Here is a 72,089-nt window from a genome sequence, read left to right on the forward strand (position 1 = left end):
CCACAAGTGTTACCATGCTTCAGGCGCCAACGTAACTTGCCCACAGCTTACTAACCCTAACCCATATGTCTTTGAAACGTGGGAGGACACTGGCACGCTCGGAGTAAACCCACAAAGTCATGAGGAGAACGTACAAATTCTTTACAGACAGCGGCAAGAGTCGAATCCCAGCTGAGCAAACTACTATAAATAAAAATGAAAACAATGTAGGTACTTGAAATTTGATAATTTTAAAAATGAAAACATTCAACAATTCAGGTAGCATCGGTGGAAAGAGAAATAGAGTTGATAATCCAGGAAACCAAAAGCTACAAAACAGAAACTGAGCGGAACTACAAATCCCAGCATTCCGTTCGCCCTCATCCACACGCATACGCGAAAGGTTGCTGAGGCCTTGAACAGTCTGAGCGCTTTGGGAGTTCTCTGGTCGGATTTGGGATGAGGCAGGAAGTCTTCGGTTCCTCCGCTGTGAGACGTGCTGAGCCTGGGCTTTGCAGGTGGGTGTAGGGGCACGGCTGCGGCCGCGGGTTATTTATTTTTCCACCACTTCTGGACTGAATTTTTGTTTCCTCTCCCTTCAGATGTCGGGTGTCCCGGCCATCCCGCTACTGATCAACCTGGGCTGTTCGGTGCTCGGCCTCCTGGGCACCGCCGCCCTCATCCCCGCCTTCAGGCAGCACTTCATTGTGGCCCGGCTGTACGGCGTCGACCTCAACAAGACCTCCAAGGAGAAAGTGTGAGTATGGCGTAGAAGGGCCGAGCGGTTTGGGCAGGGCTGATTGCTGGAGAAGGGATTAGTGCGGGTCCACTGCAAACCCGAGGCTGGCAGAAGGAAAGTGAGCTGGTTGATCTCTGTAAGCAAGGGGATGGGTGGCGCGTTTGTCTGTGTGGCGAGGTGGGCAGTTTGCTTTGGGGTCAAGGGAATGTTGGATCCCCAAGCCTTGGACCAGTGTCTACAAGGGGAGGCTGGATCCCAAACCCTGGACCTGAAAGATGTTGCTGGGATGGACTGAATTACTTCAGGAAATGGGCCCTGCAGCTTGAGACGTCCATGCTGGCCTAGGTCCCTACCTGAGCTAGTTCAACTTTCCTGTATTTGTTGCGTGTCCCAGCAATCCTTTCTAGTCCATTTTCAAAGTGCATTTCTTATCAAAGTATGTATCGTCAAAGTTCAAAGTAACATTTATTATCAGATTACCTGCATGTCAACTCATCCAACCCTGAGATTCTTTTTCTGTGGGCATACTTAGCAAATCTATGGAACAGTAACTGTAAACAGGATCAATGGACAACAAACTGCAAATACAGATATAAATAAATAACAATAAATAATGAGCATGAAATAACAAGAGTCCTTCAATGAGTGTAGTAATCCCTTTTGTTGAAGAGCCTGATGGTTGTGGGGTAGTAACTGTTCTTGAACCTGGTGGTGTGAGTCCTGAGGCACCTGTACCATCTACCTGATGGCAGCAGTGAGAAAAGAGCATGGCCTGGGAGGTGAGGATCTTTGATGACGGATGATGCTTTTCTACAGCAATGTTTCATGTAGATGTGCTCAATGGTTGGGAGGGTTTTATCCGTGATGTACTGGGCCAAATCCACAACCTTTTGTAGGATTTTCCGCTCAAGGGCATTGGTGTTCCCGTACCAGGCCATAATGCAGCCAGTCAGCACACTTGCCACCACACATCTATAGAAGGTTGCCGAGATTTTTGATGACATGCAAAATCACCGCAGACTCCTGAGGAAGTAGAGACGTTGTCGTGCTTTCTTGGCATTTATATTTATATGATGGGTCCAGGACAGGTCCTCTGAGATAGTGACATCCAGGAATTTAAAGTTACTGACCCTCTCCACCTCTGATCCTCCAATGAGTACTGGCTCATGGACCTCTGGTTTCCCTCTCCTGAGGTCAGTTCCTTGGTCTTATTGACATTGAGTGAGAGGTTGTTGTTATTACACCACTCAGCCAAGTTTTTAATCTTCCTGCTGTATGCTGATTTATTCCCACCTTTGATACAGCCAACCAATTTCCCCCGGGATCAATAAAGAGCTGGGGGCTAAGTACTCATCCCTGCGGTGGTCATGTGCTGATAGAGATTGTAGAGGAGATGATTTTGCCAATCTGAACTGACTGGGGTCTACAAATGAGGAAATCCAGGATTCATTTGAACAAGGAGTCATTGAGCCCCAGGTCTTGGAGTTTACTGATTAGTTTTGAGGGGATGATGGTGTTAAATGCTGAGCTGTACTTGATAAAGAGCATCCTGATGCATGCATCTCTTTGCTGTTCAGATGTTCCAAGGTTGTATATACTGTATACAACTTTGAGATTTGTCTCTTTCCAGGCAGCCACAAACCAGGACACCAAGTAGAACCCAAAAAAGACCATCAAGTGCCCAAAGTGCAAAAAAACAGGAACAAATTGTGCAACAGTAATAGTAAACAACTAACATTCGGAACTAAAGTTCAGGGAAGTAAGTTCACAGCCACAAAGTCAGTCATCACTGCAGCTGATCCAGGAGCCCGTTAGTTGCAGGCCACAGCCTCAGTTCAGCGCAGAGACGAGTAAACCATGCCGAGCAATGCTGAACACCAGCCCGACCCTGACACCCTGATCTTTTCAATCTAGCCAATACTTAAATCAGCCAAACATCAGCTTGTTCCAAACATCAGCTCTCAGACCCGGATCCTGCCACTTCAATATGCTCTTGGGCCCAACCTCTGCCGCCTCGATCTGTCCTTTTAAAAATTGTAATTGTACCCATCTCTCTTCCTCTGGAAGCTCATTCAGATTACCACCACCTTAATCTTAGGTCACCGAATGGCACGAGGATGGGCTGTGCAGTGCTGGCGAAGCATATCAGCACTGGATCAGATAAGCCCCAGTGCAGTGATATCAGCCATGATTAAAGGCTGATTTGTTGCTGGATGTATAAATCAGGAGGCACTTAATTAGAATGGTCTGGGTTACACAGTCATCAGACCAATTGTGGACATCTTGACTCGATGCCACTTGAGCGTGCACAATTTGACAGGAATGAAATGCATTGGGCATTAGGTAGTCTAATGGGGTAAAGTCTAAATGTCTTGCTTCCTGGAATTCTAATAGAAGAGGCTATCAAAGCAACAGATACATTAGTTGTTATTGTTCAAAAATCTATAGGTTCTGGAGAAGTGTTGGGGGTTGCTAGCAGTGCAGCTCGAAGGGTTGGAAGGGCCTATTCCACACCATATCTCTAATATATAAAATAAAATTGAAACTGCCAATGTGACACCCAACTCAAAAAAGCAACAGAAGTAAAAATATGTAGTTACTGCTGTTTAGGCACTCATTTGTTACTGGAATTATTAAGCGAGTAGTAGCAGCAGACGATCAAGCAGGTTCAGTGTGGCTTCGTGAAGAGGAAAAGCGAGTCTGATAACTACTTTAGGGCACAGCCATGGGCCCTTTGGCCCATGCATCCACACAAACTCTTTTGCCCATAACACATTTGCTTCCACAATAGCCATCTCTTTCAATGTCTTGGCTATCCAAGTGCCTATCAAAACATCTGTCAGTGATTGTATCTGATTCCACCACCTTTGGGAGCGCACTTCAGTTCTCACTTTGTGCATTTAAATAAATAAATAAATAAATTTTAAAGATTATTATATTCCCCTCAAACCACCTTTAAAACTCCTAGAATAATTACATCTACGTGCTATCAAAACACAGGCTCTTTTGGTACGTGGCCTATCCTGGATGGCACTCTTCTTCTGCCAAAGCAGCTTGTTCCTCTTGACTGCATTCGGGAAAATCTGTCTTGAATCGCTGCTGCCAAAGCTCATCGAAGCGCAAAACTGAAATCCCGTTAATAGTCGGTGCTGGCCGAGTGTAGTCCCTTCCACCACCACGTCTCGTTTCAGTGGTCCATTAACAGTCCAACGCAGCATTGTTCTGATTGCATTAGGGTCTGTCGTTAACACTGCAAATCACTTGCAGTGGCTCCAGTGCTTTCGGCACCTTCGTCCCTATCAGCAGCTCAGTTTCTGGCTGTCTGCTTCAGTGAGACCATTCCTGACCATCTCTCTGACGAGGAATGTTTCCTTTGTAGACAGGCATACGTTCCTGTGTGGAGATGTTAGGCAGTTCACAGTAAGTCTTCACCATCTAAACCAGCCACCTCCAATCCTGAAATGATGTAGCTACTCATAGCGTTCTCATAACCCCTCATGCGTCAGAGAATGTGTAATTCCTTTTGCTGTCAGCTTCAGCTTGTTCATGAGGCTGTCTGTGCAGAACACTGCTGTACCTCCGTCATCTAGGAAAGCATAAATAACCACTGTCTTGTTACTCTTCACCTGAACTGGAATTATCGGAAGTTTTCAGTCATGATCGCCAGCTCCCATAAAGCCATTCGATACCAGGGTGTTACTTGCTGCTGTGTCTGATTCTCTCTCAGCTTGTTTTGAATCAGCCCCCTTTTCATCAGTTCCGAGCTCAGTTGTAGCTTCACATTCCACTGTAGCAGCAAAGCTGCTTTCTTTAGCTTTAGAATGTATTTGTGATCCAGTTTTGTTCACGCCTTTGCTTACTGCCAGCGATGTAGAACATAGAAAATCTACAGCACATTACAGGCCCTTCAGCCCACAATGTTGTGCTGACCATGTAACCTACTCTAGAAGCTGCCTGGAATTTCCCTACCGCATAGCCTCTATTTATCTAAGCATTGTATTTTTTCCAATTTCTAAGCATTGTATTTTTATCAAACATTGGGTGTGTAGCTCGCCTTTCAATAAAAACAGTAATGTCATTGAAAATAATCTTGTAGGTAACACACATCAAAGTTGCTGGTGAACGCAGCAGGCCAGGCAGCATCTCTAGGAAGAGGTACAGTCAACGTTTCAGGCCGAGACCCTTGGTCAGGACTAACTGAAGAAAGAGTTAGTAAGAGATTTGAGAGGGGGAGGGAGAGATCCAAAATGATAGGAGAAGACAGGAGGGGGAGGGATGGAGCCAAGAGCTGGACAGGTGATTGGCAAAAGGGATATGAGAGGATCATGGGACAGGAGGCCCGGGAAGAAGGAAAAGGGGGAGGGGGGAACCCAGAGGATGGGCAAGGGATATAGTGAGAGGGACAGGGGGTATAGTGAGAGGGACAGAGGGAGAAACAGGGGAGAGAGAGAGAGAGAAAGAATGTGTGTATATAAATAAATAACGGATGGGGTACGAGGGGGAGGTGGGGCATTAGCGGAAGTTAGAGAAGTCAATGTTCATGCCATCAGGTTGGAGGCTACCCAGATGGAATATAAGGTGTTGTTCCTCCAACCTGAGTGTGGCTTCATCTTGACAGTAGAGGAGGCCGTGGATAGACATATGGGAATGGGATGTGGAATTAAAATGTGTGGCCACTGGGAGATCCTGCTTTCTCTGGCGGACAGAGCATCTCTTGAACAGTCAGCAAAAGATATGATCTCCATCTGTCCCCAGCTACTAGAAACTGCAGTGAACAAAACATGAAGACATAACTTAATTCCCTTCACTTTTACCATGCACCCCCTCATGTGACTAGTTACCATAATGAACTAGGTATGTGTGTGGAACAAGCTGCCGGCGGAAGTGGTGGATGCGCATGCAATTTCAACACTTAAGAAAAGTTTGGGTAAATGCATGAACATGAGGGGGATGAAGGGCTGTGGTCCAGCAGAATAACACTTTGGCAATGACTAGATGGGCCAAAGGGCCTGTTTCTATGCTGTCGTTCTCTATGACTGTATTGAAGTAATGATGCCCAAAGGAAGTTTGTGGAACAGCACCTCATCTTCTCTCTGGGTTTTTTTTTACATCCTTGGGATTTAATTTTGAAATTAACATTTTCAGGTACCCACTTTTTTTTTGCTCCAAATATGCCTATACTGTTTTGTTTTGATTTTGTCCTTTCTGTCTCCAACTGTTAATTTTTAAGACAATTGTTACTTTGACAGTTTGGTTTGCATTTTTCGTGACATTTCCTCTACTGACTACTGACTCCTCCCTTTCCTTTCAACTTATATTTTCACTTTTCTGCTCTCTTCTGATGCTGCTTGACTTGCTAAGACTATCTTTTCTACTACCTGTTTTGGATTTTCAATATCTACAGTTTTTGCATTGCAATCACTGGGGAAAAACTCCCTGCTCCTGTTCAAAATGGTGCCATCAGGCCTTGGCGTCTGACAGGGCCATTGGTTTAACACTCTTTGGACATTAATCCTAGAAAAAGTCCTGCATGGGGGTATTATCTAGTATAGCATCAGGTCTCAAGTGTAACAGATACATCATCGTCTCATATATAAGTTAGTTGGTGCACCAGAATCATCTTATTATCTAAAATGATAGCTGCTGGCAATTTAGGATTAGTAAAACTACTGAATCAGGGTTTGATATTAAAAATATTGAAATATACTGCAAATCAACTGCTTTGCAGAGAGGACCTGGTCACTGTAAAGTTGAGTATGTGTCAACATGATCATTTATTTTGAAAGTTGCCGTCTGCACTCTGTCGCATTTCCTGCATTCGGGGTAAATAATTGCTCATTTATCTCTCAGCCCAGAAGCTCAAGGGGTAATCAGCGGCGTGGTCTTCCTCATCATTCTTTTCTGTTTCATTCCCGTTCCTTTTCTGCACTGCTGGGCGGAGGAGCAGTGCATCACCTTTCCTCACGATGTGGTAAGTGCCTCCTTCCTTGCCAGATAATATGCCTTCTACTTGAACCATCATTGAGCCTATCATTTTTATTTCATTTAGAGATACAGCATGGTTAGAGACCCTTCGGACCCAACGAGCCCGCACCGCCCAATTACACCCGTGTGACCAATTAATCTACTAACCTGTACGTCTTTGAACTGTGGGAGGAAACCGGAGCACCCGGAGGAAACCCACGTGCTCATGGGGAGAACATAGACATTCCTTACAAACAGCAGCAGAATTTAATCTGGGTTGCTGGCACTGCAGTAGCCACAATGCTATCATGCTGTCCTCTTGATTTATATCAGAAGTTCTGAATTAAACTGAAATACCCTGTATGTTGTTGTCTTCTTATGCCCCTTGATTATCAGGATGACAGAAGTTTGTGTGATCTCACAGACACTGAGCATTTTCATTAATATCTTAATTGACATTTAATGTACAAGTTAAATTGAAATCTACTGGTGGATACCCCTGTTATTAATCTTACAACATAGGATTTGCTGCCGTATTTTCTCCAAGCTGTATATTCTGGCAATCACACATTGGTTTAAATCACCGTAGCATGTAATAACAAATGCTTATTTATCATGGTTCATTCAGCAAAGAATCAGTCCATTCGGTCTACCATGTCCATGCTGACCATCAAGAACCTTCCTGTATCAATCCCATTTACCAGCATATAGTGCATAGTTTATTATGCCTTAGCAGTTCAGGTGCTTATTTAAATACCTTTTTAATGTTCTGAGAATAATACCCTCTACTACCTTCTCGGATAATGTGTGCCAAGTTACAGCCACCCTCTGGATGAAAAATTCTTTCTCTGATCCCCAGTAATCTTCTTGCTCCTCATCTGAAACCTACACCCTCTGGTACAGGTGTCTCCGTTCCAGTGGTGGTGGGGGGGGGGGGGCGCGGAATCTCTTGCTCTGTACCTTATTTATGTGGCTGTCATAACTGTACAGTTCCTTCCCCCCACCCCCACCCAAGCCTGTTCTGTTTCATTTGGTCCTGTGAATTTGCTCCTTCCATGTACAAACAATCTGTTCCTGGATTCCATTTCCAAGTTTAACCCTACACTCAGTTCATCTCACAGAGCTGATAGCAGTGAATAAGGAGGTGTAGACATGCGCATTGCTGTCCTCATGATTGAGATCAAAAGTAGTAGCCTCAAGGTTATTTCCCATCTTGCACTACTGCAAAGGTCCCAGAGGCACTGGGCACCATTATACTGTGCCCAATATTTGAATATTCATATCATGTCTATTTGTATATCAAAGCCCTTAATCAAAAATCAAAGTCAAGTTTATTGTCATGCCCTATGCACCAGGTGCAGTGAAAAACCTACTTGCAGCGGTATCACAGGCACATAGCATCAAATATACAACATTCACAAGAGAAAACATTATGCGTAATTGTTACTAGAAAGAACACATTTTAAAAAGAAGAGTCCAGTTTAGTACAAAGTGGTCATAGTAATGCTGAACTGCAGTGATTGGGATTTTACTGGTTCTTTCATAAAAACAAAAAGCTGAGGTGAAGTGGCTGTTCTTGAACCTGGTGGTGTGGGACTTCAGACTTCTCTACCTCCTTCCTGCCCAATAGTAGCTACAAACAACTCTTAACCAAAATGTGCAGTGCTTAAAAGCATTAATTAACAATGTTGTTACTGGTTGCTATTCTCTTTATCCACAGCCTTACTTTATAAAACAGGGTTATTCTCATTGTAAATAAAGTTTGCTGTTCTAATTGAAATTATTAAATCTCCTTGCTCCACTCATTTTTTTAAAAAACTGATCATCTTGTATGATTTACTTTGACTTTGCTTGTACGATGCAGAATTCACCACTTGTGGAAAATAATACATTTTGCCATAGTACTGTACAGTGAATTGGTGTGTCAATCCACTGTGTGATTGAGGTGCATACTTCACAAATTCTTAAATAATTTTCAAGCTCAAGCCATGAAGGAGAAAATGAGAAAATTTATGAAAATGCCTAACTTGATTTAATGTTCTTCCTTGTAGTCTTCTTGAGCATCTGATGGAAGTAACATGTAACAAAAAAGACAGAAGTTTGTGTAAAGTCAGTTCAATACAAAAATGTATTTTAAAAAGTTGAATTTTTATCATAATTTAATTTGAACTTTTGTTGTCAGTTTGTGCAGTTAATTGGGGCCCTCCTTGCCATCTGTTGCATGATATTCTTGGGGTTTGCTGACGATGTCCTCAACCTGCAATGGAGACACAAATTGTTGTTGCCGACCATGGCCTCCCTGCCCCTACTCATGGTGTACTTCACCAACTTTGGCAACACCACAATTGTGGTGCCAAAACCCTTGCGCATGTTTCTGGGTCTCCATTTAGACTTGGGTAAGTTCAGAAATTCTCTTGCCGGCAGCTTCATCACTGTTACTGGCCAGTTAAATGAATAAGTTTTACTTGCCATGTATGCCTGTTGCTTTGCAAGTTTTTTTGTCCGTCTGATTTGTAGTCTATGCTGACATTAATACAAAATCCTGAGATTCTGTTCTGTGGCTCACTTGCTCTCCAAATCCACATAAAATTTTCTAAATTATATAAATTCTAATAACCCATCTATTCCTTACAAACATAGCAGTAGTTACACACAAATAAAGACAATAGTTTCATGTTTGTTTAAGAAATTGACTTATCATGGAATTTAAAAACTTGAGGGTTATGTTGCTGAAGACTGGTTCATCTTATTAAATTTGTCTTTGCTGGAATATGATTGCTAAGACTAGACAAAATATGCCTTGTAACTTTTGTCTCGTGTTCTCCAACTCTAATCTCTTTATCATACATAGGTTTTGTTTTGTATTCTCTACTCATTGAGTATTAGACCAATAAATCTTTAAACCATCATGTGGAGAATAATCATCCAAACAAACTAAAGTATTTGCCCAGGATGAAAGAATTTAGCTTGTGACCAACAAATTCTGATCAAATTTTCTAGTAAAACTAATTTGCTTATTAAAGATTTGAAATACCTTTAATAGAATTTTAATGAAACATTAACTCTATGTACAATGGCATTGGATTTGCAATTTGCTGCTAATGCAACATAATGGTAATTAAAAATGGAGACAGAAGTTCAAGTATTCAGTAAATTGGGAGATCTTGTGTGTAGTCTCAGAAAGACTGTAGTAGTGGAATCACTTGAGTTGAAAGGATATAATGAACATGCAAAGCAGCAATGGTGTGTAATATAGGTAGAAGTTTCTTTGTTTGCTTGCCTGTTGTACCTACAACCAAGAGAAATGATCAACACCTGTTAGAAAGTAAAGTTCTTGATATTTTCTTCAAAGTGGAATCTAGAGATAATTTATGCAAGTATTCAATTGAGAATTCATGTATTTTGGTGTAAAATAATGCCAGCAGATTTTTGCTGATCACAGAAATAGCCAGGAAGGACATACGGCTGTGGTAGCAAATCTGAGTGAGCACATGGTGAAGTGGGAGAGAGCAGCAGCAATGACAGAATTTGGTGGTGTTGGGGAAGAGATGGAACAAAAAATTATGCAATGTTATTGTACTGTAAATGTAATGAAATACCTACATCAATATCCATGTCATCTGTTTTGTGCCTTTCAGGAATTCTGTATTATGCCTATATGGGGATGCTGGCAGTGTTTTGCACAAATGCCATCAACATTCTGGCTGGTATCAATGGAATTGAGGCTGGACAGTCTGTAGTGATTGCCATGTCAATCATCATTTTTAATTTAATAGAACTAAATGGTGAGTTGATGTATCCATGGAATTTAAACCTTGTGGCTAAGGACTGGTTCATTTTATGTGAAGCCATCCAATTCCAAACACCTTGTTATATTGGAATGTATTGGGAGGGTTTCCATGTGGAATTAATGAGGGATTTCAGGGTCAGGCTCTGGCTCCATGACCTAAACCCGTTCGACAGGAGTGCTGCATTTTGGCTTGGAATGAGTGCAAGTGATAAATAAAAATGAAATCTATCTTGTTTTTGTGAAACCACTCCCATACACAAGGCACAAGTCTAGATGGCCTATCCTGTTCCTATCTTGGTTGAATTCTGTCATCTTGGCAAAACTATGGTGTAAGGTTCTATTTGGGGAATTGAATGTTTTTCAATTTGTTCATCATTTTGGGAGCTCCAGAAAGTTTTATTAAGAACTAGTTAGAGCAAAAGAGAACAAAATAACTTATAAAAGGAGTAAAGCAATGGGTGACATCTTCTGCAAAGGTGGTAAATATTAACACAACTACTCATTTGTCTTCTTCCTAGGTGACTACAAGGATGACCACATATTCTCCCTGTACTTCATGATACCCTTTTTCTTCACCACTTTAGGACTGTTATACCATAATTGGTACAGTAATATTTTTACATTTCTCTTGTTTTATGTCAAGCGGTGAATACTAGGTGGGTGCGTACCACTGAGTTGTAGATTGACCTGGAAATGATTTCCATTGCTTTGCTTAAAACATTATAACTCCACATTAATTAATATATGTGCAAAATTATCATTTTGCATTTAGATTGCACTTTTAACATGGCAAATCTCAAGGTACAGTACTTCCTAATAGTAATATCAAGCAAAAATTTATACCAACCTACATAATAAAATTGGACTAAATGGTCAAAAGTAGCTTTATAGAATATTATAAAGGAAAAAAGGACAATACTTTAAGAGCGTAACTTTGAACCTTTGCCGCCTTCATAGTTGAAGGCATGGCCACAGACGATTAATCAAGTTTGATCACTGGAGTAACACAAAATGCTGGAGGAACTCAACAGGTCAGGGAGCACCTATGGAAAGAAATAAACAGTTGATGTTTTGAGCCAAGACTCTTCCCCAGAACTGGAGAAGAAGGGTGAAGAAGCCAGAATAGAAAGTTGGGTGGAGAAGCTGATGGGGTGAGACCAGGTGAAGGGAAAGGTGGGTGGGGGGGGGGGATGAAGTAAGAAGCCGGAGGTGATTTAAGGGGCTGGAGAAAGAGGAATCTGATAGGATAGGAGAATAGACTGGGGAGAAAGGGAAGGAGGAGAGGCAGCAGAGGGAGGTGATGAGCAGATGAGGGGGAGAGAAGGGGTAAGAGGGGAGCCAGAATGGGGTATGGCAAATGGAGGGGGGGAAGGAATAACCAACAGTTAGAGAAATAGATGTTCATGCCGTCCTCTTCCTTCCCTTTCTCCCATGGTCCACTCTCCTCTTCTGTCAGAATCTTTCTTTAGCCCTTTACCTCTTAAGTCTATCCCCTTCCAGCTTCTCACTTCAACCTCCCCCCCCCCACTTCCCCCTCATGTGGTCTCACCTGCCACCTTGTACACCTTCTCCCCACTTTCTTGTTCTTCGCCCTTCCTTTCCAGTCTCGATGAAGGATTTTGGCCAGAAACATCGACTATTTATTTATTTCCATAGATGCTGCCTGATCTGCGGAATCTTCTGTGTTTATGATAACTGGAGAAAAGAGCAAAGCCAAATTGCTTGGAGGATGTGTACTATGTTATAAGTCAATAGCACACTTTTCCCTTTGAATTAAGGATCTTACCTTAATATCTGCAAGAGTGGCATACTGTTTATTTTCTAGTTATGTGACACCTCTGTTGGCATGGACCATTTGGGCTGAATGGTCTGTTTCTGTGCTGTATAACTCTGGGTAACATTCTCTTGTCCATCAATCATTAAGAGCTGTTGTTTTTCACTATTTAGTTGTCACTTGTGGTAGCAGTCAAGATGCAGCACTCAGAAAATGGAGAAATAGATGGAGGGGTGGAGAAAGATAACCTACTTAGACAAAGGAATGGTGGTGGGTGGGATATCATTGAATCACATCATCTGCAGTATCACATTGTTCAAGGTTAATTGTCATTCATATTAATCTAGCTAAACAGCATTCTTCCAGGTCCAAGGTGCAAAGCACTGTACATACATATAGTTACGATCGAGCACATACAGTCACAAAAACAATATTAGCACCGATCCTTGAGTGACATGGCCTGAAGATTGATGGTGCATGGGATGGTGTCCTGGAGTCACGTGTCTGCAAGAACAGCAGTTCCTCGTCTCTCACTGGGTCAGCTGCTGATGAAGAAAATCAAGCTTGCATTCCAGGGAGCAAACACTGGAGGAGTAGCGCCAACGAGAGAACAGTCCTGCAGGAGCCAGCCCCCAGCCCAGCATGGGCCCCTCTGTTCTCTTTCTCATCGCCGATGCCACCTCCCCTGGGAGGCTGTAACAAAATCTGGTCCACACAACAAAACGTAGCTTATCTGCTGTCAGTCTCAACAATGAACCGGACTTGCAGTAATTTTTATTACCAATGTTTAACAGGGTCTTGCAATCACCAGGGGAAAAAAAGTTTAAGGCACATATTTGCACCGTTATTTGGACTCTGAGAGGCTACTGCGACTAAGCGTGCTACCACCTGACCGGATTCATCAATACCACATTTCAGTAATTTCTCCATAAGTCAGAAGTGACCTTTGGTGCAGGTGTGATGATTGCTAAGAGATTATAGGAAGCATCCATAGCTTATAGTACTTGTGGACTCCCTGGCCTCTTATTCCTTTCAATTTCTCAATGAGCCATCATTGCAATATTGTAAGAAGTCAGAAGTTTTGTAGCTACTGTGCAAAGTATGGGATTATTTCATAGGAAAGGTGACATGATTATGGGGCCATTGTATGCACACAGGACAGTATATAAAAAGATGGAAATTTAAATTTCTTACTCGGGGTTTATTTCTTAATGCTGAAAGATGGGGTGGGCTGTATTAGTTTGTTGGTGGAAAGTAATTTTGACCTGAATCACTTTGTGCGTTGCAGGTATCCATCCATTGAGTCATTTTGATCTGTATCATTTAACTCCCGGTAAGATGGCTGTGCGCTCAGGCACAGCAGCCACTCCAGGTTGAACCAAAGGTTATTTGTTCATCTTCTATGTCTTCTTTACGATCACAAATCACTGCTAGACATTAAGGACATCAAGTACTGCAGGCCTATCCCATCAGCGAGTTGCTCGATAGTGATGGAACTGGACTTACTGCATAACATTCTTCTGTTGTCACCTGGACTTGTTGTGTACAGTTATTGTGCCAAGACGGTGCAAGTGATTGTCTTGGACATTTTTATTGGGATCTCAAGACTCTGATGGACATTGGTAACGTAGAATATTCCAAGTCCAGTTCGCTGGTTCACTGGAAAGACCGATGGTACGGGAGCTGTGTTGCCTCTGTTGTGGCGAGCACTAGTCCCTCAGTGGGACTGGGACAACTCAGGGACTTTGGCTATTTTTTTTTTCTTTGTGACTAGGTTTTTCTGAAATCGTAACCAGATGTGCTATTTGTGCTGTGTGCAGTGTGCTGTTGGTAATGTGCTTACACCTTGGTTCTGGATGTACGCTGTTTTGTTTGGATATCTTGGTGTATGGTTGAATGATAATTGATTGAACTTGAACCTTTTGTGCTGCAGCTACCCATCTTGTATGTCATTTTGACCTGTGTCACTTTATGCACTGCAGGTACCCATCCAGTGCATTTGTGGGCGACACATTCTGTTACTTTGCAGGAATGACTTTTGCAGTGGTTGGGATCCTTGGCCACTTCAGCAAGACCATGATGTTGTTTTTCATCCCTCAAACGCTCAACTTCCTATACTCGGTGCCTCAGCTTTTCCATGTCATTCCGTGTCCGCGGCATCGAATGCCCAGGTATGTTCTTGTTTAACTTTCACACTTCATTTAAGATCAGAGTCCTAGTCTGTTCCAAATCACTACACTACTGCTGGGGAAGGAAGTGAACAATATTGGCTCCTCTATCTGCCGACGGTCTCAAAGAAAGGTAAACCAATCCGGTGGGGAGATATTTTCTGAAAGAGCACAAAGCATTATTGCCTAATGTTAATCTTATAGAAAGCTGACAAAAGGGTGGGAATGTTGACTGTTGCCTATTTATACCTGAAACTTAGATGATGTGTAAAAATGTTTTGCCACTAGTCCCCTATTGCATCTACTGTATGAGTAATATGTGCCAGCGAACAATACATAAATCGTAATATTTTTTCATTCTTTTCCCCATCCAGACTAGATCCCAGCACTGGAAAGCTAGGCATGAGTTACTCAAAATTCAAAACTAAGGATTTGCCTAAACTTGGATTCGCAATTTTAAAGGTACTTGATATTAGAAATTAGTGGGCAATCAGTTGGCTTGGGTATGATGCAAATTTTGATTTGCTGAATGTATTATTCTTTAAAATCAGTTGCAACGCACCTCTGCAGCATGGTATATATTCTTAAAAGTGATTTATAAAAGAGCAATGTGTCATCCCTGAAAAAATAATATTATGGGTTTTTAATTGCTTTTGTTTTATTCAGGTCAGATAATTATCAGTTCAAAAGGTTTCAGTATATTTTGCATCTGTGTACATATTCTGCAAAATATAAAATACACAAATCACTTAATATCGTAGCCATAACTGCACAGTACTGTAATGAATGGCATCAAAAGCACATGGACTAATAAGGAAGAACAATTGCTAAAAGTGGAGAGTGCATGGAAACCAGTTCTGCCATTGTTGGAGAGTATTTATTTACTTGCATCAGACTTTTGAACTTGATCTTATGGGAGCTCATTCTTATGGCTAATACAAGGGAGCATAATTCTAAGATGATGGAAGGAAAGTATAGGGAGGAGGATGTCAGAGGTAGTTTTTTTGCACAGAGTTGGAGGTGCATGGAATGTGCTACTAGGTGTGGTGATAGAGGCAGATACATTAGGGGCATTTAATAAACAAATAGGCACGGATGATGGAAAGATGGAGAACTATGTTAGCAGGGAAAGGTTAGATCATCTTAGAGTAGGTTAAGGCTCAGCACAGTATCATGGGCTGAAGGGCCTGCACTGTGCTGTAATGATCTGCGTTCATTACTAAGTCGCTTCAACTTATTTTCACAATATACAACGTACTAAGCAGTAAAATGGATACATCACATCTGACTTAATTTCATCCGCACTATTTCTATCTACCTCTCATTTCAGGATTCTGTTTATAGAAGATTATTTTATCCACAATACAGATTTGGAGATCAGTCTGCTTCTGATCTTTTCTGGAGTATCCAGTTCACCCAGGGTGTTCTTTTAAAGATTTATGCACTAAGGTGATTTAGTTTTAAATTATTAGCACTTGAAATAAACAAGGATATGGCTGGGTCTGGAAGACCGGAGATATAAGGAAAGATTGAATAGATCCGGACTGTATTCTTTAGAATGTAGAAGAGATTTGATAGAGGTATATAAAATCATGAGGGGTATAGATAGGGTAAATGCAAGCAGGCTTTTCCACTGAGGTTGGGTGGGACTACAACCAAAGGTCATGGGTTAAGGGTGAAAGGTGGAAAGTTTAAGGGAAACATGAGGGGAAATATCATCACTCGGGGTCGTGAGAATGTAGAATGAGCCCCCCAGCGCAAGTGGTGCATGCAAGCTCAATTTTAATGTTTAAGTAAAGTTTGGATAGGTAAATAGATAGTAGGGATATGAAGGGCTATGGTCCTAGTGCAGCTTGATGGGAGTAGGCAGTTTGAATGTTTTTGGCATGGACTAGATGGGCTGAAAGTCCTGTTTCTGTGTTGGGCTTCTCTATGATTCTAGTGGTTGGTGTGCGAAAGAGGTGTTAGGCAGAACAGAAAAACAATATGGGAGATATAGGATATAGGAACAGGTGAGAAGACAGCTGAAACGTCTCAACCCAAGCAAGCCTGCAGGACCGGATGGTGTCAGTACCAGGGTGCTCAAAGCCTGTGCCCCTCAGCTATGTGGAGTACTTCGCCATGTATTCAACCTGAGCCTGAGGCTCCGGAGGGTTCCTGTGCTGTGGAAGACGTCCTGCCTCATCCCTGTGCCAAAGACATCGCGCCCCAGCGGCCTCAATGACTACAGACCGGTGGCATTGACCTCTCACATCATGAAGACCCTGGAGAGACTTGTTCTGGAGCTGCTCCGGCCTATAGTCAGGCCACACTTAGATCCCCTCCAGTTCACCTACCAGCCCCAACTAGGAGTTGAGGATGCCATCGTCTACCTGCTGAACCGTATCTACGCCCACCTGGACAAGCCAACGAGCACTGTGAGGGTCATGTTTTTTGACTTCTCCAGTGCGTTCAACACCATCCGCCCTGCTCTGCTGGGGGAGAAGCTGACAGCGATGCAGGTGGATGCTTCCCTGGTGTCATGGATTCTTGATTACCTGACTGGCAGACCACAGTATGTGTGCTTGCAACACTGTGTGACCTACAGAGTGATCAGCAGCACTGGGGCTCCATAGGGGACTGTCTTGTCTCTCTTTCTCTTCACCATTTACACCTCGGACTTCAACTACTGCACAGAGTCTTGTCATCTTCAGAAGTTTTCTGATGGCTCTGCCATAGTTGGATGCATCAGCAAGGGAGATGAGGTTGAGTACAGGGCTACGGTAGGAAACTTTGTCACATAGTGTGAGCAGAATTATCTGCAGCTTAAGGTGAAAAAGACTAAGGAGCTGGTGGTAGACCTGAGGAGAGCTAAGGTACCGGTGACCCCTGTTTCCATCCAGGGGGTCAGTGTGGACATGGTGGAGGATTACAAATACCTGGGGATAGGAATTGGCAATAAACTGGACTGGTCAAAGAATACTGAGGCTGTCTACAAGAAGGGTCAGAGCCGTCTCTATTTCCTGAGGAGACTGAGGTCCTTTAACATCTGCCGGATGATGCTGAGGATGTTCTACGAGTCTGTGGTGGCCAGTGCAATCATGTTTGCTTTTGTGTACTGGGGCAGCAGGCTGAGGGTAGCAGACACCAACAGAATCAACAAACTCATTTGTAAGGCCAGTGATGTTGTGGGGCTGGAACTGGACTCTCTGACGGTGGTGTCTGAAAAGAGGATGCTGTCTAAGTTGCATGCCATCTTGGTCAATGTCTCCCATCCACTACATAATGTACTGGGTGGGCACAGGAGTACATTCAGCCAGAGACTCATTCCACCGAGATGCAACACAGAGCGTCATAGGAAGTCATTCCTGCCTGTGGCCATCAAACTTTACAACTGCTCCCTTGGAGGGTCAGACACCCTGAGCCAATAGACTGGTCCTGGACTTATTTCATAATTTACTGGCATAATTTACATATTACTATTTAACTATTTATGGTTCTATTACTATTTATTATTTATGGTGCAACTGTAACGAAAACCAATTTCCCCCGAGATCAATAAAGTATGACTATGACTTAATCAAGAGAATTAAATGACAAAAAGAAGTGAAGGTAGTAATGACAGATGTAAAGAAATGCAAGGTAGCTGTAGTGAGTGTGTGAATGGTTTCAAAGGTACAATTTAATATCAGAGAAATGTGTACAATATACATCCTGAAATGCTTTTTCTTCACAACGAATGGTATAGCAGAATCATTTAAAATTATTTATGTCATTGTTGAATCAGAAGCCTGTCAGGTGCCCAGTTCAAAGATAAGATTCTGTTCCTTGATTTGCTGTTGAGTTTCATTGCAATGAAGTGTGACAAAGAATTAAAACAGCAAGCAATCTGAAGACCAGAGTGATGCTGACTGTGACGACAAACCAAGTATCAGAAGATTGATGCTGATGAGAGAGATAAGTGAGACAATGGAGAAACATTCAAAATGCTAATAAGAGAGAAGAGAGGGTTTAATGAGAAGGAAACACATTTCAGAATATTGAGAGACCAGTTGCTTTGAACCTGAACTGTTTGAAGTTTGATGGACACGTGATACCCCAGCAGGGGGATAAAAAACAGGTTCGCTAAGGCACGACACACACCACGAGATCACAAGATAACAAGACCCTGGAAGAGCGGTGTGCCCCCACAAGTTGGTTGGAGTTTGGAGGTCTAGATGCACAGGGTGAAAGGGTACGATCGGCGGGAACCTGGTGTGTGTGTCCGCCCTTGCCTGGGTGCTGGGTTCACTGCGGAAGAACGGTCGTATCCGGAGCGGAGGAGTCACAGTCGGTGACCACAGAAGACATAACAAAGGGTCTGCCTAAGAGCTAACTGCGAAGAACATCAAAGGTCTGCTGAATCAGATTTGAATATCTCTCTCTCTCTCTCCCCCACCAACGGCACAACAGCGATTACTGCGAACTGTAGTAAGCTGAACTGAACTCTGCATCACTTGAGACTGATCATTTTACCCCTAGACTGCGATAGAGCTTGGGTGATTCCTATTACCCTAGCTCTGTGTACATGTGTGTTTTATCATGGCTAACCTGTTGCATTTATATCCATATAATTAGAGTACTGTGTTACTTATTTCTTTAATAAAACTTTATTAGTCCTAGTAATCCAGACTCCAACTAAGTGGTCCATTTCTGCTGGTTTGGCAACCCAGTTACGGGGTACATAACATGACAAACTTGATGGAGGTGTTCTATAAAATGGCCAGGCAACATGCACTTAAGATGCAGCAAAAAGAGCAAATGCATCATGATTCCAGTTGCCCAAGTTCAGTCCTGACCTCTGGTACTGTCTGTGTTGAGTTTGCACGTTCTTTCTGTGGCTGCCTGCGTTCCCTACCACATGTCAAAGACGTGGTTAGTAGGTTAACTGGCCACTGTAAGTGGCCTTGTGTATATGCAGATGAGTGGTAAAATCTTGGAGTTAATTAGAATGTAGAAATATTGGATTATAGGGAAAATGAGTGGGGAAATGTAATTGGTCTGTGAGCTGGAATGGACTTAATGGGTTATAATGGTCTCCTATGCCATATGGAAATAAGGTCTCCCTGATGTAGAGGACAGATAGTGGAATGAAGAAATAAAAATCTGCTCCTGAATTGAGTCCATGTTTGCCCCTTACTACAGAACAGTCAGAGTGGCACATTGTCAATGGGCTGTTCTGCATCTTCAACCAGCCATTTAGAGGGTCCAGTCACTCAGGTGATATGTAGGACACTCTTATTTAAAGTAGGTAAGGAAACAATGACAACAGCAAGCTTTGAGAATGAAAGCTCACGCTTTGTCTTGCAGGTAGCCAACAAACTGGGCCTGGTGGAGGTGAACCACGGAGTTGGAGAGAACAACGAATACACAGAATGCAACAACCTGACTCTGATTAACTTTGTATTAAAGCTGATAGGCCCTAAGCACGAAAGAACCCTAACCATTATACTTCTGCTTATCCAGGTGAGGCATGCTATTTCTCCTTTGTGCCCAGTTATACCTGGACACTCCATAAATGTTCTAATGTGGATAAAAGGGTACTATTTTGATTGTTATTGTGTTCTCCTGGGCTACACGATTGTTAAGAACACTTTCTTATAAACTGTGTTGTTCGTGAAAGCAAAATAGATGTGAAACCGCAAACACGAGGAAATCTGCAAATGCTGGAACTTCAAGCAACACACATAAAAATTGCTGGTGAATGCAGCAGGCCAGGCAGCATCTCTAGGAAAAGGTGCAGTCGACATTTCGGGCTGAGATCCTTCGTCAGGACTAACTGAAAGAAGAGATAGTAAGAGATTTGAAAGTGCAAGGGGGAGGGGAGATCCGAAATGATAGGAGAAGACAGGAGGGGGAGGGATGGAGCTAAGAGCTGGAAGGTTGATTGGCAAAAGGGATATGAGGCTGGAGAAGGGAGTACGAGTCGCGTAGGGAGCAATCCCTGCGGAAAGCAGAGGGGGGGGAGGGAAAGATGTGCTTAGTGGTGGGATCCCATTGGAGGTGGCAGAAGTTATGGAGAATTATATGTTGGACCCGGAGGCTGGTGGGGTGGTAGGTGAGGACAAGGGGAACCCTATTCCTAGTGGGGTGACAGGAGGATGGGGTGAGAGCAGATGTGTGTGAAATGGGAGAGATGCGTTTGAGAGCAGAGTTGATGGTGGAGGAAGGGAAGCCCCTTTCTTTAAAAAAGGAGGACATCTCCTTCGTTGTGGAATGAAAAGCCTCATCCTGAGAGCAGATGCGGCAGAGACGGAGGAATTGCGAGAAGGGGATGGCATTTTTGCAAGAGACAGGGTGGGAAGAGGAATAGTCCAGGTAGCTGTGAGAGTCTGTAGGCTTATAGTAGACATCAGTAGATAAGCTGTCTCCAGAGATAGAGACAGAAAGATCAAGAAAGGGGAGGGAGGTGTCGGAAATGGACCAGGTAAACTTGCCTCACTATACTCCTTGCCCATCCTCTGGGCTCCCCTACTCCCTTTCCTTCTCCCTGGGCCTCCTGTCTCATGATCCTTTCATATCCCTTTTGCCAATCACCTGTTCAGCTCTTGGCTCCATCCCTTCCCCTCCTGTCTTCTATCATTTTGGATCTCTCCCTCCCCATCCCACTTTCAAAGCTCTTACTAGCTCTTCTTTCAGTTAGTCCTGACGAAGGGTCTCGGCCCGAAACGTTGACTGTACCTCTTCCTAGAGATGCTGCCTGGCCTGCTGCGTTCACCAGCAATTTTTTGTGTGTGTTGCTAGATGTGAAACCAAGTGTATTGTTTCCAATTCATTGCTGCCATTGTAAGTGGGGGTGGGCTTACACAACAATAGCTGTCTTACAAATAGGAGGAATGGTTCAGTCTGGTACAGAATGAATATTTGTTGATGATACTACCCCACTGAGAAGCAAGTATTTGTAGTGATCTTCTTCATGTTTCTTCTTTCAGTATTGGTAGTGGGTAAGACTTGTGCTAAGCAAGGTTTCCTGTATCACTGTCCCTTAATCTCCTCTCCATTACTGAGGATTTTCCATGTAAATTAATACAGCATAGATACAGAGCCTTCAGCCCAATTGGTTAATGCCAGCTAAGAAGCTCATCTAAGCTAGTTCCATTTGTCCACATTTTCCCATATGGTCACGATGGTTGCTGGCGGAACTGGAGCCAGGTGTGAAGGAACAGCAGGCTCTGACATGTGGGCGCAGCCGTGACTTGACCCGTGAGCAGAGAAACAACAGACTTCCATGTAGAGATGGAAACAAGAGGTTAGACATAGGAGTACCAACAGAGCATCGGAGACACAACTGAGTAGCACTGCAAGACAAATCGTTCTCAAGAAACACAAGGACTCTGAAACAGTGCTAAGCGAGAGTCCCCTTTAAATTATCATTGAATGCAGGAAATCTGTGCCGGTCACAATTAACTTGATAAGATTAAACAGAAAACACCAGGGTCTTAACAGCTCTAACAATTAGTAAATAGAGTGCTCAAGAAATCTAGTAGCTCAATGCTCTATGGCAAGCCGCAAAGGCCCACAGGGCTCATGACAGTATTTCCTTTGCTAAGGCTGTCACTTGATGGCCCAGGAGGCCCTGTAGAACTTGAGAAGGGCTGGAAACCCTGGGTCAGGCATGATGCTCTCAAGACAGGCTGGAAAACTCAGGAACATTGTGTATATGGCTTGGAAACTTTGTATTCCATTGCGCATATGTCTCTGAAACATTGTGTTGCGCAAATGGCTCTGAAACATTGCGTTGCGCATATGGCTCGGGAGCATGGAAACATGGCATTGCGCATATGGCTCTGCATTGTACATATGACTTGGGAACATAGCATAACATGGGAGACCTTGTGAAGCTTGTCAACCCAGAGGACCTCAGTAAAAATCGTGAACATAAACTGGAGAAACTCAGAATGAACACAGCCTTTGGGAACACTTGGAATGCAGCCTTCCAGAACATGAACTGAGTAAAGAAGGCATCCTCACCTCTAGCCGACTGGTGTCAAAGCCGCTGTAGCATCCCCGTTGGTCAATTGTAGTGGAGACTGACTGTCACGGTGGTCGCTGGCATGACTGGACCCAAGTGCAGAGGAACAGCAGACTCCGTCACAGTGGACTCTGGCAACGACTCAACCCAGGTGAGGGGGAACAGGAAACTCCCAAGAAGAAAGGAAGACAACAGGTTAGACATGGGAATACCAATAGAGCATAAGAGACATGACTGAGCAACCCTGTGAGACAAATCATTCTCCAAAAACACAAGGACTCCGAAACGGTGCTAAATGAGAGCCCCTTTAAATAATAATAAAATACGGGAAACCTGTGCCGATCACAATTCACTTGACAAGATTAAACAGCAAACACCAGGGTTTAACAGCTCGATCAATTAGTAAATAGAGTGCTCGAGAACCTAGACGCCCAAAGCTCAATAGCAAGCCGCAAAGGTCCGCAGGGCTCATGACACCATATCCCTCTAGACCTTGTCTGTCCATGATTTTAAATGTCGTCAAAGCACCTGCCTCAACCACTTCCACTAGCAGCTCATTCCATACATTGATTATCCTCTGGATGAATAAGTTGCCCCTCAGATTACTGCTAAATCTCTCCCCTTTCACTTTAAACCTCTGCAGTTGTATGATTTTTATACAACTCTATAAGATCATACCTTATTATCAAACATTCCAATGAATGAAGTCGTAACTTGCTCAACCTCTATAACTCAGTGTCTTGAGTCCTGGCATTATCCTCACGAAATCTTTTCTGCATTCTTTGCAGCTTAACAGCACCTTTCCTATAGCTGAGTGACCAAAGCGAAATACAATATTCCAAAAGTGGCCCCACCAATGTATTATACAATTCTTATCGTTCACTCTTTTCTGAACAGTTTGCCGAACTCTAAACAGCAGCGGTCCATGTTTCTGTACAAGTTTACTGCTAATGCAGTGCTTGAAGCCAGTGGAGAGCAACAATGATATCCAGACCCCACTGTAGGACCATAGAAACCTTAACCTGCTTGCAAATTGAGCTTCATTTTTGCTTATCATTCAAAGTTGGGCAATTTAAAATTCAGAATGTAATGATATTTGCATTTTAACCTATATATCTTTAATAACCCCTCAGGTCTCAGGAAGTGTGTTTGCTTTTCTGATTCGTTACCACCTGGTCCGCTGGTTTTACGACGTCTGATTCTCATTCTCAAATATTTGAAGCATGGTTATTCCTCTGGGGAGTTATTACTCCAAGCTGCCTATCAGAGCTTGCTGGATACAGGAGTATCTGTTGATTGCTTGGTTGGATATATTGAGTTGGAGTTTTGTTTTATTGTTAGTGCACTTCATTGTTGAGTAATGTTGCTGAAAATTAGTCTTGGAAAAGTAATGCTTAATTGTTGTGGGCATTGAAAGAATCAGTGATAGAGAATGTTTTTATAATTTAAATGAACTGATTAAAATAACGTGACAGTGTCTCCAAATGGTGTGGAGACAATTTCAAAATATTTTTTCTTGAATGATGCACTTCATTATGTTGCACATGTCTTTACCATTTGTTCCTCTAGAATGTGGTGCAATATCATAGAGTTTGTTACTGTAAAGCAAAGCCTTTCAGTCCTTTGAATCCTTTGTTTTAACTTCAAGGTGACTTGCTCAATTCTAGAGATTCTAAGCTCTAATTACCATTGACTATGAAGTCAGGTGAGCTTTTGTGTTATTCCTGTTCTCCTTTAGCATTCTTACTTCGTCCTTAAAAGATCCTGTCCAAATGTTGATGATAAAGATTTTGGGAAGTTTTCTGAGAAGATATCTGTGTGTCTATACGAACAGACAAACAGATGGACTATACTAACAGAAAGTGCATCTGCATTCCTGAGCCTTTCCCTGAAAGTCTTGCAGCTTGAGGTGATATTTGGTAGCAACTCCATTAGGAGGATGCATGCTAAGTAACATACCATGGTACTAGTGTGTTCCCTCATGACCACTGATTTGAAATAGGAAATTTGCAGTGTGGAATTTGGTGTGTGAAACTTGTAAACTTGGTCAATGTTATAGAATGCCAGTGATGCTTACTAAATCCCCTCAGGATGGATTGGATAACGAAAGGCAAAGCAAATCAGTCTCTGTAATGTTTGAACATAGTGTTTTTTTAAAAAAAGGAAGTTGCTATCCTACCATCCTCTTGCTGTCAATAAGCTGTATGTTATGACCCTGATTTCAGCATCAATACTCCAAAGAAATAGCTGCCAGTTTAAAATAAAAGTAAAGCTCTGCAGATTTAAAATAACAAAATTCATGGAAACATTCAGCAATTTCTATGTCTTTTGAGTAGAGACAAACCATGGAATAGTAATTCACTTTATCTCTCCACAGCTGTTGCATAACTTGCTGAAATTGACAGTATTTTCTGTTTTTATTACCATCCTAGAAAATAAATGACTATATATGAAAACTAGAAGGATGGGTAAGAGCTGGGTGGACAACACTGGGTAAAGTCCTAAGCCATTCAATAACTTGAAAAATCAACTGAATGAAAACGCACATCAAATTTCTTGTCAATTTTCATCACATTTCACTTTCCTAATTTACATACTAAAACTTTACACAGTTATTTAAACTACTATTGATAAGAAACAGAAATCCTATCATCCAGATGTTTTATGTGTTCAAGGCAAGGATAAAATGCTGTCACTGGACACTGAAATTGACCCAGTCAAAACTACTTAATGTTTAAAATTTCCTAAATGTTTGTTATCTTGGTATGACCTCAATTATGATAACTGGAAAGATAAGTGAATAATGTATGAGAGAACATTTCAATTTTTATACATTGTATGTAAAATAGATGATGTATATGTGTGTGTAACTGGGAATGAGATGCTCTTAAGTTGATAATATAAACTATGGGTTTGAGAATTGTGATTTCAAGAACCAAATAAAGATGAGAATTTAACTACATATACTGGACGTAAGACACATTTATGAATTCTAATTCAAAACTTAGTCTTTTTCTTTTATGGACGTGAAAGAGGAAATTAAACCTTTTGTTTACCAAATGTCTTTGGAATGCACATACACTGAACTGCTGGGAGCATTTGTGCTCAAGATATTGTGACTTGGCAAGATTGATGCCACTGAACCACAGATGCTGCAAAACACCTGGTTCAAACTTAATCTTGCTGTTAGATGGTGAGTTTGTACATAAGGCTTTAACATTAACATCCATGTTCCATTGTCAATATTCCAAATAACTGGCTTGCCTATCAGAAAAATGTAATTGAATTTTTGCATGCAAGAATCATAGGTGCAACCTTAAAGTAAATACATTATCAAAGTACATCTACAGTTGCAAGAGAATGTTCATGAACCCTGTGCAATTACCTGGTTTTCTGCATTAATTACTTGTAAAATGTGGGCTGATCTTCATCTAAGTCACAATAATAGACAAACATAATCTGCCTAAACTAATAATACACAGAAAATTGTACTTTTTATGTCTTTATTGAACATATTGTTTAATCATTCACAGTCTAGGCTGGAAAAATGTATGCGAACCTCCTTTAGCAGCAATAATCTCCACCAAACGTTTCCTGTAGCTGCTGATCAGACTTGCACAATGGCGAGGAGGAATTTTAGACCATTCTTACATACAAAACTATTTCAGTTCATCAGTATTTCTGAGATACCTTGCATGAACAGCCCTCTTCAGGCCATTACAAAAGATGAATTTTCTTCTTTTTAAACCATTCTATTGTTGATTTATTTTTGTTTCAGATCGTTGTCTTATTGCATCATCCAAATTCTATTAGGCTTCATGTGACGGATGGCCGCCCTGACATTCTCCTGTAAAATGTATTGAAACAATTTTGAATTCATTGTTCCCTCTACGATTATAAGTGGTCCATGCCCTGAGGCAGCAAAGCAGCCCAAAACCATGTTGCTCCTTCACAATGCTTCACTGTTAGGATGAGGTTTTGGTGTTGGTGTGCCTGCCTTTTTCCTCCAAACGTAGCCAAAAAGTTCAACTTTTGTCTTATCTGTCCACAGGACATCATCCCAAAAGTGTTGTGGAACATCCAGGTGGTCTATTGCAAACTTAAGACCTGCAGCAATGTTTTTTAATTTGTAGAGCAGTGTGTCCTTCCATTGTCAGAGACTTTAGCAAGTTCTAGAGATTTCTGCAGGTCTTTTTCACCTCCTTCAACATTGTACAGTGTGCTCTTTGTGTGACCTTGCAGGACACCCATTCATAGGGAGAGTAGCAAAAGTACTGAATTCCCTCTATTTGGAGGCAATTTCTCTCACTGTAGATTAATGAATACTTGGGTCTTTAGAAATTCTTTTGCAGCCTTTTCTGGCTTCATGCATCTCTAAGGTCCTCTGAAACTTGTTTTGATTGAGGCATCGTGCACATAAACAGATCTTTATTGAGAAGAGCAGGCTCTGTTGGTAACCTGACTTTGTGTCTTTTTTTACAGGGCAGGGTACCTCTACAATCCACACCTCCAATCTCATCTCATTGATTAGAACACCTGACTCCAAATAGCTTACCGCTACAGAGTTCCACATATTTTATTGAACCTAGACCCTGATTGTTTAAATGGTGTTTACAGTATTGATGAGAAGTAGAATTGTTTGTGTGTTATTAGTTTGAGCAGATTGTTTGTCTATTATTGTGATTTTAGATGAAGATAAGGACCACATTTTATGAGTAATTAATGCAGAAGGCCAGGTAATTGCAAAAGGTTCACGTACTTCTTGCAACTGTACGTCACCATATCATCATTATTTGCCATGTCATATGTCGTGGGCAGTCATGGTCTTGTGACCATGATGGTTCCTGGCAAAATTTTCTACAGAAGTGGTTTGCCATTGCCACCTTCTGGGCAGTGTCACCAGATTCATTTTCTTGCAGATATTCATAGCGGAACAAATAAATGCAATAGAATCAATGGAAAGACTACACACAAAAACTGACAACCAAGGTACAAAAGAAGACAAACTATGCAAATACAAATAAATAAATAAATAAATAAATGAAGTTCTCGAGTCCATATATTGTGTTCAGTGTTGAGGTGAGAGATGTTATCCACATTTTGTTCCTTGATTGAGGTTGCATCAATGATTCTAGTGTTTTATCTTCAAAGCAACAAAAATTTAGGATATTGATTAGCCAATTAAAATGAAGAGGACACCCCTTGTGTCCCAGAGGACTGCTTACAGCCATAGATTTTTTGAAGCTCTAAGAGTATCCAATGACATGAGTATCAGGTGGAAAGTGGGCAAGGCACAAAATCAGCCATGATCCTGACTGTAATATTGAAAGTTTGTGATGCAGAACTAGCCACATCTCTAGCCAAGCTGTTTGAGTCAAAGTAAATGTTATTGTCAAATACTCAAGTACATGTAGGTACAGGGGTGTAGTTACAATACTGGTGCCTACCCGACAATGGTAGTTTGCCCAGATATATCCTGTTAGCAAAAAACAGGACAAATCTGATCCTGCTGCTTCAAAAACAAAGTCAAGTTTATTATAATATTCACAAGTACACGTATGCATAGGTGAAATGAAAAGCTTACTTGCAGCAATGTCACAGGCACATAGCATCACATGAACAGCATTCATAAGAAAACATATCATACAGAATGTTTACAAGAAAGAATACAATGGAACAATAGAAACCACCTAAGTCCCTTTTAGTGCAAAGTGATCAAAATGGTCATAGTGTTGCTAAACTCTAGTGGTTAAGGTTTTGTCGTTTGGATTAGGGACCAAATGATTGAAGGAAAGCAGGTGTCCTTGAACCTGGTGGTGTTTTTTCCCCCAAGAGAAGCTTACTCTAGAGCCAAGGCAAATCTCCAGCACATGGTGAGGGAGCTAAAGGATTCCTGGTAGATTGAGAATGCCCTGGAAAGCCAGAGAATGGCAGACTCTGGTGACACAAGAAGCCTCTTCAGTGCTACCAAAGCAGTACGTGATACAAGTTACTTCAGATTTAAACCCCCTGCACTCAAAGGATTAGAAGAACTTACTAAAGGAACGGAAGGATATCAGTAATTAATGGAGAGAGCACTTTCAAGAACTTCTTGACTGCGACAGCACTGCTAACCAAATACTCTGAACACCTGAGAGAGGAGACACGGGGATTGCAAGACAAAGGGGCTTCAGCTGTTTGTATCTCCTACCTGATGGTAGCTGCAATTATAGAGATTATAATATGTATAGTGATTTATAGATTTTTATTATGTATCGCAATGTACTGCTGCGCAAAACAACAAATTTCACAAGATATGCCAGTTGGTTAAGATATTATTGATTTATGCACGCTTTTTATATTTTGACAGCTGATTAAAAGTCTTAATGGTATCCCTGCCATTGATAAATTGTCTGCCCTCTGACTCTGAGATTGAAAATTAAGATATCAAAATTATAGCGAAAGGTAATTTTTATCTGCTGAAATTGTTTTAAAAATGATAAATTCTGCCAAGTTATCTGTAAGGAAATAATTGATACCAAAATAGTGATTTGAACATTTCACTATTTAGTATTTGAAAATATGATGGAGTGTACCATTATTCACTTTGGTGCCCAAAGCAGAATATTTTCAAGTGGTGACAGAATGGATGCTGATGTTCAGAAGAGTTAGATTTCGTTGTATACATGTTATTAAATGCTAACATAGTTGCAGCAAGCAATGAGTAGGACATAGATTATTTTATCTTTATAATAAGAGAAGTTGAATACATGAGTAAGGTGGTTTTAGTGGGACTGCACCTGCAGCTTTATATCATTTCCTTGCTCAATTTTATCTAAAAATGGATGTATTTGCAAGGTACACAATACACTAAACATTTCTTAGAAAGTTTTCAAGATCAGTGGGTTTGCTGTACAAGGCAAGGGTGAGCCTGTATACTCTTAAAATTTGAAAGAATGAGAAGAATTCCAACTGAACCATACAAAATACATACAAGGAAACACATTCTTACAAAAGGATCTATTGCTTTCCCGATGGATATGACGAATAAACTCTTCTCGGGCTTCCAGCCAGGTACAGGTATCGACTATAATTGATATCTCGATGACAAACTCTGCCATCTTCATCAGCATCATCCCTGAAGGAGATGGCAGAGTTTGTCATCGAAACATTGGTTATAATCGATACCTGTACCCGGCTGGAAGCTCAAAGAGTTCATTTGACGTACTTACAAAGTTTGACAGGCTGAATACATGAAAGATATTCCCCCAGATGAAGAATTTAGACTCGGGTCACAGACTTACAATAAGGAATTGGCCATTTAGGATTGACGTTAGGATAGACATATAGAACCATACAGCACAGGAACAGACTCTTCAGCTGGTGATGTATTCACCGAACACAATGCTGAATTAAACTAAATCTTTTCTGCCTCTATATCCCACCACCCTCTGGCCAAAGAAATTTCTCCTCATCTCCATTCTAAATGGACGTCTCTCTATTTTAAGGCTGTGTCCTCTGGTCCTAGATTCACCCACCATAGGAAACATCCTCTCTGCATCCACTCTATCTAGGCTTTTCAACATTCAGTAGGTTTCAATGACATCCTTCCTCATTCTTCTAAATTCCAGCAAGTACAGGCCCAGAGTCATTCAATACTCCTCAGATGTTAACCTGTTCATTCCCAGGGTCTTTCTCATGAACTTTCTCTGGACACACTCCAATGCCAGTACATTTTCTATTAGATAAGGGGACCCAAAACTGCTCAGAATACTCCAAGTAAGGCCTCACCAGTTACATCTTTGCTTTTACATTCTAGTCCTCGAAATGAATGCTTACATTGCATTTGCCTTCCTCAATGCCGACTGAACCTAAAAATTAACCTTTAGGGAATCCTGCCTCAGAGGTTTGTATTTTCTCTCCATTTAGAAAATAGTCTACCCTTTTATTTCTTCTATTAAAGAGTAAGACCATATAATTTCTGACAGTGTATTCCATCTGCCACTCCTTTGTCCATTCTCCTAATCTGTCCAAGTCCTTCTGTAGCCTCTCTACTTCCTCAAAACTAGTTGCCCCGCCACCTATCTCTGTGTTGTCCACAAACTTGGCCACAAAGCCATCAATTCCATTATCCAAATCATTGACTTGCAACGTAAAAAGAAGCGATCCCTACACAGACCCCTGGTGACCATTAGTCACCAGCAGCCATTCAGAAAAGGCTTTTCCACTCTTTGTCTCCTGCTAATCAGTCAATACTCTGTCCATGCTAGTATCTTTCCTGTAGTGCCATAAACTTTTGTTAAGTGCCTCATGTGCAGCTCCTTATCAAAGGCTGTCTGAAAATTCACTGATTCTCCTTTGTCTATCCTGCTTGTTACTTCCTCAAAGAATCCCAACAGTCCAGCTGAAAGGTTTTGGCCCGAAACGTCGACTGTACTCTTTTCCATAGATGCTGCCTGGCCTGCTGAGTTCCTTCAGCATTTTGTGTGTGTTCCTCTGGATTTCCAGCATCTGCAGATTTTCTCTTGTTTGTGATTCCAACAGATTTGTCAGGCACGTTTTTCCCTTAAGGAAACCATGCTGACTTTGGTGTTATCTCTCCGGTGTTAGTTTCCAGGATTGCAATATCTACTCTTGCTTCTCTTTTACTCTTTATACGTTTGTATATTTAAAAACATCTTTGATATTGTTGGCTAGCTTACCTTTGTATTTTATCTTTTCCACTCGTATGGCTTTTTAGTTGCCTCCTGTTGGTTTTTAAAAGTTTCCCTATCCTCTAACTTCCTTCTAATTTTTGTTATGTTATATGTCCTCTCTTTTGCTTTTATGTTGGCTTTGACTTCCCTTGTCAGATGTGGTTGCCTTTAGAATACCTCTTTGGGATGTGTCTATCCAGCACCTTCCGAATTCTTCTCAGAAACTCCAGCCATTGCTGCTCTGCCATCATTCCTGCTAGTGTTCCTTACCTATCAAGTTTAGCCAGTTCCTCTCTCATGCCTTTATAGTTCCCTTTACTCCACTGTAATTCTGATACATCTGACTTTAGCTTCTCCTTCTCAAACTGCAGGGTGAATTCTAACATATTATGATCACTGTCTCCCAAAGGTTCCTTTACCTCAAGCTTCATAATCAAATCTTGTTCATTACACAACACCCAATTCAGAATAGCTGATCTCCTGATGGGCTCGACCACATGCTATTCTTAAAAGTCATGTTGCAGGCATACTACAAATTTTCTCTCTCTTGGGATCCAGCACCGGCCTGATTTTCCCAATCTACCTGCATATTGATATCTCCCATAACTATCATAACATTGCCCTTATTACATTACAAGGATCATGAAGAAATACCAGATTAATACCATCCACAAGCCCATAATGAAGCTCAATTCAGAGATTATAAGGGTCAAAGATTACGCAGGACTCATGATAGCTGGCATTTACAGGATTCCTGTGAATGTGGAGCAGCTTATGTTGGCCAGATGGGATACATGGTGGAAACCAGAATCAAGGAGCACAGAAGGTGTATCTGTTTGGGTTACCTGGAGAAATTGGCGGCAGCAGAACATCGCATTTGCAATGGCCACAGGAGATTGACTTCGACGGCACAAAACTACTATGCCATGCCAATGGCCTGGTGAAGGAAGCCATTGAAATAAAACTAGGGGGAAAGAATTTTAACAAAGATTAAGGTCTCATAGTTTATTCATCATATATGCGGAGAAAGCACTAGATTCTTCATCCATCTTCCTTTGTAATTTGTAGCCCACATCCTGGCTGCAGCTAAGATCTTTCATCAGAACTGGGAAGGTCTTGGTTAGAAACATCGACTCTTTATTGCCCTTCTTAGATACTGCCTGACTTTCTGAATTTAACTTCATTTTCTGAATGTGGAAGATCAGCCATTGTTTTGATGAGTGATGAAAAAGGGTAGAACATAGAAATGAGATAATGTAATAAGATGAATAAGCTTATGCTGATACAGTCGACGAAGTTGGCGCTGCATATGAAAACTTTCATGGATCTGTTGAACTGAATGGCCTGTATCTGCTACCATTCTGACCAAAGCCAGAACCTTTCTCAAAGCTTAAAATATTGACTCCATTCGGACTCTTCCCCAGTAGGACCCACAGGCTTTATCCAATCAGAGACGTCGCCTTGCCAGCTGCTGATTGGACACCTCGGCCGGTCGCGCTTTCCACTTTTGCTTTCTGGTTGTGAATACGACCAATCGCCGACAAACGTCTTTAGTGCGGTTACCGGGGTTGAGTCGCTGCGATCCCCGACGACACCGTGAAACAGACCAGCTCCGAGTTCGCGGCTCCGGCGGTCTGTACACCGGAAGTGTTCTACCGTCGTGAGGGAATTAGCGGTGGCTGTATTCTGACTTCCGGTGGCAACTCAGTGTTAAGACCGAGGTGGGAATTGGGGGGTGGCGACGGGACTGTAAGCGGGGAGGGTGAGGTGAGGAGAAGGACGATGAGCTGTGGAGATAAGAGTGCGTGAGTCAAGGATCGTGGAATGAGGGGGCAGGGTGAGGGATTTGATGGGAGGTCACGAGAAATTGCAGATGCTGGAAATTAGTAGCAACACACAAAATGCTGGAGAAATACAGCAGGTCAGGTAGCATCTATGAAAAAGAATAAACAGTCGATGTTTTGGACCGAGACCCTTCTTCAGGACTGGAAAGGAAGGGGGGAAAGCTGCCAGAATAAAAAGTGGGGAGGAGGGGAAGGAGGGTAGCTGGAAGGTGAATGGTGAAGCCAGGTGAGTAGGAAAGGTAAATGGCTGGAGAGGAGTAAGAACTCTGGAGATGAGGGAACGTAAGGTTTGGGGATGTGAGATAAGGAGGTGAAACAGGATCGTGGTGTGATCAGGGATGGTCAGCGGGAGGAGAGAAGATGAGGTGAGGGGCACTGGTGGGGTTAGTAGAGTTTTGTTAGAAGTTTAGTTGAAGCTATGTTGGGGTGGTGTATGATGAGCATCAGTTTTCCAGGCCATTGAGTAAGCATTTGACTGTATAAATGTTATTTCTCTGTTATATAAAGGAAATCTTACTGTTTTGAGAAGAAGTTTATTATTGTTACGTGTACTGGGGTGCAATTAAAAACTTTTGCTTGGATATCATCTGGCAGATTGAGATAGTACAAAATCAATAACAGAATACAGAAGAGAAAGTGCAGTGCAGGTAGACAAAGTGCAAGAGCCATGGTGAGGTAAATTGAGAAATGAAGTAAGAAATAAGAATACCGTAATCTCATAATAGCGGGGTGGAAACAAGATGTTAAATAACATGGATGTTTTCAATGAACGTGGTTATAAATTTCACTGGCATGCAAGCTCTATATGATGTGAGTCTGTGTTACTTACTGTACCTGGGGGTTTAACTCTTCAGCAAATTGAGTAACTGTCTTTTCTATTATTTTCTTAGGTTATTTATTTAACCTTAACCTCACTGGAAAGTTGGATAAACTTGGTAGCATCAGTTGAAGCAAACCAGTAACTTGCAGATCTTTGCTTGGATTGAAAGAGGAAGAATGACTGAATAAAAATCAAGTTATGTATGCTGGTATGATAATCTACAGGCATGAAGATGCAAACTCAATAGAGTACAGTGACCGCGACTGAATGTCGATTGTGATTTGTACCAAGCAAAATGGCAAAAAGGAAAGCAGGGTAAATATTTTCCACATAATTACTTGTTTCCTTATTAAAGAAGCTACATAAAATGAGTAATCTGCATCACAAAACTAGTATATAGACAGAATTCCGTGTAACATCTTAGAACTCATTTCTACAATATTGAGTCCTTGTGTGACATTAAGGAACCTCTGATTGCTATAGCCACAAAGGGGATATCTACATAAAGGTTAATGTACAGTTCTTAGGCACATGTAAAAAAAATCTCTAAAGGTGAAGATGCTTTCAAAAATAATGGAATGAAAAGATCAAAAAAAAACTATAAAGAGCAGTAAATAATAAAGCTAAATGAAATCAATATTTGGTACAACCACCCTGTACCTTCAAAACTGCATAATTTCTCTTTATGAAACTGTCACGCAGTTTTATCAGAAGATCAACTGATGGGTTGTTCCAAGCCTCTTGGAGTACTTGCCACAGTTCTTCTGCAAACTTTAGCTGTCTGTCCAGGTAATCCCAGACAGCCTCGATGATGTTGAGATTATGGCTTTGGAGGCTGTACCGTCTGAAACCATATATTAAAATTAGGGTGTTTGATCTACTTATTTATTATTATTTTTCTCTGCTAGATTATGTATTGAACTGCTGCTGCTAAATTAACAAATTTCACGTCACATGCCGGTGATAATAAACCTGATTCTGATTCTGACATTGCGTAGTACTGTAGACAGAAGAACTAAATACCCCAACAACCTTGGGCTATAAGCAGACATTTGATAAACATGAGATTCTGCAGGTGATTGAAATCCAGAGTAATACACACAAAATGCTGGAGATTGATACAGATCAGACAGGAATTGGTGTGGTCATTTATAGCTTATTGACAATTGTATGTCATAGCAGAAAATGTGCCGAGGGACGTATGGTATGTTGGAGACTTTTATTTGCCTTGTATTATCCCACAACATCATTTAAGAACTAATAATCCCTATTGTTTCACCATATTTTGATGTGGATTGAAATGTTCTTGTGACAAAGACCTTGTATAGAAACACAAAACTTCCAATTGTTCAGTTCATGTTTTATAAAAAGTATTTTACTCTATTAGAATTCTGACAGAACTAGTTGGCTTGTCTTGTGTAACTTTTAAGCTAAGCATTTTTATCAGTGTAATGTGATAGTAGGGAGTAAGAATTTTACTAGAAATTAATTGATTTTAAAATAAAATCCAAAGGCATGTGGACAGTGCTTGGATTTGTTGCCTATTCTCCTTGAGGTACCACTTTACAATTGCAATCTTTCTGATTATGGGTAGTTCAGCGCTGCTGGGAAATGGGTTGAAGGATTTCAACCCAATTGTGATACATTTCTAATTTAGAATTGTGTACAGTTTGAAAGGGAAATTTGGGATAGTGGAGATGTTCCAATGTGGCTGTTGTCTTTTGCCTCTTTTGGTGATTGCAGTGGTGGGTTTGGGAGGTGCTGTTGTTGCCTAGGATGAGCAATGGCAGTGTGAATTTTATAAATAATACACACTTCAGCCACTATGTACCCATGGGTGAGGGTGTGAAGGTTTAAGGTGATGTACTAATCAAGTGTGCTGCTTTTCCCTAAGTAGTTTTGGGTTTCTGAAGTATTGAAGCTGCATTCATTGAGCAACAGAAGCATATTCCATCGCAATACTGACTTGTTTTAGCGTTGTGGCTTTTCCACCTGAGTTTCTGGTCACTTGTACCCTTCTTTAGCCCATTTCAACCCCTCCCTCTCTCCCAGAGGTTGTTAGTGTTGAGGAATGAAGCATCTGCGATGTCATTGAACATCAAGGGGAGGTGATGAGGCTCTCACTTGAGATTGTTGCTAGCTGATATTTGCTCGTTGTGCTCTGTCTTCCACTAAAGTGTGCAGGAGAAAGTTCATTCCCTTTATCTTGTATTGTGATTAGTAATGGGTCTAATTTCTAGTATGACTTTTTAGATTTAAAAAAGACAGTTTACTTCAAAAAGACACTTAAACTATCCAATCCACTGTAGACCTATGAAATACAATACTTGCTGAGTTTTTTTTTATTGCAGGGTAATGTTATTGCCTAACTTAGTTTTGTTGCTACCCAGCTATAAGGTTATTGGTTCCATTAGGATTTTCATAAAGTGCCCTACACTTCTTGCACTACTGACAGATTCTCTGGGATGTCTTGTACTGTTTTAGGAACTATCAGTGTAAATTCTAATCTCCAGATTGTAGTTAACTATACATTAAAAATACAGGCCATCCCTGGGTTACCTAAGAGTTTTGTTCCTTAGAACTCTCTGTGAGTCTGTTTCCCCATAAATCAGAAATACCATTTTTCTACAATAACCCATACACTGGCTGTCATTCTTTGCTTTCATTGAATAATCCCACCTCTAATTAAGGAAATGGAATATCCAGTCCACATCCAGTCATCAGTGACTGCCAAGAAACATTTTATTATTACTAGCTTGAAAAATGCTTTCAAAAAGTATGGGAGAACTTGCATGAAGATGGATTTCCAGAAGTGAAGTTGTTAATGCAGGAGCTACTGTATTGCTTTGGCTGCATTATTTGTATTACTTTGAAATTTCTTGAAGGGTGGTGAAAAGTACTGTCAACTAGTCTTTTGCTCATTAATGGATTCCTGAAAGTTTAATATTGTATCGACTTGAAGACATTGAAGGATGTTATTTATATTATTTAACATATTCTTACAGTTGTAGTTTTATCTGGAATAGATGGGCTTTCTATAAACTGAGAATGGCCAACCTTAGATAATTCCTTGGTTGAAAATAGCTTTGGGATTTCAGAGCATATAAGGTGTTATATAATGGATTAAGTTCTTTAACTTTTGAGATAATGGTGATATCTCACTGATTGTTGGAGTTTGAGACGATTCAGGAATCACTTGGAGCAATACAGAAAACTGCGGCTCAAAGAATTCCTCACTGTGATAAACGTGAGCTTTTGGTTAGTTTCTTTGGAATAAGCAATTAAAGTTCACTGGTATTGCCTGTTTCTATTTAATTCATTGTGACTGATTATAATCTAAATTGTAAAAGTAAACTTTGCTCAACAAACTTAGTCAGGGAATGAATTATCAAATCCCAGAAAGGCAGTCACTATTTTGAAAGCTTCCAAGATCTGTTTTTTGCCTTTAATATAAAATTTAACAGAGATTTACTTTGCATCTGCTGTCACATGGTATTCGTAAAACTGTTAACAGTAAATGTGTTTTTCCTTGACTAGGTGCGACGTAATGGCGGCCGGAAAGAATATGAAGTATGACTCTCTGGTGCTTTTGTGTGAGTGGCATTCGTGTGGATTCACTGCATATGGAATGGAAGATTTCAGTGATCATATCGCAGGGCATTTAAAGGAACATTTACAGGACCAAATACAGGGAGATGAAAATGATATTGAACAACAAGGTGGGGTGAGCAGTACAATAACTGAGCTGATGATGGCAACCTTGGGGGGTGGGGGGGATGTGAGCGGTAGCAGTTCTGAAAACACTCACCCAGAAAGCTACACGTTTACTTATAGCTAATGGTAGTATTACCTGGATTTGAACAATACTCAGAGACATAGCTCCTTTGGCTATTCGGCTGTCCCTTTCTCTTAAGTTCTGGTTGTGTGGCACAAATGATTAGCTGTCTTCAAAATTTCTATTATGTTCTGCTGTACTTTAAAAATATGCAGGTGCCATCTGTGAGCCTGCAAATCTAATTTAATTCCCTTTTTCTGAGGAGCATACCTGGGCAGAAAATTAATTGTCCAAGTTAATGAGATCATTTTTCTGCAAATATATTGCTTAGTTTGAATTTGTGAATCCTGGTAACAGCAGGATGTTAACCCTGTGTGGCCAGTTAGAATGAGCTAATAATTTAAACTTTTATGGTTCCTTTAAATACTGTTCTAAAATGCTGTTCAAAGTTAAATGTGGAGGCTTAGAAAGGGTTCGTAAAGATGGAGAATTGATGAGAAGAACTCCAGTTTTTGGTGGAGGATCTAGCAGTGACAGTAAGGCAGCTAAGACCAGAGTTCTTGCCACATAACTTGAGGTGCAGCTCAGGGCAAAGTAAAGCCTGAACACATCAACTGTTTACTCTTTTCCATAGATGCTGCCTGGCCTGCTGAGTTCCAATAGCATTTTGTGTGTGTAACTGTCATTGTTTCCTTCTATGTAGATAGTGCCTGTTGAGTTCATCCAGTATCTTGTGTGCTGGTGAATGAAGTAGAATAGGTCAAAGCCTTTTGTGGTCTTGATTTTAGGTATTTTAACAAAACTATGCCATAGAATCAGAATCAGGTTTATTATCACCGGCATGTGACGTGAAATTTATTAACTTAGCAGCAGCAGTTCAATGCAACACATAATCTAGCAGGGAAAAAATAATAGTAAATCAAATAAAACATAATAAATAAATTGATTACATATATTGAATAGATTTTTAAAAACTTGCAAAAACAAATACTGCAAACACGAGAAATTCTGCAGATGCTGGAAATTCAAGCAACACACATTGGTGTGTTGGTGACGACTGCATTGGTGCTGCTTCCTGCATGCATGCTGAGCTCGTTGACTTTATTAACTTTGCCTCCAACTTTCACCCTGCCCTCAAGTTTACCTGGTCCATTTCCGACACCTCCCTCCCCTTTCTAGATCTTTCTATTTCTGGAGATAGCTTATCTACTGATGTCTACTATAAGCCAACTGACTCTCACAGCTATCTGGACTATTCCTCTTCCCACCGTCTCTTGCAAAAACGCCATCCCCTTCTCGCAATTCCTCTGTCTCCGCCGCATCTGCTCTCAGGATGAGGCTTTTCATTCCAGGACGAGGGAGGTGTCTTCCTTTTTTAAAGAAAGGGGCTTCCCTTCCTCCACCATCAACTCTGCTCTCAAACGCATCTCTCCCATTTCACGCACATCTGCTCTCACCCCATCCTCCCGCCACCCCACTAGGAATAGGGTTCCCCTTGTCCTCACCTACCACCCCACCAGCCTCCAGGTCAAACATATAATTCTCCGTAACTTCCGCCACCTCCAACGGGATCTCACCACCAAGCACATCTTTCCTTTCCCTCCCCCCCCCCCCCCCCGGCTTTCCGCAGGGATCGCTCCCTACGCGACTCCCTTGTCCATTCGTCCCCCCCACCTCTCCCCACTGATCTCCCTCCTGGCACTTATCCTTGTAAGCAGAACAAGTGCTACACATGCCCTTACACTTCCTCCCTTACCACCATTCAGGGCTCCTTCCAGGTGAGGCGACACTTCACCTGTGAGCCGGCTGGGGTGATATACTGCGTCCGGTGCTCCCGATGTGGCCTTCTATATATTGGCGAGACCCGACGCAGACTGGGAGACCGCTTTGCTGAACACCTACGCTCTGTCCACCAGAGAAAGCAGGATCTCCCAGTGGCCACACATTTTAATTCCACATCCCATTCCCATTCTGACATGTCTATCCACGGCTTCCTCTACTGTAAAGATGAAGCCACACTCAGGTTGGAGGAACAACACCTTATATTCCGTCTGGGTAGCCTCCAACCTGATGGCAGGAACATTGACTTCTCAAACTTCTGCTAATGTCCCACCTCCCCCTTGTACCCCATCCGTTATTTTTATACACACATTCTTTCTCTCACTCTCCTTTTTCTCCCTCTGTCCCTCTGAATATACCTCTTGCCCATCCTCTGGGTCCCCCCCCCCCTTGTGTTCCTTCTCGGACCTCCTGTCCCATGATCCTCTCATATCCCCTTTGCCAATCACCTGTCCAGCTCTTGGCTCCATCCCTCCCCCTCCTGTCTTCTCCTATCATTTTGGATCTCCCCCTCCCCCTCCCACTTTTAAGTCTCTTACTAGCTCTTTCTTCAGTTAGTTCTGACGAAGGGTCTCGGCCTGAAACGTCGACTGTACCTCTTTCTAGAGATGCTGCCTGGCCTGCTGCGTTCACCAAAAACAAATACAGTATACTTTTTTTTTAAAAAAAAGTGAGGTAGTGTCCAAAGCTTCGATGTCCATTTAGGAATCAGATGGCAGAGGGGAAGAAGCTGTTCCTGAATCGCTGAGTGTGTGCCTTCAGGCTTCTGTATCTCCTACCTGATGGTAACAGTGAGAAGAGGGCATGCCCTGGGTGCTGGAGATCCTTAATAATGGACGTTGCCTTTCTGAGACACCACTCCCTAAAGATGTCCAAGGGTACTTTGTAGGCTAGTACCCAAGATGGAGCTGACTAGACTTACAATCCTCTGCAGCTTCTTTCAGTCCTGTGCAGTATCCCCTCCACACCAGACAATGATGCAGCCTGTCAGAATGCTCTCCATGGTACAACTATAGAAATTTTTGAGTGCATTTGTTGACATGCCAAATCTCTTCAAACTCCTAATAAAGTATAGCCGCTGTCTTGCCTTCTTTATAACTACGTCAATATGTTGGGACCAGGTTAGATCCTCAGAGATCTTGACACCCAGGAACTTGAAGCTGCTCACTCTCTCCACTTCTGATCCCTCTACGAGGATTGGTATGTGTTCCTTCGTCTAACCCTTCCTGAAGTCCACAATCAGCTCTTTCGTCTTACTGACGCTGAGTGCCAGGTTGTTGCTGTGGCACCACACCTCTAGTTGGCATATCTCACTCCTGTACGCCCTCTCATCACCACCTGAGATTCTACCAATAATGTCAGCAAATTTGTAGATGTTATTTGAGCTACGCCTAGCCACACGATCATGGGTATATAGAGAGTAGAGCAGTGGGCTAAGCACACACCCCTGAGGTGTGCCAGTGTTGATCGTCAGTGAGGATATGTTATCACCAATCCGCACAGACTGTGGTCTTCTGGTTAGGAAGTCGAGGATCCAATTGCAGAGGGAGGTACAGAGGCTCAGGTTCTGCAACTTGTCAATCAGGATTGGCCTTGTAATGTCACAAATGTAAATTATTCCTTTGACATTTTCATTCTCTACCTTTGAGAGTGAATGAAATCAGAGTTTGAGCAGAGTGAGATGATGACTGGTGGCTTCTGACATCAGGCCAACCATGCCAATACATTGGCTCAAGTTTAAGAAATATTAAAAATCTACACAATTTTCAGATTCTGCATTGAGCAAAATATATTGCAAACCCTCTGAAAGCAGTTAATGAAAATGGGTAAATCGCAGCTTAAATTTTACCTCCAGTGTACAATGTATTGAAATATATTTTCATTGGTGTATATAAATGGTTAATGGAGCTGATTTAGAGGAATTTTACTTTGTCCAAATTCCTGAGTAATACAAAAAGGGATCCCTATAATGTTAGCATCCTATTTTGTAATGCCTAATACTTATAAAGTATTCTTAAGCCCACCATCCCTACTGAGGCATAGGCCACTGACAGTTCTCCGGAGTCCTCTGTCCTGAGTTGAAGGTTGATCAGCTCTGTGGCTTCAGCTTTCACTACGACTTCATACGCTTATTAGTTGAAGATCCTTCCTTGGAAAATGAGGTCTTTAGAGCTTCTGTTGGTGTTTCTGTGGCTCTGGGTTTTTACAGTGTGGAGTTGTTAAGCCCATGTCCAATACTTCTCCTTTCCCATCTGGGCTTGAGCCCATCCATGGCAGAGTTTTATAATCTATAATTTAGCCAATTTAGGAAACTACTCTATCCAGTTAGCATCAGCAGCAATGCAAGTTCCTTCATTGGAGTAGAAGGTTCATATGTGCAAATCTTCTGCTGCAATAAAGGTCAAAATCAAATGATTGGCCAATTAAAGAAACAGAATGAACTTGCATGTGTCCCAACATAGTCTCTTGTGATGAGTTGATACTCATCAAAGTGAGGTGGTTACATGTTAATTCAGTATTTTAAAAACGTAAGCAAACAGCAATTTTAAGTACTTTGACCAGAGAAATGTGAATAACGCTTGTTTGAATACTGTAGAATATTTTGAGATTGGGATGTAACTGAGAGAACTATTTGTTTTGGTAGCAAAAAATTTAGACACGCCATTTTCTATTTTTATTACTCAGCGAATCAGGCACCATTTTGTGTCAGTGTACTTTCATGAGAATTAAGAATAGTTGGGTATAGTATAGAAGCTATAGAGTTGGAGAAGACAGAATGTGTGTGGTGGGGTAAAAACCAAGAGACTGAATGAGACAAGTGATGGTGCTGAAGGTTTGTTGATCTCTGCTGGATAATGTAACTGGGAGCTAAATGTGGATGGGAAGAGGAAAAGAATGCAGGAGCTGAGATACGAAACACTGTCATTATTGACAATCTGAAAAGTGACCAGCTTGAAATGTTAGTCTCTTCCCCATAATGTGCTGAATTTGCATCATTTTTTAATAACTTTTGTGCCTGCAATTTTCTCACTGTGCAATTAAACCTGTGCCGCTATTGACCCACTGTGAATTTTGTTTATTTCTTAGAGGAACACCAGTGTCTGTGGGCCGACTGTGGCTACTACTCCGTGGAGAGTTCAACTGATGTGATCCGCCATGTGTATTTTCACGCCTACCACACGAAGCTTAAGCACTGGGGTCTGCAGACCCTTCAGGCTCAGACTGAACTCGAGCATTGTTTATTGGATCGGCAGAGCCGTAATATCATTCCAGAAATTCCGGAGAGCTTTATCTGTCTCTGGGGGCACTGTGATGTGAGAATTCCTCTTAGCAATCTGTTTTCCAAATCCAGTCTTGTTTGTTGTAATTCTGCCTATCGGCTTGTGGAATCTTTCAGTCTTACAACATGGAAATAAGCCCTTTGTCCACAATATCTACACTGTCCCATCAAGCCCCAGCTTACACTGAACCCTGTTTCAAGTTCAAATTCAATTGTCATTCAACTACATACAGCCAAGCAAAACAGCTTTTCTCCAGGGTCAGGGTGCAAAACAGAGTACTAGCAGTCATACATATATTACATTTAATTACCATAGCAGTAAACATACAGCGCACAAAGAAAAACATAGTCCAAGTCCCTGAGTGTAATGTTCTGTAGACTGGTGGTGGTGCATTGGATGTTACCAGCAAGAACAAGCTCGCAGCAGTTTTATCATCCCATGTGGCCAGTTTGTCTTCCACCAAGAGAATATTAGAGAACAGCACCAACACACATTCTCATCAACTCTGTCTGGTTCCATCCCTCACATACGCACCTGAGGCACTTTACAGTGAGCAAATAACTACCAACATTCACATCTTGGGTAGGTATATGGAGGCTGGCACACCCAGAGGAAATCCAAGTGGTCACAGGCAGAATGTGTAAACTTCACATGGCACCAGTGGTCAGGATTAAACCTGGAACTCTGAATCTGTGAAACTGTAACTCTGTACTGTCACACCAGTCATCCTGTTGAAAACATCGCATTTTAAGCTGTAGTAACCACAGCAACACAGTCTCGTTCAGTGAGGATGAGGGAGGAAAACGCCGCTTCCTAAACAACAATCAAAACGTTCCATATGTGAGAGAGGGAGGTGGTTTCCCCTGATTTGTGTAGAGGGTTAGATAAGCACAGATTGCATATTGTGTTAATAATTTATCACTTGCCATGTTGCCTTCCAATTTATCATTGCTGTGTTTTCCTTTTAGAGCACTTTTGAGAATCCAGAGTGGTTCTACAGACATGTGGACATGCATGGGATGTGTTCGGACCGTGATGCAACCTCAGAGTCTAATGTTATAATACCCTGCTGTTGGAAAGGTGAGCCCTTCCTAGCATCGGATTGATCATCAGGCTGTTGCACACACTAATTCACTGAGCAAACCTAACTACCATATAAGTTGTAAAATTAACATGACTTCCAAATTTGTTGTGACAGGGCAGTAGATCTTGACATCCTAATAGCTGCTGCTCTCTATTGATGGCTATCTCTGAGGCTTTATTTGAAATGGAAGATTCTGTAAAATAATGCTGATAATTGAAGTAGAGGGGCCAAGTAATTAGGAAAGGCAAAATAAATGTGGTTGATTTGTACCACAGATGGTTGGGTTTCATGAATTCTGTTGACTTGAGTTGTGGCTTTGGGGTGAAATGGCAAGTTTTCATCATGTCTAATGGAGAAGATTCTAATATTGGCATGTTTTGATACAGAAAATTGAATAGTGGCTGGGTAAGACTCAGGATTTCCTTAAAGTAATTGACAGTGATGGAATAAAGGAACTTTGGGATCTGATAAACATCTGCTACTTACTATTTAGTTACTTTGCAGACCTTTGATTATGATTACATAATCATGTTTTTGGCTATTCATTGCCCATTTTCTGCTTTTAGATTGTGAAGCAACATTCAAAGTGAAATTTAAATTAAGAGAACATCTGCGTAGTCACACTCAAGAGAAAGTAGTGGCATGTCCAACTTGTGGAGGGATGTTTGCCAGCAATACCAAATTCTTTGATCACATACGCAGGCAGATGGCAACAGAATGTAAGTAAAATGCTTTGGGAATACGCTCAGAGATTATTATTTTAAACACTTTCACAGAGCAAGATTACTGACTATGAAGCGGAGTTACTTTGCAGGCTTACGTTACTCAAAGCATGGTCTGAACATTGAAACGACGTACTGTATGTAACACAGCTCCTGACCACAACACAATCACAATGCAGAGTACTTCAGGACATGAACTCCAATTAGGACTTGTTAAATAGAGTTAACAATATTCATAGCCCTTGTGTGGCCGTATCCTGTAGAAGTTATTTACTTTTGACTTTAATATAAAGCCAGATACTTCAAACTGGGTTGTGACTTCATGTCATTTGATGTCATTGACCTAGATACAACTTCATAAAGGCACATGTGAATGTCTATTTTTACAGAGCTGAACCTATTGCTATAAGAATTGCTTATCACAAGGTTTTGTTCTGTCTCACTAGACCAACGCTTTCAATGCTCCCACTGCTCTAAAAGATTCGCCACTGAGAGGCTGCTCAGAGATCACATGCGGCATCATGGCAAGTCAAGTTTCATGCTGTTTCTAACTTTTTCCAATTAGGGTTCTGTTGTACGAATATCTTTTATTGATATCATTTTTTATGGGGGGGGTGTGTGGTGCTCCAACATTTAGGTTGTTCCAGTAACAACCTCCCTCTTAGAAATTCTCAGACCTCTTGATTTTGTGATCAACTGTGCTCTCAACCTTTCCAGAGAAAGCTGTCCACACAGATCCCTGCAGCAGAGTTGATTTTTCTCATTGGTTTAGGAGGATACCTGGTGCTCGTATTTTATATATTGTGATATAAAATGGGAGAGGGAGAAACACAATGTTTTCTATTTTAAGCATTTTACAGAGCTAAAAATGATTAAAATATACACTTTAAAATATAACATTTTCTAAAATTGTTTCGGAAATCTTATTACAATATTGAATTACGCACACCAACAAGCAAAATAATATACTTGGTTCAGGGTATTTAGCAACAATATTAGTTTGTAAATATAAAAAAAAATTCCTTGGTGTATGGGAATGCTGCAGAACCATGCAATTTTGACGGTTGTTTCACAGACAGCAACTCCAGAGTTTTACATAGCAACTTCACCTGTGTAGTTCTATTTATTATCAAAGTAAGTATGCAGTATGCAACCCTGAAATTTTTTCCCCCACCAATGGTCAAGAAACAAAGCAGAACCATGGAACAAACCTGTTCAAACGTCAACCCTCACCACCCCCATGCGCAAAAAAAAATTGCACAAACGGCAACAAAATAAAACAATAAAAAAAACACAAAACGCATATTTCAGTTCAGCCCAGCGTTCATCACTTACAGGCCACCAGATTCAAAAGTCGCCCAATAGGAGCAACAAAAAAAGAGCAGCTCAAACTAGGAATGGAATACGTCATTTAAAAACTGAATCTAAATCTACAATCCATGTCGACTGAACCCTGCTCCAGCTCCATCTGCTAACACCATCGAACGCAAGGACCTTCCCTTGGGAGCGGCAAGGGAAAGACTGCCACATGCAGACACTTCCTCCAGCAGAAGCAAGCGAGAGGCTGGCAATCAGTGCTAAACACTTGCCTTCCGCACTCACCTAAATGATTTCAGTCTTCCTAGATGCTTTAATCGTCGAGAGGTGTCAGTCATGGGCCTAGGCCCTGCCTCCTGGCTTCCTATCCTCCATGTAGTACGTTTTGCTCACAGCCTCGTGGAACCCCCTCAGAGACAGCAAAGTGCCGGATTGCCTGATTGGCCCAAAATCACACCACCAGATTACAGGTTTTAATAAGTAATATTACCATATCTGAAACAAAAAGAAGTGAAAGGATAGGTTTGTGACCATCTTGAGGACGTCACCTTTGGTAGCATTGTTTGCTGGTGCCATCTTCCAGATTTGTCAGTATAGCTGCAAAATCGAGGCTGGAAGACTGCTGTCACCATAGATGTAGTCTTAAGTTTCCCGCTAATAAGGAGCTGGCTCTTTGTTGAAGTTAAAGGACTGTATTGGAGACATTGATCAAAGTCTTCCTGGTCCCTGAAAGTTGGAGCTAAGTTCATTATAGGCTTGATATTCCAAAGCATTTATTATGCACTTCTTTCTGTAGATTCCTCAAGCAGTTAGGAATGATAACTTTTGTTCTAAAATGGATAGCAAGTTTCAGAACTATTGAAACAATATTTTTAGCGTAGATGAAATGAATCGTGCTTTAGACTAAGCTCCCTAGGTTATTACTGAACAGTGGTGTGTCCTTCATATTTGGGTTTGAATTAAATGTTTTTGTTTTCTAGTGAATTATTACAAGTGCCCATTTTGCGATATGACCTGTCCAGCTCCATCTGCCTTGCGGAACCATATCAAGTTCCGCCATAGTGACGAAAAACCATTCAGATGTGAATACTGTGAATACAGGTTTGTGTAGAGTTAAAATTTTGGGTTTTCTTGTCCACTCCTCCTCTTTCCTCCCTCCCTCCCCCCCCAATCCCCAGATCTTCTTCATTCTCCTTTCCCTTGGAGATAATTTGGTCTGGATTTTCCCATTTAGTGACATGTTAATACTTGTTGGTCAGTGTTGATATCCTCAGTTGCCACTTCACCACCCAGTGGAAGCAGTTCATTAGAACTTGTCTCATTGTATTCTATCATAACTCTTGGACTTGACTCTTGTACTTTTACATTGCGAGGATCTGATCTGGCTTAAGATCTGAGAGCAGTTTCTTCTCCACCTCATGCAAGTGCTGAACAATTCCATGTGATGTCCAGTGGCAGAGAGCTGCAGTGGAAGTCAATAAGTTTGGAATGCTTGCAAAATATATATCCTTGTGTTTTGGTATTCCATTTGAAATAGTATCATTTAGTGTGTTTGTAATTGCTTTGCCCATTCTTGTTTCTGATTCAATATTTTCTTGCATTGCACTGCGATTTGCCATCTATTTGCCCAGAAATTAGCATTGTCTTTTCCACATTTCTTATCACAATTTGCCACAATCTCATTTGGAATGATCAGCAACTTTAAAACTACCCTTAACTTCCAAATGCAGATCATTAGTTGGAAATGAACAATGTAAGGTTCCTAATGACACAATGGTACAAAACACACATTTCTAATTTTAGAAACTACCCTTTATCCTCTATCCCTGTGTCTATATTTCCCTTAATAATATGCTCCATTACAATTGTTTTTTTAATCAAGTAGTGTTTAAAATTCCATGTAAACTACATTAATTATTTCTTTAGGACTGTTTCATTTCAGTTCTATCTTGGTTGAGCTCCTGACCTACCTTTATAGAATACACACTGTTAAAATATTTTGTTAAGTCATTTCATCTCTTAAGTCTTGTTGCCAATTTTGAAACATGTAAACTGCTGATAATTTCATTGGTTTGCATTTGAAAAATTATTGTACATTTATCCCCCATTGCCATGGTAACTAATTAGATAGATAGATATACTTTATTGATCCTGAAGGAAATTGGGTTTCGTTACAGCCGCACCAACCAAGAATAGAGCATAAATATAGCAATACAAAAACCACAAACAATCAAATGACAAAATGCAAATTATGCCAGATGGAAAATAAGTCCAGGACCAGCCTATTGGCTCAGGGTGTCTGACCCTCCGTGGGAGGAGCTGCAAGTTTGATAGCCACAGGCAGGAACAACCTCCCGTGCCGCCCAGTGTTGTATCTCGGTGGAATATGGCCGAAGTCCAACAGTAAAAAGTTCAATATCCGGTCTACAAACACGTTCCTCGATCGTAATATGACCCAGATTGCACCGTCTGTTGTTAACCAGAACAGTAAGCACCCAACTCCTTTACGCTTACCGCTCTCAGTGCACTTCCGGTCAGCCCGAACGGTCTGGAAGCCGTCTATGGAAAAGTTTTGATCGGGTATGTCCTCGTGCAGCCCCGTTCCAGTGAAACACATAACACTGCAGTCCCGAAATGTTCTCTGACGCCTGGCTAGCGCCGTGAACTCATCCATTTTATTACCCACCGAACTCCTCTTCTCCATAAGTCTCTGTTGTCTCGATCCGGTCCTCTTTCCTCGACTTTGTGATCTCCCTCTGCATCCTCTGTGTGTTTTCCTCCAGATTTCAGCAGGGGTGTCCGCCGCTCTGCTCGCTAAACCGGCCAGCATAAGCTCAGTCAGCTGGTCCCTGGAATACACAATGCGACCATGCTTCTGTCCCGCTAATGAGACGTGTCGAAATGTAACTATTTCCAGCGCTAAAAACCCAAGTAAAACTCTCTCTGCCAGCATGTTAGAGAGGGTGCAGCTTCAACATGTTACTGTGAAAAAAAATACAAAACATAACGAAAGTTTAAAAAGTAAGAATATTCTGGAACGGCTGTAACAGGTTGCATGCACGACTGGCGCATGCGCACTATTTTCAGAATATTTAGAGAACTTTTGCTGCTTTGTTCTGCAGCTTCCTTCGGGAGCATTGGATGAACAATTGATTATCTTAATATTTGACCATCTGGCACTTATTTTGCAGTCCCAGTTTCCATTACCTCTGAGAGTAAGGCAAAATACTTCTACCACTTTTGTTTAACCAGTCACCTTCTCTTCATTTATTAACCCTGTTTCCTGTTTGCTAGTATCAAGCTTTATTGTTGTTCGGATGTTTTTGTTAATGTCTTTACTGTAGTTTTTTTGGTCACTTCAATTTCACCATATACTTTCCTATATTTATTTTACCCACCTTATGTTTACTACTTGCACTGAAGGTTTAATTATTTAGTTTGATTGTATCCTGTAAAGTGCTCAGGTCCTCAACATTTCTTTAATATATCTGAATTTATTGTCCTCGCTATTTCTTAAATGCTGCCCTGCTTTAAGATTGATACAGCACAGGAACAGGCCCAATGGCCACGATGAATTTGACAAACATGATGGCGGCTATACTTCATTAGGAGTTTGAAGAGATTTGGTATGTCAACAAATACACTCAAAAACTTCTGTAGTTGTACCATGGAGAGCATTCTGACAGGCTGTATCACTGTCTGGTATGGAGGGGCTACTGCACAGGACCAAAAAAAGCTGCAGAGGGTTGTAAATCTAGTCAGCTCTATCTTGGGTACGAGCCTGCAAAGTACCCAGAACAACTTCAGGGAGCGGTGTCTCAGAAAGGCAGCGTCTATTATTAAGGATCTCCAGCACCAAGGGCATGTCCCTTTTCTCACTGTTACCATCAGGAAGGAGGTACAGAAGCCTGAAGGCACACACTCAGTGATTCAGGAACAGCTTCTTCCCCTCTGCCATCCGATTCCTAAATGGACATGGAATCCTTGGACACTACCTCACTTTTTAAAAAATATACAGTATTTCTGTTTTTTGCATGTTTTTTAATCTCTTCAATATATGTATACTGTAATTAATTTACTTATTTATTATTTTTTCTCTCTCTGCTACATTATGTATTGCATTAAACTGCTGCTGCTAAGTTAACAAATTTCACATCACGTGACAATGATAATAAACCTGATTCTGATTCTGATAAATCTCTTCTGCTTGCACATGATGCGTATCCCTCCATTTCCCCACATATTCATGTGTCCATCTAAAAGCCTCTTAAATGCCACTAATATATCTGCTTCCATCACTACCTCCTGCAGCCTGCTTCACTTATCTACCACTCTCTGTGTATTTGAAAAAGGTTTTACATTACTTTTTGAAAATCAAAGTCTGCAGATGCTGGAAATCTGAAATAAAATAAAAAATGCTAGAAGCAGTCAGCAAGTCAATCAGCAACTTTGGAAAAGGAAACAGTTAACATTTCAGGTTAGACAGTGCTAGAGCTAAAGGAAATCAGTTGGCTTTAAGTTGCAGAAAAAAAAGTAAAGAATGGATGGAAGAACAATGTTTCTAAAAAAAAATAATAATAAATAAATTTTCTGATGATGGTCCTTATGTTGAATCTTAACGGCAGGTCAGGTTGGATCAGTGGAAAGAGAAACTGTTTTTATTACCCTCAACAAGTGTTACCAGACCCACTGAGTTCCTCCAGCAATTTTTGTTCCATATTCTATCATCTGCAGTCTCTTGTGTCTTTCTAGTATTTTGTTTTTAAATTAAGCATTATTGCTTTCCCTGCTGGAGTATCAACACTGAAAATGATTAATTACATAAAGTTTCCTAATTATCCAATTTTGGACCAATTTTCTTAAAACTGTGACAGTTGATGTTGACTATTCTGTTCCATTTACAGATGTCACTTTTAGTTTCTTTGCTGATCAATGGTCTACGAAACAGTCACAGTAGACCTCTGCAGTTGAAGGAAGTTCCTTCTGATTTCTCCATTTTAATCTTTAGAATAAAATAAAGTATGCATCTTTCAATGTATATAGCTTGTTGTTGTTCCTTTCCACACCTTGTGGCACATCGGGTGCCAACCTTGCCATTTGTATAGCATTTATCTGCTTTTTATGAAGCCGAGTTGCTGGCTTGACACTCTACTCAGCACAGATGGAAAGAGCGCAAGGAGCCGGCCAGATTCAAACCCGGGACCATTCACCTTGAAGTTTGGTGCTGATGCCACTACACCACCGGTCGGCTATTAATAAGATTGCTTTTGAGCCATCTCCTTCCTCCCCCTCCCCAAAGTAAAATTACTGTATCTTAAAGTAAAAATGCCCTTAAGGCAAATCACTAAACCAGTCTTGTTCCTGTAATTTTCAAATGTAATTTGGAAACGTTAGAAAGTTGAGAAGGTCACTGTAATTTGTTTTCACCTAGTTGCAAGAACTTGGTGGATCTAAGGAAACATTTGGACACCCACAGTGAGGATCCGACCTACCGCTGTGAGTTTGCAGGTTGTACATTCAGCGCACGGTCCCAATATTCTATCAAGTCCCACTACAGGAAAGTACATGAGGTGAGTAGGGGAAGGGAGTGCAGCACTTCTGCGTTGTGTGAATTAGAGCATAGAAGAGTACAGCACAAGAACAGGCCAGTTGGCTCACAATGGTGTGCCGAACCAGCTTAAAAAGCAAATCAAAAACACCAGAATACTAATCCCTCCTATCTACACCATGTCCATATCCCTTCACCTTATACTTATATCCATGTGCCTATCCAAAATTTCTTAAAAGCCTCTAATGTAGTTGCTTGTACCATCATACCAGGCAGTGCATTCTAGACATCCAGCACTTTGAGTAAAAAAACTTGCCCCTCGCATCCCCCTTGAACCTACCCCCTTACCTTCAATGTATGCCCTCTAGTATTAGACATTTCAACCCTGGGAAACAGATGCACTCTGTCCACTCTATCTATGCCTTTCATAATTTTGTAAACCTCTAAATCTCCCCTCAGCCTCCCAAGGCTCCAGAAAAAGCAACCCAAGTTTATCCAGCCTGTCATGATAGCACATGCTCTCTAAACCAGACAGCATCCCAGTGAATTTCTTCTGCACCCTCTCCAAAGCCTCAACATCCTTCCTATAATGGAGCAACCAAAACTGTATACAATACTCCAGATGTGGCCTAACCAGAGTTTTATGAAGTTGCAACGTAACCTCTTGACTGTTGAACTCAATGCCTCGACTAATAAAAAGCAAGTATTCCCCCTCCCTCCACACAATCCCGCCCCCCTCCCCCCAAGCACAATCCCCCTTAACCACCTTATTGACCTGTGTAGCTCTTTCAAGGAATTACGAACTTGATCCCAAGATCTCTCTGTTCAGCAACACTGTTCAGGATCGTGCCCGTAACAGTGTACTGCCTCCTTGCATTTGCCCTACCGAGCTGCAACACCTCACATTTATCTGGGTCAAACTCCATCTGGCATTTCTCACCCCATATCTGCAAATGATCTATATCGTGCTGTATTCTTTGCTGGTCTTCAATACTATCCACAACTCCACCAATCTTGGTATCATTTGCAAATTTACTAACCCACCCATATACATTTTCACCCAGGACATTTAAATACACTACAAAGAGCAGAGGTCCCAGCACAGATCCCTGGGGAACTCCACTAATCTCAGACTTCCAAATTGAATAAGTCTCTTCAACCACTACCAGCTGTCTTCTATGCACAAGCCAGTTCTGAATTCGAACAGACAATTTGCAGCGGATCCCAAGCATCTTAATCTTCTGGATTAGCCTCCCATGAGGGACTTTGTCAAATGCCTTAAAAATCCATGTAGACAACATCCACTGCCCTACCCTCATCACCTTGTCAAAAGACTAAGCTGGTAAGGCATGATCTGCCAAACATAAAACCATGGGTTTCTAAATGCTCATTTTTCCTATACGTAAGAATTTTCTCCAGCAATTTTCCTACAACTGATGTGAGACTCACCAGTCTATAGTTCCCAGGGTTTTCCCTTGTTCCCTTCTTAAATAGAAGTCTAACATTAGCCACTCGCCAGTCCTCCAGGACCTCACCTGTGTCTAGAGAGGACACAAAGATACTGGTCAAAGGCTCAGCACTCGTCTCTTGCCTCCTTCAATAACCTGGGGTAAATTCCATCAGGCCGTGGGGACTTAACCACCTTGATACTCCTTGGGAGGCCCAACACTTCCACCTTGACCTCTAAATGCCCTAACGTATTTATACACTTAGTACTGATCTCCTGGTCCTCCATATCCTTTTCCTGGTAAATCCTGAAGCAAAGTACTCATTACCTCACTCACATTTTCTGCATCCAAGCAAATGTTCCCCCCTTTATCCTTGAGTAGTCCCACCCTCTCCCTCGTTATCATTTTACTCTTGTATGTATAGATACATACTTGTCATCTGCAGTGTCAGTCTTCCTGCAGGAAATGGATAGTGTATTCTATCTGGAATGGGATGGCCTATTTCTATTTTAATTCTCTCTACAGAAACAGGTCATTCACTCCAGCAAAGCTCTGCTAATGCATATGTCCTCCCTTCCGTCCTTGAGTCTCCTACTATTTCTTTCTACTGCATATATTTTATACAGCTTCTCCTTAAACATTTCTGTGCTCTTCACTAATCCCTCTGCAGTGAAGAGTACATCATAACTACACTCCAGGTAAAGAAGTTTTTCTTGAATTCATTGTTGTGTTGATGAGTGACTATCTTATTTAAGGTACTGTTTCTAGAATTGCAAGATGAAACAACTTTTGTATATCTATACTATCAAACGCCTCCATGATTTCAAGGTGAACTCTATCAAACCACTCCAACAGTTTTTACACCATCCACAGTGTGTTGGATGATTCCTGTTATGGGGCCTTTATATCAGTGTTATTGATTACTGCTGCAGAAAATTGGAACCAGGTGCCTCTGCAGTAGAATGATGATACTCTTGGCAAACATAAAGGCCATTAATTAGAAATATTTGTTGATGGCATACTGTTCTTCATGGGTTATTGGAGGGTGGGGGGAGAGAAATTAATCTGGTATATCCAGGCTTGAGTTTTTTACTTTATGAGCAAGAATGGAATTGATGGGGTTCCCCTTCTTGCATTGACTTTCCTTTGCTATTCATTGTTGAAAGGTCATGTCTTGAACTTGTCAACCCAGCCCTGAGGCTGACGAGAGTATTTTTGAGACAACGGTTTTCTCACATATTTAATTTTTATCTGCTAGAAAATTAACATTGATTCATTGGTTTTGAACTGCATATTAAATTAAATATTTCAAGCTTTTGTTTTAAAAGCCCATTTCCAAGAGTGTCAGGAACACATGTAGTCCATTACTCTTTTGCATCATTAAAAGCTGATAGTCATTTATTCTTTGACTGTTGCAAAATTTTTTCATTGTGTAGGTATTGTCTTTGAATGGCTCAAGTTAGGTTATTGAGTTAATTATGACTTTGGCCTTTTCAGGGGGATTTGGAACCCAGATACAAATGTCATGTTTGTGACAAATGTTTCACAAGAGGGAACAATCTGACCGTGCACCTCAGGAAGAAGCATCAGTTCAAGTGGCCCTCGGGTCACCCCCGGTTCAGGTCTGCTATCTATTTCATTTGATGCCATTTATACTCCTTAACAGAATTGATGGCTTTGTGGACAGTACAAAGACATATAGAGGGGCAGGTGGTATTGAGAAAGCAGGAAATCTGCAGAAGGACTTGGACAGGTTAGGAGACTGGACAAGAAAGTGGCAGATGGATTAGTGTAAGGAAGTGTATGGTCATACATTTTGGTAGAAGGAATAAAAGCGTAGGCTATTTTCTAAATGGGGAAATTTTGAGGGTACAGAATCTTTATGTTCCTGTTAGGTTGAAAGGAAAGGTTAAAAGTTTGAGAGAGCCATGGTTTTCAAGGGATATTGGAAATTTGGTTCGGAAAAAGAGAGAGATCTACAATAAATACCGGAATCTTGGAGTAAATGAGGTGCTCGAGGAATATAAAGAATATAAAAAGAACCTTAAGAAAGAAATTAGAAAAGCTAAAAGAAGATATGAGGCTGCTTTGGCAAGTAAGGTGAAAATAAATCCAAGGGGTTTCTACGGTTATATTAATAGCAAAAGGATTGTGAGGGATAAAATTGGTCCCTTAGAGAATCGGAGTGGACAGCTATGTGTGGAGCCAAAAGAGATGGGGGGGATTTTGAACAATTTCTTTTCTTCGGTATTCACTAAGGAGAAGGATATTGAATTGTGTAAGGTAAGGGAAACAAGTAGGGTAGTTATGGAAACTATGATGATTGAAGAAGAGGAAGTACTGGTGCTTTTAAGGAATATAAAAGTGGATAAGTCTCCAGGTCCTGACAGGATATTCCCTAGGACCTTGAGGGAAGTTAGTGTAGAAATAGCAGGGGCTCTGACAGAAACGGCGATGGTGCCGGAGGATTGGCGTATTGTTCATGTCGTTCCATTGTTTAAAATGGTTCTGAGAGTAAACCTAGCAATTATCGGCCTGTGAGTTTGACGTCAGTAGTGGGTAAATTGATGGAAAGTATTCTTAGGGATGGTATATATAATTATCTGGAAAGACAGGGTCTGATTAGGAACAGTCAACATGGATTTGTGCGTGGAAGGTCACGTTTGACAAATCTTATTGAATTTTTTGAAGAGGTTACTAGGAAAATTGACGAGGGTAAGGTGGTGGATGTTGTCTATATGGACTTCAGTAAGGCCTTTGACAAGGTTCCACATGGAAGGTTAGTTGGGAAGGTTCAACCGTTAGGTATTAATATCGAAGTAGTAAAATGGATTCAGCAGTGGCTGGATGGGAGACGCCAGAGAGTAGTGGTGGATAACTGTTGGTCAGATTGGAGGATGGTGTCTAGCCGGTGTGCCTCAGGGATCTGTATTGGGTCCAATGTTGTTTGTCATATACATTAATGATCTGGATGATGAGGTGGTAAATTGGATGAGTAAGTATGCAGATGATACTAAGATAGGTGGAGTTGTGGATAATGAAGTAGGTTTTCAAAGCTTGCAGAGAGATTTAGGCCAGTTAGAAGAGTGGGCTGAAAGATGGCAGATGGAGTTTATTGCTGATAAATATGAGGTGCTACATTTTGGTAGGACTGATCAAAATAGGACATACATGGTAAATGATAGGGCATTGAAGAATGCAGTAGAACAGAGGGATCTAAGAATAATGGTGCATAGTTCCCTGAAAGTGGAATCTCATGTGGATAGGGTGGTGAAGAAAGTGGTAGAGGCAGGTTCAATTTTGTCATTTAAAAAAAAAATTAGATGGGTATATGGACAGGAAAGTAATGGAGAGTTATGGGCTGAGTGCAGGTAGATGGGACTAGGTGTGAGTAAGCATTCGGCACAGACTAGAAGGGCCAAGGTGGCCTGTTTCCGTGCTGTAATTGTTATATGGTTATATGGGAGAAAATTCAAAAATTAGAGGTGCAAAGGGATTGGGAGTCCTTGTGCAGGATTCCTTACAAAGTTAACTTGCAGGTTGAGTCGATGGTAAGGAAGGCAAATGTAATGTTAGTACTAATTTCGAGAGGACTAGAATATAAAAGTAAGGATGTAATATGGAGGCTTTATAAGGCATTGGTTAGGTCACATTTGGAGTATTGTGAGCAGTTTTGTACCCCCTATCTAAGAAGGGTTTTCTGCCAAAGGGTTTTGGCCTAATACATTGACTACTTTTTTCTATAGACGCTGCCTGGCCTGCTGATTTCCTCCAGCATTGTGTGTGTTACTTGGATTTCCAGAATCCACAGATTTTCTGTTGTTTAAGAAAGGATGTGCTGGCATTGGTGAAGGTCCAGAGGAGGTTTATGAGAATGATCCTGGGAATGAAATGGTTAATAAGTGAGGAGTGTTTGGCTCTGGGCCTGTACTCGAAGGAGTTTAGAAAAGTGAGCGTGGAACCTCTTTGAAACCTATTGAATATTGAAAGGCCTGGATAGAGTGGATGTGGAGAGGATGTTCCAAATAGGTGGAAACTCCAGGATCAGAATCAAGTTTATTGTCACTAAAATATGCCATAAAATGAATTGTCTTGTGGCAGTAATACAGTGTAATACATTTTTTAAAAAACTATACGTTGCAATTAGAAATATAAATAGTTCCAAAAGTGAGCAAAATAGTCAGATAGTTTTCATGGACAGTTCGGAAGTCTGATAGCAAAGGGGAAGAAGTTGTTCCTAAAATGTTGCGTGTGTCTTCAGGCTTCTGTACTTCCTCCCCGATGAGCCTCTTCTCATTAGTGTGTCTGTAGAAATTTGTAAGTGTTTGTAATCTCCCCAAACTCCTAATGAAGTATTCATGATTGCATCCATGTGTCACCCCAGGGTAATCATTGTTCAATTCTAATCGTTAACTTTTAACTTTAGATACAAAGAACATGAAGATGGCTACATGCGACTGCAGTTGGTACGTTATGAGAGTGTTGAACTGACTGAACAACTAATGAAAGACCGGGAAAAGCATGAGGGTCGCTTAGACGGCGTATCAGAGAGTTTGGTCTTGTCCGAAGCTAACCTACGAGGGATTATACTGGAGCCTGTGGAAGAATCAAATAGCGAGGACCAGGGGGTGGAAAAGCACAGCCCCGACTGCTGTGTCAGTGAATGCACGGATCACTGCAATTATGGTGATGCTGTCGATGGAGAACATTCCCGACAATCGCCGTTAGTCTCCTGTGACTCAAATGAAAGCCCCATCATCCGAGTGGCCAATCGGACAAATGAACATGGAGAGAATGAAACCGTTTACTACGTTCTGACCAATGCACAAAGCCCAGGGAGGACTGCGTCAATTACTAACATGGAGACTGAGGAAGCCTCCACTGACAACATAGAAAAGACTGCAGAAGAATTGGGCATTGAAATAATTGGCTAGTACTAATTAATCAGGTGGGGTGTGTGTGTTTGATAGCTGTTTTTGTCTTAGTCTGACTAATTTAGAAGCAAATATACAGAACATGTGATGCTTTGTGGGTTGGCCTGCTGCTATTGATATATTTACAGACATCAATGTCTCTTTTTAATGTAGCCCTGTGAATATAAGCGTATGATTATGTTGATCTCAACCATTGCCAGGAGCAATACAGGCCCTGCTCTCAATTATGCTACAATCATTAACTCAAACAAATCTATTCAAAGTAGATTTTGACTGACATACAGTGTCAATACAAATACAGTTTTCTTTCACCAGAATAATGATTTTTATTGTGTAAAAGTCTACTGGTGGTAATTTTAATAAAATGCACTTTTTTGAAGTCCTACAGTTCCTTTGTTGCAGACAATTCTAAAATATCTTGTACCTCTCCCAAGTGTAGAAATTGTTCTTGTGCCCCTTGTTGATGTACACAAAGAAACAGCAGAGTTTTGTCCTGGAAATTCATTGAACCACTGAATTGCTCGCTGATATATTTGTGCAACCTCATGTACAGTAAAGACAAGTTCCTGTACAACAGTACTGCTGATTTTATGGTTCACTCCTTTGTCACCTCCGCTGCTTTCATTCTTCTCTGCCCGCCCCCACACCACCTCCTTAAAGGCAAGAGGGGTTCTAGAATGTTAAAATCTGATTCCATTGTGACTCTCTGGGTGGCTGTTTATTGTCTTTGAATGTAAGCTATAGCCCATCATTTTGAGTTTAAATATCTGTTTGTATTGCTTATTTTTCTAAGCCACCCTTGATCTGTTAAAGGTCAAAGGTATACAAGATCATGAAATGTTCTGTTAAGGTAAATGGAAGTTGCTCATAGTGGAGGTTGGTCAGGAATTGGGGGAACAAAAAAAATTTAATCAGAGTGAGCAATGCACAAAATGCTGAAGGAGCTCAACAGGTCCGGCAGCATCTATGCAAATAAATAAACAGTCAATGTTTTGGACTCTTCATCAGGTTACGTTGCTCTGGATTTCCAGGTGTATAAGATGATGAGGCATTGATCGTGTGGATAGCCAGAGGCTTTTTCCCAGGGCTGAAATGGTTAACACGAAAGGGCACAGTTTTAAGGTGCTAGGGAATGGGTACTAAGGGGATGTCGGGGTGAGTTTTTCACACAGAGAGTGGTGGGTGTGTGGAATGCACTGCCAGTGACGGTGGTGGAGGCAGATACAATAGGGTCTTTTAAGAGACTCCTGGATGGGTACATGGAGCTTAGAAAAATAGAGGGCTATAGAACATAGAGTAGTACAGCACATTACAAGCCCTTCGGCCCACAACGTGCCAACCCTCAGACCCTGCCTCCCATATAACCCTCCACCTTAAATTCCTCCATATACCTGTCTAGCAGTCTCTTAAACTTCACTAGTGTATCTGCCTCCACCACTGACTCAGGCAGTGCATTCCACGCACCAACCACTCTCTGAGTAAAAAACCTTCCTCTAATATCCCCCTTGAACTTCCCACCCCTTACCTTAAAGCCATGTCCTCTTGTATTGAGCAATGGTGCCCTGGGGGAGAGGCGCTGGCTATCCACTCTATCTATTCCTCTTAATATCTTGTACACCTCTATCATGTCTCCTCTCATCCTCCTTCTCTCCAAAGAGTAAAGCCCTAGCTCTCTTAATCTCTGATCATAATGCATACTCTCTAAACCAGGCAGCATCCTGGTAAATCTCCTCTGTACCTTTTCCAATGCTTCCACATCCTTCCTATATTGAGGTGACCAGAACTGGACACAGTACTCCAAGTGTGGCCTAACCAGAGTTTTATAGAGCTGCATCATTACATCGCGACTCTTAAACTCTATCCCTCGACTTATGAAAACCAACAACCCATAAGCTTTCTTAACTACCCTATCTGCCTGTGAGGCAACTTTCAGGGATCTGTGGACATGTACCCTGAGATCCCTCTGATCCTCCACACTAGTATCGTGCCATTTACTTTGTACTCTGCCTTGGAGTTTGTCCTTCCAAAGTGTTTCTACTGACAGGAGAAGGGGCGAAGGTGGGTCCTGGTGCCTTAAAACCAGTGCTTCGGGTAGATGGAGCTCGTCAGCCTGGGAAGGCAGTCCATCTAAGGGAGGGAAAACTCTGATTTCAAACCTCCGCTGCCTTGCGGCCATACCCACTCATGGGAAAGGCTTTGGAAGTAAACCCTGAGGACAAATCCGGAGCTGGAGTCCCTAAGGCAGTCCGACGTTGCCTTCAACCTCGTTCTGGCAACTCCTGCGACGACACTGGTGCCAAGCTGTATCGGCCCTTGCCCTTCCCTTGGACAACATTGGTGTCATGGAGAGGGGAGACTTGCTGCATGGGCAACTGCTGGTCTTCCATACAACCTTGCCCAGGCCTGCGCCCTGGAGAACCTTTCCAGGCGCAGATGCATGGTCTTGCGAGACTAGCGGATGCCACCACCAATTAACAAATTTAGCTCAAGCCTATCTTGCCCAAATTGTGATATTCTTTTAAAGAGAATTTCACTTTAATCACCCATTTTCTTTTCTCCCTTCTTTTGGGTTCTTCTTTATCCCAAATGCTGATGAGGTGAAGCTGCGAAGTCTGATAAGTGTGTGTGTGTGTGTGTCTGTATATATACACATACGTACGTATGGGCTGCAAGCTGGTACCTCCGACAAAAGAAATTGCTCCATACCTGTAGAAGTTTGTCAGAGGTAAATTAAATGCCCATCAACTGTAACTACCTGGAAGTTCAGACCAAAGCATAATAATGTGCAAAATCATTTGACACAACTTTAATGGTCCATCAAATGTGATGGAGGATTTAGAGGATATGTGAACAACTCCTCTCAAATTTATCTGCAACAATGGTAGATGTATCCAAAAGTGAAAAAGTATAAGTTATTGACATGAACTGGGATTTATATGTAAAAACAAACTTGTGAAATACCTTCACATTCTCTAGCTGTCCCAAGTGCTTGGAATTACTGTGAAGAGTCCTCAGTATTGCTCTCTGCAAATTTAGTAGCTAATTTTCTGACAGTCAGTTCCCATAAACAGTAAATGAGATTAAAACTAATGAGGATGGGGGAGAGGTTAGTGGGATGCTGATTAGAACACCCGTGCTGTGAACACGCGGTATCCATTCGAACAAGCAGTGGCTGAAAATTAAACCAATAAACAATGGTGACTTGGGTACTTATTAATAGCTTGGATCCTGCCTTGTTCTTTGCTAGTAAATTTTTTTTTTAAAGAGCATATTATGATTTTTTTTTAGAATCAGAATTGAGTTTATTATCACTGACATGTGGTAAAATGTTTTGTGGCAGCAGTGCTGTGCAATACATAAAATTACCAAAAATTACAGTAAGAAATATTTTTAAAAATCAGGTAAGTTGTGCAAAAAGGGAACAAAAGTTGTGAGGTACTGTTCATGGGTTCATTGTCTAATCTAATGGCAGAGAGGAAGAAACTGTTCCTAAAACGTTGAGTGTGTGTCTTCAGGCTCCTGTACTTGCTCTCTCATGGTAGTAATGAGTCATGGGTGATTGAGGTCCTTGATGTTGGATGCCATCTTTTTGAGGCATCAACTTGTTAGTACAGAGGCTTTTCATTTCTATTACTAATGACAAAGTGCTAGTTAGCATTTTCCAATAAAATATACCATTAGAATCAAAATTATTTTGCCCTGTAGATGGTGCAGTGGGTTAGAAAATTTCCTTTAACCTCAGAGGCAACAGCCAAATGTTAGATTGAATCTTTTTGACTGTTCAGTCCTGTTCTTGTTTTTTAAAGATGCTGATTTATTTATCACATGTACATGAAATATGCAGTGAAATGTATCATTTGCATTTACAATCAACACAACCAAGGATGTGCACAATGTTCAACAAAACACAAAACACAAGCAGAACTACAACAGAAAACAAGATAACAGCAAAACAAGCTTCCACCTCTATGTGTGCGCGCACACGCACACACACTCCTCCACCCCCACGACAGGCTGCCTCTGGCCCTCCAGTCCTTGGCCATGGACTCTGAAATTTGCAGACGTCTGTTCTCCACTGTCCAGTCCCTGGCCCAGACTTGAACCTCCAGTCCCTGGGCCGGACTCGCACATTCAACATTCAGACTTGCTGACTTTGGTCTTATATCTTTCACGCTTTCTACATCCAGACTCAACAAGCTCACGACTTCAACCTTCAGCTTTGCATTCTGGGTATTGACCCTAGGACTCGTAAACCATGGGTTTGACCTTCAGGCCCTAACTAAAAGGAGAAGAGGAATATTAGTACTAATGCACCATGATGTCCTCAAGGAACAGATCAGATAAGAGAAGCAGGTGGAGTTTCTGTTTCAAAAAACAAACTGCTGGAGGAACTGAGCACACGGCAGCATTTGTGGAGGAAAGTGGATGTCGAGATTTCCTGTTGAGATCCTTTATCTGGACTTAATTGATAGAGGAGTGATAACTGTTATAAAGTAAAGGGAAGGGGTGATGTGACCTTCCTGTTTCTCTGTCCACAGGAAGTTTCCATCAGGAAGGATGATGTAGTATTTAAGTATTTAAATTTTTATTTTGGTTCTGTCTGGGGACTTTTTTTCTGTTGGTATTCTCATTTGGCAATACTGGGTATGGAAATAATCACTAAAATGCTAGGGATTTTTTCTTTGCAGTGAAGGTGATTTGATAGAGGTATACAAGATTGCAGAGGCATAGATAGAGTGGATAGTCAGACTTTTCCTGGGATGGAAATGGCTAATATGAGGGGCATAATTTTATGGTGATTGGAGGAATGTTATTTACACAGAGTGGTTGGTGCGTGGAATGTACTGCCTGGCAGGGTGTTAGAGGTAGACATGGAGACATTTAAGAGACTCTTAGATAGGCATGTTGATGATAGGTTTGTGCGAGGGAAGTGTTAAATTGATCTTAGAGTAGGTTAAAATGTTGACACAGCATTGTGGCCCAAAGGGCCTCAAATGTTCGATGTTCTAAAAGGATGCATCATCTTTTGGTTTCAATATGATAGAATTAAACTGCCACACATCCTCTCTTGCCACTCACCTGTGTATCCCATTGACCAATGTGATTAATCAGGAGTCATCATGTGTATTTTGAAAGTTTACAAAATAATTCTTAAAACAAATGGAATGAAAGTGAAAATTGTGTATTGTTGGAGCAGAGATCTAATGGTGGAAAAATAAAACTTTCCACTTTGATCCTCAATGGCTGTTTTTATCTTCAACTGAAAATTTAAGTTGCTAAGGCAAAAAGGAGAGTGTTAACAGCATATGTTAACTACTTTATTGTTCAGTCATTTAGTCAAGTCCAAGTCTTTGTGACCATAGGGTTTTCATGGCAAGAGCTTTTCTTCTGTACAGATACTGCTGCTGCCCGGGTTGGGACCCGGCTGGGTTTGAACTCACGACCATCTGCCTTGAAGTTCAGTGCTGATGCCACTACACCACCAGCCGGCTAGTGTTAACTGCTATTGTCATCCTATTCCAGTAAATTCATATTGTTTATTGGTAAGTCAAAGTAAGTCATGTCAAGTCAGGTCACTTTTTATTATCATTTTGACCATAACTGCCGGTACAGAACATAGTAAAAATGAGACAATGTTTTCCAGGACCATGGTGCTACATAAAACAATATAAAAACTACACTGAACTACGTAAAACAACACAATAACCACTAGACTACAGACCTACCCAGGACTGCATAAAGTGCACAAAACAGTGCAGGTGTTACAATAATTAATAAACAAGACAATATACACAGTAGAGGGTATAATAGGTTGGTGTCAGTCCAGGCTCTGGGTATTGAGGAGTCTGATGGATTGGGGGAAGAAACTGTTCCATAGTCTGGTTGTGAGAGCCCAAATACTTTGGTGCCTTTTGCCAGATGGCAGGAGGGAGAAGAGTTTGTATGAGGGGTGCATGGAGTCCTTCATAATGCTGTTTGATTTGCAGATGCAGCGTGTGGTGTAAATGTCTGTAATGGCGGGAAGAGAGACTCTGATGATCTTCTCAGCTGACCTCACTATCTGCTGCAGGGTCTTGCGATCCGGGACGGTGCAATTTCCGAACCAGGCAGTGATGCAGCTGCTCAGGATGCTCTCAATACAACCTCTGTAGAATGTGGTGAGGATGGGGGGCGGGGAGATGGACCTTTCTCAGCTTTCGCAGAAAGTAGAGACGCTGCTGGGCTTTCTTTGCTATGGAGCTGGTGTTGAGGGACCAGGTGAGATTCTGTGCCAGGTGAACACCAAGAAATTTGGTGCTCTTAACGATCTCTACGGAGGAGTCATTGATGTTCAGTGGAGAGTGGTCGTTCCTTGTCCTCCTGAAGTCAATAACCAGCTCTTTTGTTTTGTTCACATTCAGAGACAGGTTGTTGGCTCTGCACCAGTCCGTTAGCCGCTGTACCTCCTCTCTGTATGCTGACTCATTGTTCTTGCTGATGAGACCCACCATGGTCGTGTCATTGGCGAACTTGATGATGTGGTTCGAACTGTGTGTTGCAGCACAGTCATGAGTCAGCAGATCCTTGACTGTGCACAAATCAAGTAGAGTTTATTGTCATATACACAGTGCAACTACAGCAAGGTACCTGTAAAAAAAATTGCTTTCAGCATTACAAGCACATTGATTCAGACAACACACAGAAGATTAATTATACAAGTGTGTTAAGGAAAATTGACTTTGCAAAGCAAGAAATTAGTGCAAAAAAGTCTAAAGATTAGTTTTATTTCTCACATGTACATCGAAACATTAAAACATAATGGTGAAATGTGCCATTTGCATCAATGACCAACACAGTCTGAGAAGGATGTGCTTGGGGCAGCCGCAAGTGTTGCCACACTTACTGTGCCAACACAATAGTTGCAGGAAGGAGCAGTTCCTGATCCTGGTGGTGTGGGAATCATGCCATTCAGCTGTCCCAGGTTAGTTCTGTATCCAGGATAATCTGACTTGGTCTTAACAAATGGCAATTGTGCTAAACACTTTTCCATGGTGACGCAATGGTGCAATAGTTAATTTTGCTAACTCACAACTACCAGGAACCCACCTTCAAAACTGATCTCAGATCTGTGTGGAGTTTCATACTCTCCACGACTACCTGAGTTTCACCACACGTTCAGAAGATTTTATAGAGGGTGCCATAGTAGTTACTGTGATGCTACTACAGCTTGGGTGTCATAGTTTGGAGTTCGATTCCGACGTCCTCTGAAGGAAATTTGTACGTCTTCCTGTGAGCACGTAGGTGTCCTCCCACAGTACAAAGATGTACTGGTTAGTAGGTTTCACAAGACAAAGGAACAGAAGTAGGCCATTCGGCCCATCAAGTCTGCTCTGCAGCTCCCCCATGAACTAAACTATTCACCCATCTAGTTCCTTTCTTTTTCAATCTTTTTATTAATTTCAAAATATAGAAACAAAACATAGCAATAATACAAATAGTAGGAGATATATTGTTACACTTAAGAAAAGTAATTGTAAAATCAAATAGTGTAAATTAACAAAGCTCCCAATCATGTAGAACTAACAACGGATAATACAAAGCAAAAAAAAAACTGGAAAAAAAAATCATGAAAAAGAGAAAAAAACAAAACAAAAAAAAAGCAAACCCCATCCCCAAAGAAAAACAAAATTAACCAACTAAACTAAAAGACTTGGGCAAAACTAACAACTTAAAATGGAAAAGAAGAAAACCTTAGTGTCGATGACTCCATTCCCCTCCAACAACAGTACAGAGAGATAAAACAAGTTTGGAAATGATCAAATTACATCAAATGAAAATGCTGAATGAATGGCCTCCAAGTTTTTCCAAACTTAATAGAAGGGTCATAAACTGCACTTCTAATTTTCTCCAAATTCAAACACACCATAGTTTGTGAAAACCAATGAAATATATTAGGAGGGTTAATCTCTTTCCAATTCAACAAAATAGACCTTCTAGCCATTAAAGTAAGAAATACAATCATCCTTCGTGATGAAGATATTCACCCATCTAGTTCCAATTTCCGTTTTTTACCCCGTATCCCTTGATACCCTGACTAATCAGATACCTATCAATCTCCTCCTTAAACACCCTCAATGATCGGGCCTCCACAGCTGTATGTGGCAATGAATTCCACAAATCCACGACCCTCTGGCTAAAAAAATTTCTCTTCATCTCTGTTTTAACTGGATACCCTCTAATTCTAAGACTATGGTCTCTTGTCCTGGACTCACCCACCAAGGGAAACAACCTTTCCACATCTACTCTGTCCAACCCTTTCAACATTCGAAACGTTTCTGTGAGATCCCCTCTCATTCTTCTATATTCCAATGAATACAATCCAAGAGCCGACAAACGCTCCTCATATGTTAGCCTCATATGTTAATTGGTCATTGTAAATTGTCCTGTGACTAGGCTAGGGTTAAGTAGGTGGGTCGCTGTGGCTGCAAGGGCCCATTCTGCTCTGTATATCCAAATAAGATAAAAATAAACTGGCCACTGTAAATTATGCCAAGTGTAGATTGGTGACAGTAAGGCGAATGGGGGACTTGATGAGTTTATGGGACAGAATAGGGGTGCAGGGAAAATAATTGGGAAAATGTGAGTGATGGGGAGCTGGCAGATTCAGCGGACCAACTGTTGTCAGAACTTATGAGAAGTGCAAAAATATGAGTGAATATTATGCTTGACTTGCCTATCACCTGTCAGTTTGTAATTCTTCCTGCCCCACCACCTTATTCCAGCTTTTTCCCCTTTCCTTTCCAGTCCTGATTAAGGATCTCAGCCTGAAACATCAACTGCTTATTCATCTCCATAGATGCTGCCTGACCTCCTGAGCTCCTCCAGCATTTAGTGTGTGTTACTAAGTAAGGAGGTTAATCTTTGGATGTTGATTCAAGTCTGACAAGATGCAGAGCAAGAGAGTGTATAAGGAATGTACCCCAGAGCTGGCCTGAGCTTTCTAAGGAACTGGCTTCAAGTTGGCCTCAGGTGCTGACATTGACCCATAGGGTGAACAATAGATCTGTACTTAATGCTCAGTGTGTTCAACAAAAATCCATCACAGGTCAGAGAGCTGGTAAATAGTTGGTCCCAGAGAGCATATTTTATAATTGGCACATAGTGTTCAGACCTAGAGAACTCAGCAGGTAGTGGATCCTGTAGTGAAGAAAGCAAAGGTCATTAATAAAGGTACTAAAACAAACTAATTGAACACATGCTCAAGTACTTTAGGGGATGTAGTACCAGGAACAAAGTGAATATAGTTGCATGAACAAAGAATTCCAATGAGCAGACGTATTTTTAACACGTCAGGAAACCAACCAGAGTGGCTTTGCTGAGGCATGGATAGCTGCTTGGCTTGCAATGACAGTAGTTAACACTGATGAAAGGTTTCTGCCTGAAATGTCAACTGTTTATTCCTCATCTGCAGAGTTCCTCCAGCATTTTGTATGTGTTATGCTGGATTTCCAGCATCTGCAGAATCTCTTGTGTTTATAGTTAACTGAAGAAGCTGAGATGGAAAGTCTCACCACCACCTCCGTGTAGGGTCTTCAAAGAACTGAGGAAGCAGATCAATAGGCAAGGACACAACTTATCCTATTTTTCTTGCTTGTTCATATTTTCTTCCCACTTCTGCTCTGAATGTTTACCAGATTTCTTCCTCACCCCATTCTAATCTCCACTCTGGCCTGTGTGTCCATGCTCTGTCTATGCAAAACACCAAGCGGGTTATAGACAGGTTGTATATATAGTCTCTTCCCTGGGTTGGGGAATCAAGAACTTGGTGGTACAGGTTTAAGGAGTGAGGCATGAGGTTTAATAGAAATCTGAGGGGCAACTTTTTCTCCCAGAGGGTTGTGGATATACTGAATAGGCTGCCAGAAGTGTTTGAGGCAGGTACATTAATAACACTTCAAGGGCACTTGGACAGGCTCATGGGTTGGAAAGGTTTAGTTTGATATGGGCCATACTCATGCATGGGTCAGTGGGACTGAAGGGCCTTTGTCTGTTTTCTATGATAGCTTGATTAGTGACTGTATTAAATGAATGGTGCTCTATTATCAACAATTTTCCATATAGAAATAATATTCCTTTTTAATGTACTTAATGACCTTTTTTAAGTAGTAGAAACCTCTATTAAACTGGGTGCTGCAGTTTATAGAGTGCTCCCTCAGTTCCACTGTGTTGAGTTTCATACTCTCCACGACTGCCTGAGTTTCATCACATGTTTAGAAGATTCTCCCTTTGACCTCGTGGGTTTCCCCTGGGTGCATCCTAAAGGACTTTGGATTGGTAGGTTAATTGGTCACTGTAAATTGCTTCTGATGTGTAGGAGAATGATAGGAAATGTGAGGTATTGATGGGAAAGTGGGGAGAACAAGGGAATGGTAGTACAGAATTGCTCTGTAGCGAGGGGGAGGGGAGATTGATGAGGACCTATGTCAATAAGGAAATATGAATATGATATGTAGAATACCTCTTTGCCATCCATGCTCCAGTAAAGATAATGCCAGTGATTAAGACTCACTTCACATCTCCTCACACAGCTTTGTTTAGCATCTTCACTCCGTCTGCCTCAAAAGGCAGGATTTCCAGGGGACCACCCATTTCAATTCTACTTTGAATTCCCGTTGTGACATGTTGGTTCATGGCCTTGTCTATGATCACAATGAGAAGAGCAATGCCTCATATATTGTCTGGATAGCCTCCAGCCTGATAGCATAAACATCAATTTCTCTCATTTCCAGTAATTACTCCCCCTTCTCTCTTTTTTTTTCCCATTCCCCATTCTGGCTCCCCTCTTACTGTTTTGCTTCTCTTCTCACCTGCCTACCACCTTCCCCTGGTGCCCCTCTTCCTTCCCTTTCTCCCATGGTCCACTCTCCTTTCCCATCAGATTCCTCCTTCAGTACTTTTACCTCTTCCACATAGCACCTCAGCTTCTTACTTCATACCACCATTTCTCTTTCTCTTCACCTGGTTTCACCTATCACCTGGCAGCTTGTACTCCTTGCCCCCTGCCCCCCACCACCTTCTAATTCTGGCCTCTTACCCTTTCCTTTCCAGTTCTGATGAAGGGTCTCGGCCTGTTCATTTACCTCCATAGACACTGCCAGCGTCGTGTGTGTGTGTTGACTTTGGGTTCCCAGCATCTGCAGAATCTCGTCTTTATCCAGTTTTTTTTTCTTGTAGGTCTTTGCCATACTGTCTTTCAAATCTTTTTCTTATTATTTTATTCAAAAATAACACGAGTACATCGAAGTAAACAACACTTACAATATCTCAAGGAAAAAAAAACATTATTTTAAGGATTGAAAAATTTTGGTGATAGTAAAAAAACCCTACTAAGCAGAAAAAGTGGGGGAAAAAACCGATTAGGTGTTCAACCCCGGAGCCGTGCGTCATACAAAAAGCTTCTAAAGATAAACATCAAACCGCCAGCAAGAAAAGAAAATACTGAAAATTTACAATTAGATCATGGAGGAAATCTATTAATTAACTCAAATGATAATAACAAGCAAATGAACCCCATCTTTTCTCAAAATCAAATAAAGGCTCGACTTCTAATTTTCTCCAAACTAAGACATAGCATCACTTGAGAGAATCATTGTGACAAAGTGGGAGCTGATGTATCCTTCCAATTCAACAAAATGGCCCTCCTAGCTATCAATGTAACAAATGCAATAACATGTTGGTCAGAAACAGAAATACCACAGATATTTTGAGGAATTATTCCAAAAAGCACAGTTAATTTGTTAGGTTGTAAATTAATTTTAAGTGCTTTAGAAATTGTTGAAAAGACTGACTTCCAGAACTGCTCCAGTATAGAACAGGACCAAAACATGTGGGTCAGTGTAGCTGTCTCAGTTTTACATCTATCACACTATCAACATTAGGGAATATTTTAGACAATCTCTCCTTCGTCAAATGGTAATGATGTACAATTTTAAATTGAATCAGCGAATGACTAGCACAGATCGAAGAAGAGTTAACCAGCCTCAGGATCCGCGTCCAATCCTCCGTCATAAAAGTCAAATTGAGTTCCTTTTCCCAATTTTGTTTAATCTAAACTAAAGGACGCTTATCCCATTGTAATAATAAATTACAAATTTTTCCAATAGAACCCTTGATCGAAGGGTTCATACTCATAATAGTATCTAACAGGTCAGCATCCAATATGTAAGGAAAATTACTCAAATATTTTTGTAAGAAATGTCTAACTTGAAGGTATTGTAAAAAGTGTGAGTATGAAAGAGAATATTTATCAACTAATTGTTCAAAAGACATCAATCTATCTTCTTTAAATAAATCCAAAAAATAATTAATACCTATTTTTCCAAAGTAAAAAAAAATGGATCACTCAAAGAAAGCTTAAAAAAGTAATTTCGATAAATTAAACTACAAAGTTTAAATTTTTTAAGATTAAAAAAATTGCGGAACTGGAGCCAAATTTGTAGAGTGCTTAATCACAGGGTATAGGTTTAAATTAGTAACTTTAGCTAATTGTATAGGTAAAGCAACTCCCAAAAACAAGGCTAAATAAAACTGTTTCACAGCTTTCAATTCCAGGTCTACCCAAATTGGCTGTTCGTTCTTATCAACCCAATATAACCAAAAGGACATGTATCGCACATTAACAGCCCAATAATATATTCTTAGATTAGGCAAAGCCATATTGTCAATACTAAGCATAAAGTCATTGCTATTCATTTTGTGTAAAGTCATAGAACAATTATTGTGGTTCTTTCAGATAACCACTCTTTTATATTATACATTAATATGCAAGGAATGGAGGTTTTTCTTTCCACACCCAGAGGTTGTTGGAGATTGGAATGCATTGTCTGAAGGTGGTGCAGGAAGAGACATTTAAGTAGTACCAATATAGGAATGCTTAATAGGGATATAGGCCAAACATGGGTAAATGGTAACATCTTATGTAGACAACTTGCTTGCTGTGGGCAAGTTGGGTCAAAGAGCCTATTTCCATGTTGTATAACTCTATGACTGTAATATAGATTCGAGAGACACTGTCTATCTTGGAGATATCTGTAATCATGGCTGAATCAAAAGGTGAAATTTGGAATTTTAGATGGAATTTGTGTGAATGATTAGGGTCGAGACATTAATTGAAGAAAGAGTGAGTTTGTGTGTTTTACAGATTGCTGACTGAAGCCCAGGAGAACAGAAAGCAAAGAGGCATCTGGTTCTAATGAAAATTCATCAGTCTGAAACGTTAACTCAGTTTCTCTCTCCATGGGTGCTGCCTGACCTGCTGGATAGTTAGAGAAGTTCGTGTGAATTGTTATTTTTTTTAAAGTCAGTATTTAATATACTAAGCTAAGACTCATCTAGTGGTTCAGGGTGACAGAATGGGGAAACACCTAGTTTATTGGCCAATATCCCCTTTCAGTCAATACTTGCAAGATAATGACTTGATGTTTGTGGGATCTTGCTACATGCAAGGCACTTACCTGGCATATCAGCTGCAACTGCACAGAATTCATTGGAAATTAATCACAGCTTCTGAGGACCTTGTTTACCAGGTAAGGATGTATGCACTATTGGGTTAATTAGTGATTCCCTCTGCAGTTTGACCTTCACTGGCCAAGCTGATAGATGAACACGATGAGTGGGATGCTGGCATCTGAGTCAGTGAAAGGTCTTTGTACCTGACAGGGAAGCGGGTAGAAGGGCGATGTTAATGGAGATGGACTGAACAGATGGCAGTTCCATCTCAGCTCCTCAGGCATTGCTGTTACAACAGACAAAACAGTAAATGTCACTCCTGAGACCAGAACAACTTAGCAACGACCTGATGTAAAACCAACACTGTAATTCTAATGAGGTTGATACCCATAATATATCTCCTGATTGGGTTATAAAATTTAATCAGTCTCTGTGGATAAATCACCCTTCTTAAAAATCTTGGTTCTATCCTGCAGTGTACGCTCCGTGGTGCAACAATGATTTTCTGTCATCCAAAAGAACTGCTTTTGGTCTTTTGTCCTCCCTCTCTTCTCTCATTTTCCATTCCCTATTCTGGCTCCCTCCTTACCCCTTCTCTTCTCCTCACCTGCCCATCACCACCCCATGGTGTGCTTCCTCCTTTCCCTTTTCCCATCGTCCACTCGCCTCCTATCAGATTCCTCCTTCTTCAGCCCTTTATCTCCTCCACCTATCACCTCCCAGCTTCTTACTTCATTCCATCTCCACCCACCCAGCTTCTCCCTCACCTGGTCCATCTGCCAGATTGTCCTCCTCCTCCTCTCCCACCTTCTTGTTCTGGCAGCTTTTCCTTTCCTTTCCAGTCCTGATGAAGGGTCTTGGCCCAAAACATCGACAGTTTTTTGGCTTCTATAGATGTTGCCTCATCTGC

The 72,089-nt window shown here is 41.3% G+C and overlaps 2 protein-coding genes and 1 long non-coding RNA gene across 6 annotated transcripts; 2 read left to right on the forward strand and 1 right to left on the reverse strand.

Moving 5' to 3' along the window:
* Nucleotides 1–362: 362 nt before the first annotated feature.
* On the forward strand, nucleotides 363–33,890 carry dpagt1 (dolichyl-phosphate (UDP-N-acetylglucosamine) N-acetylglucosaminephosphotransferase 1 (GlcNAc-1-P transferase)). Of its 3 annotated transcripts, none has more exons than XM_072283880.1 (10): nucleotides 363–497; nucleotides 582–736; nucleotides 6,569–6,689; nucleotides 8,865–9,078; nucleotides 10,321–10,467; nucleotides 10,991–11,075; nucleotides 14,229–14,417; nucleotides 14,789–14,876; nucleotides 19,743–19,898; nucleotides 33,814–33,890. In XM_072283880.1, the coding sequence occupies exons 2-10, from the start codon at nucleotides 582–584 to the stop codon at nucleotides 33,883–33,885; spliced, it is 1,227 nt and encodes a 408-aa protein (XP_072139981.1). In that variant the 5' UTR covers nucleotides 363–497; the 3' UTR covers nucleotides 33,886–33,890. The 3 variants fall into 3 exon arrangements, with proteins under 3 accessions (XP_072139981.1, XP_072139982.1, XP_072139983.1); XM_072283881.1 differs by lacking the exon at nucleotides 33,814–33,890 and adding an exon at nucleotides 23,538–25,366; XM_072283882.1 differs by lacking the exons at nucleotides 19,743–19,898; nucleotides 33,814–33,890 and adding an exon at nucleotides 15,745–15,882.
* Nucleotides 33,891–33,968: 78 nt separating this feature from the next.
* Nucleotides 33,969–58,070, forward strand: hinfp (histone H4 transcription factor). Of its 2 annotated transcripts, XM_072283878.1 has the most exons (10): nucleotides 33,969–34,058; nucleotides 37,281–37,462; nucleotides 42,445–42,671; nucleotides 43,607–43,718; nucleotides 44,289–44,441; nucleotides 44,891–44,968; nucleotides 46,742–46,862; nucleotides 51,193–51,331; nucleotides 54,255–54,379; nucleotides 57,184–58,070. In XM_072283878.1, exons 1-10 carry the CDS (start codon nucleotides 34,039–34,041, stop codon nucleotides 57,689–57,691), a joined length of 1,665 nt encoding a protein of 554 aa, XP_072139979.1. In that variant the 5' UTR covers nucleotides 33,969–34,038; the 3' UTR covers nucleotides 57,692–58,070. The 2 variants fall into 2 exon arrangements, with proteins under 2 accessions (XP_072139979.1, XP_072139980.1); XM_072283879.1 differs by lacking the exon at nucleotides 44,891–44,968.
* Nucleotides 58,071–63,189: 5,119 nt separating this feature from the next.
* LOC140185432 (uncharacterized) lies at nucleotides 63,190–68,937 on the reverse strand. The gene is made up of 3 exons (XR_011882634.1): nucleotides 68,812–68,937; nucleotides 66,651–66,868; nucleotides 63,190–64,318 (listed from the first exon to the last, which is right to left on the reverse strand). It is a non-coding gene; the product is annotated as an uncharacterized lncRNA (long non-coding RNA).
* Between the last annotated feature and the right edge of the window lie 3,152 nt (nucleotides 68,938–72,089).

This window comes from Mobula birostris, chromosome 20, assembly GCF_030028105.1.
Source record: "Mobula birostris isolate sMobBir1 chromosome 20, sMobBir1.hap1, whole genome shotgun sequence".
In the NCBI taxonomy this organism is placed as follows: Eukaryota; Metazoa; Chordata; class Chondrichthyes; order Myliobatiformes; family Myliobatidae; genus Mobula; species Mobula birostris.

Coding starts and splice junctions, on each gene's coding strand:
- dpagt1 (XM_072283880.1), top strand. CDS start 582: ATGTCGGGTGTCCCGGCCATCCCGCTACTGATCAACCTGGGCTGTTCG. Junction 6,690..8,864: donor TCACCTTTCCTCACGATGTG/GTAAGTGCCTCC, acceptor TTTTGTTGTCAG/TTTGTGCAGTTAATTGGGGC. Junction 14,418..14,788: donor CCGCGGCATCGAATGCCCAG/GTATGTTCTTGT, acceptor TTCCCCATCCAG/ACTAGATCCCAGCACTGGAA.
- hinfp (XM_072283878.1), top strand. CDS start 34,039: ATGGCAAAAAGGAAAGCAGG. Junction 34,059..37,280: donor ATGGCAAAAAGGAAAGCAGG/GTAAATATTTTC, acceptor TTCCTTGACTAG/GTGCGACGTAATGGCGGCCG. Junction 54,380..57,183: donor TCGGGTCACCCCCGGTTCAG/GTCTGCTATCTA, acceptor TTTTAACTTTAG/ATACAAAGAACATGAAGATG.